The sequence below is a fragment of the Amblyomma mixtum genome, chromosome 8 (genome assembly GCF_055824585.1).
Source record: "Amblyomma mixtum isolate Tamu chromosome 8, ASM5582458v1, whole genome shotgun sequence".
Taxonomy (NCBI): Eukaryota; Metazoa; Arthropoda; class Arachnida; order Ixodida; family Ixodidae; genus Amblyomma; species Amblyomma mixtum.
In genome coordinates this window covers 7,758,557-7,819,504 of record NC_143019.1, presented here as the reverse complement: position 1 = coordinate 7,819,504, position 60,948 = coordinate 7,758,557, and the positions used below count along the sequence as shown (strand labels likewise).

Sequence of the window (60,948 nt, the reverse complement as noted above, 5' to 3'; positions counted from 1 at the left end):
GGACGAGGGTGTCCACTTGGAGGTGGTGAACTGGGTGCAACGCACCAACTTGGACGCTGTGTTACGGCGCACGGCAGGCATGCCACTGTGTGTATTTAAGTGTGCATTTTCTTAATGTTGTGTTGGTGCCCGTGTGCATTTTTTTGTTTTTGGTTTTGTTGGTGCAACTGGTCGCAGCGCGACAGCTTGGACTTCGGTGAATGCGCTGGATTTACAGGTGTGAAACGCGCATTTGAATGTGTACGTTTTGTTTATGTTATGTCACCCGAAGGGTGGTTTCGTGTCAGACACCGATCCCTTTTGTTTGTCATTCTAAAAGTGCCATTTGAGCCCTTTGTAGAATCTTGGGAAGAGCGTGTAAGGGATCGTTAGTGTACGCGGGGCCATCGGAACGCGGCTGGGAGCGCTCAAAGCGAAGCGTCTCCTTTCTTGGAACGCGGCCGCTCGCGAACGCGCCGGCAAGTATACGGGTGTCCCCCCACCCGCTGTACCGATTCGCACACGTGCTGGCACGAATGTGTATTTGTGTTTGTTTTTATGTTTATGTAGTGGTAGAGAGGGTGGTTTACCTTGTTGAAGCCGGAGGGCTGGCCATGCCCTTGAAGAACCAATCATGTTAAGAGCACAACATGATTGGAAGCCTCGAAATGTGGGCCGGGCCTTTAGGTCTTTAAAACCAGGCCCCGGAGCTGGAAGCGGGGGTTCTGCGCTAAGCTGAGATGCTACGCATCTTCGGCAACGCCGAGTAGGGGCCTCCCCTAGTATTAGCCAGATCCACCTTTTTGTTGTTTGGTTTGTCCTTTTTGCTGCTTAATGTGTCTCCAGTGCCTTAACTTGTATCTGTTGTAAATACTGTACATAAAATTTGAAGTGTTCGCCTTACCCCTGCGTCTCAACTGAACACAAGACCGTCTCTGACGGGGCACCGCTGGTGCGAAGAGCTTCAGTCTTCCAGTTGGAACAAACCGTCTCTGGCGGGGCACCGCTGGTGCAATAAGGAAGACGAAAGAACCTGTGTGGAAATTTACTCGCACATCGTCAAAGAAATCGTCAAAAATTGCAACCAATGCCAAAGGAAAGAGCGTGCACAACAAAACAAAACGAAGAGCCTACAGAAAACTTTCTAGAAAAGTGTACTCCTCGTTGCTAAGCGTAATGGATGGCTTGCTGACGCATCTTCTCCCTTCTTTCCTGATGTAAAAGGCTTCGACCACCTCTCTCTCAAATCTGTCCTTCCCACTCCTCAAAAAAATAGTTTTCTCGAACTCCGGACGGCAACCCCTGCAGGCTTTGCAATGATCCACTAGAAAGCTTCCTTCGTTATTCCGCAGATTCCGGCAGTGCTCGCTGGCTCGCTCATTAAAACATCGACCAGTTTGGCCAATGTAGCTGAGCCCGCAACTTAAGGGAATCTGGTAAACAACCCGCGTCCTGCACCGTGTGAACTTGTTTTGATGTTTCACAGTACAAGCCGGTTGTTTTTTCCCGTTAGTCATTGCGCAAAGCTTAGAAAGTTTGCAGGGGGCTGAGAATGCGACCTGAACATTATGTCTGCCTGCTACTTTTTTAAGGTTGCGTGAAACCTTGTGGATATACGGTATTACTGCCACACGGTTGCGTGAAACCGGATCTTTGCTTTTAGGAGCTTGCTTCAGCTTCTGCAGTAAGGCTTCACACACGGAAGTAACCATACAAGAGGGGTATCCTGCTACTTTTAACCGCTGAACTTGAGCACTGAAACTGGACGAGACCATATGTGGGCATGATTTGTTCAAAGACGCTTGCAAGGAGTTCGAAACAATTGCCCGCTTCACAAGCTTCGAATGAGCACTGTCAAAGGGGAGCAAACCTTTCTTTGAACGCGGATTATACATCCAACACAAGTCATCTTTGCAAAACCGTATTCTAAGGTCCAAGAACTGGAGTTCGCCATTTGTCGGGACCTCCTTAGTAAAACTGAGGCCTTGGCTGTGTTCTGAAAACACGGACATAGTCCTTGCGACCGCAGCGTCTAGCTCATGCTCAGAAGTGTCTTTAAGGATAACTAAGAAATCGTCAACATACCTATGTACAGAGACTACGTGCGGACCAACAAGGTGGCATCTGAATATCAGCTCCTACAATGGAGAGAAAAATATCACAAAGGGCGGGAGCTACAGACGAGCCAATGCATATTCCCTTCTTCTGAACAAAGAATTTTCCATCAAACAAAACAGCAGCACGTAGTCTCTGTACATAGGTATGTTGACGATTTCTTAGTTATCCTTAAAGACACTTCTGAGCATGAGCTAGACGCTGCGGTCGCAAGGACTATGTCCGTGTTTTCAGAACACAGCCAAGGCCTCAGTTTTACTAAGGAGGTCCCGACAAATGGCGAACTCCAGTTCTTGGACCTTAGAATACGGTTTTGCAAAGATGGCTTGTGTTGGATGTATAATCCACGTTCAAAGAAAGGTTTGCTCCCCTTTGACAGTGCTCATTCGAAGCTTGTGAAGCGGGCAATTGTTTCGAACTCCTTGCAAGCGTCTTTGAACAAATCATGCCCCCATATGGTCTCGTCCAGTTTCAGTGCTCAAGTTCAGCGGTTAAAAGTAGCAGGATACCCCTCTTGTATGGTTACTTCCGTGTGTGAAGCCATACTGCAGAAGCTGAAGCAAGGTCCTAAAAGCAAAGATCCGGTTTCACGCAACCGTGTGGCAGTAATACCGTATATCCACAAGGTTTCACACAACCTTAAAAAAGTAGCAGGCAGACATAATGTTCAGGTCGCATTCTCAGCCCCCTGCAAACTTTTTAAGCTTTGCGCAATGACTAACGGGAAAAAACAACCGGCTTGTACTGTGAAACATCAAAACAAGTTCACACGGTGCAGGACGCGGGTTGTTTACCAGATTCCCTTAAGTTGCGGGCTCAGCTACATTGGCCAAACTGGTCGATGTTTTAATGAGCGAGCCAGCGAGCACTGCCGGAATCTGCGGAATAACGAAGGAAGCTTTCTAGTGGATCATTGCAAAGCCTGCAGGGGTTGCCGTCCGGAGATCGAGAAAACTATTTTTTTGAGGAGTGGGAAGGACAGATTTGAGAGAGAGGTGGTCGAAGCCTTTTACATCAGGAAAGAAGGGAGCAGATGCGTCAGCAAGCCATCCATTACGCTTAGCAACGAGGAGTACACTTTTCTAGAAAGTTTTCTGTAGGCGCTTCGTTTTGTTTTGTTGTGCACGCTCTTTCCTTTGGCATTGGTTGCAATTTTTGACGATTTCTTTAACGATGTGCGGTTTTTGCGCCGGTTTTTGTACTCGTTTTTTACACCTTTGACGCTGACCTTGGTCTGAGCTCCGCATTCATCCTTTTTCATGTTTCTTGTTGGTCATCGGTTATCATTCATATGGCTGCTGGTTGTTCGTTTCCAATTTTTTTCTCGTTTTTATACCTTTGACGCCGACTTTGGTCTCAGCTTCGCGTCCATCTTTTTTCTGGTTGGTCATCGGTTATCTTTCATGTGGCTGCTGGTTTTTGGTTTCCAATTTTTAAGGTTTGCACTCTTCATCCATTTCAACCTTTTTTTTACCTTTGACACTGTTTTGGTCTTAACGCTTCATTCTTCACCTTTTTTCCACGTTTCTTGTTGGTCATCTGGTATCACTCATGAGTGTGTATCGTTTTTGGTGTTGAAGAGTTGCTTGGTCATGACCGTTTTACTGTTGTTTGCTATACTTTTGTTGGTTTTTTTTTGGGGGGGAGGGGTTTTTTTTTTTGGCCATGATAGTATGTTACGTGGTTGCTATTGCGCTTCATGTGCTAGATATCTTACAGTTATCTTTTCTACTGCCTGTGCGTGATTACACGGATGTTAGGGCGTGTTGGCCTACATAAAGGCGGGTTTGGTGCGAAATAAAATTCAGTTGTAAGTTGGCGCTGGTCCTGTCGTGTTTGTCTCTTTTGTCCACGTCTTTTGCGCCATTTTCCTGTTGAATCATGAACCAACTAGCCCAAACTAGAGTTCTTCTTAAGGTAGATGATGTTGAACTTTGTTCTAAAGAAAATAATTTTAAAAATCATAACGCAAAAAAAGGAGTCTTCCTGGCGCACCGATGAAATTATGCAGATAATCGCACACTGTTTTACGACATATCTCCTGGCGGTTGCCATCAAGGAAAGAAGAACTGGTATAGAAAGAGGAAGCTCTAATTGTTGTTGTTTTCCTCAAGATAATGGCGTGTACTCACTGAGAGGGATTGGCCAAGGCACAGGCGGTGACTGACAGATGCTCAAAGCGTTAAAAAATTAAATAAAATTAAATAAATAATTTAAGGGTATTCTTAAAAACAGGAATAATAATAATAATGAGTAAATAAATGAAAGGAATTCAGATTTGTTGATTTAAATAAACAAATCAAACACTGTGAGATCGGTGACTGAAAGAGTAACGGGGCTAAACGTGCCATGTTAAGGAAGCTTTGGTTACAGGCAACTTTTGAAGATGAGAAAGAGTTTAGGACGGCACTATTTCGTGTCTGAAAGGAAAGTTTGAATGGCAAAGATTACATTGCTGTTACTGTGCCCAAGGAAGGCAGCACCAAAAGGCAAAACAACCCGAGCAGACAGACTTAGACCGCGCTGTCGTAACGGGTGCTCTAGCAGGCGCCTCCGTAAAGAGGAGAAGCGGCGGCAGGTTGTTGTTGTTGTTGTTGTTCACCTCGTAGAATCACGCATACACGCACAGTGGGATCGGCCAAGAAGAGGGGTGCATAAAGAGTTTTTGTGATGAATTTTTTTCTTCTTGATTAAATAAATAAATAAATTAATAAAAATAAAAGAATGCTGAGGAAGAGAAATGTCAACAGAAAGGAAAAGGACCAAAAAGAAACGGGAAATGCATAACGCACGCAGGAAATGGACTCTGTGAGATTTGTAGCAGAGGGATTTTTTAAATAAAGTAATAATTGTAATAGAAGGAAGAATGATAATGATAATTAAAAAAATGTTAGCAAGGTAACCGATTAGATTCCAGTAAAAAATTTTGAATGGCGGTAAAAACAGACCTGTGGCTGTGTCCAAGAATGGTGGCACCAAATGACAATATGATCGGGCTGCTCAAACTAAGGCCAAGCTGTTGCAGCGGTTGCTCTAAAAACCATCGGCTCATCATGGTGAAGCGACGACAAAACAACAAAAAGTGGTCTATTGATTCTTGTTAACCACTGAATGAGCAGACGGGAGAAAGCGCCAAACCAGACCTGTGCAGATAAAAATTTAAGCGTGGGATCCGGCAGCGCAGCCTAGTTAGAGAGACCTCAAGCTGTCGTGAATGACATGACTTTCTGCTCCACGAATATTTCAGATGGAGGAAATCATCAGGTCTTAAAATTGATCCAGATGTCATGCTTAATAAAATACTTCTCCGAAACATCGCTGTTGTGATGTACGCTGTAGCCGGGATGATAGGCAGCAGGTAGTTCAACTACCGAACAAAGTTTTCTTTTTTTTTCTGAAAATGTTATCATCACCACTGTTTCGCTGCTTGTGTGAGAAGAAGGAAGAAGAAGCGACGACTGCCCGAGCCTTGTCGTGTTCTCAACCCGCTCCGGTTCCCTGGCTGATCCTGTTGGTTACAGGCGTCTGAAAAAGTGGACCAGCCGTATTACAAACACCGTAGCGAATAGTTCGAGGAGCGAGCCACCAGCGAAGAACGACCGTGGTTAGGTAAGCGTTTAAATACCACTCTGTTCGCGGCTGCCTGTCGCCTCTCATCGCCCCTCCTGGTTAATGGATTCCCAGTTTCTTAACGCCGTATTTCCGCCGCCACAAAAGGAATGAAAGCGTGGGGGCTTCCACGCTTTCGCGTATTGCGTATCTTGTAAATAGCTTTATCTATGAAACACGAAATGCTGCGGATAAATATCTGGCGAATTTCGATTAGTGCGCAGGCTCGCATTCATGCTCACAGCACGTGCCAGGCTGCCTTTCCAAGGTCCACCCACAGCATTTAGTGGCCGCGTAAGTAAAGGGAAGCAGCACTGCCTCTTCAGCACAATGAGATTCCGAAATAGTGCTGTGGGGTACGCTGCCAAGACGGTACCTTGGTGCGATCGTACGATTCGATCCCCTAGTTTATCTCTCAGAGCCTTGATAATTGCCCGATTTATATCGAGGTATCTAAGCGTGTTGCGCCTTATAGTAGAGAGTGGAGAGGGTGTGTGCGTGCCAATGTGAGACAACATTCGTCTATCCCGAGCGCAGTGTTAAAACACCTACCTACCTTGGTGCGAAGGTGGTGGCCCCATTCGAATACACACGCTCTCCTTATCTAAGTTATACCCATGGTGTGGAAGCCGACCTGCTAGTAAAGATCAAGCTAAATAAAGACTAGAAGACATTCACGCAGTGCTCTGTCGTGTCTTATCGTCCTCCTTTTTCTTACGCTCCAGTTTTCCGAGTGCGTGCGAATACCTGAAACCACCGCAACTCTCGGTCAAATCATTACCCAACTTTCATCACCTTTTACTCTCCTCTACCCACCTGGTCGTACGAAAGCGCCAACCACCCTAACTGCCAACATATGTTCGATCATGCAGGCGCGGCAGCGGTGGTGTAGAGTGCATGGTTGGTCACTGGACGGAGAGCTTTCGGCACTGCAATGCGACTGGGATTGAATAGAGGCCGCTGAAAAACAGTGCAAAAATGACACAAACTTTCAGCAAACGTTAGACCCTTCCCCGAAGCGCCCTCGGTTAACTGCCGTCTGCTATTTTCATGATTCATTCCTCAAGGAACCTCACGGGTGCTCTCCCTTCCAGTGCTTCTCCGGTCTGGCAGGCAATCCACAGCCGGGAAACTGACCCAGTGCTCCGTGAGACCTTTTGAGCGGCCCCATGCCGTCGAAGAAGCAGCCGAAACATGCAGAAGTGAGTGAGCATTTCACGTCTGTCGTGGGGTAATGGTAGCGTCATTACGTACTGGCGGCGTCAAACGACGAGCGAACAAGTCAACTGAAGGTTGGACATAAAAGCGAGATGGTTCGAGCTCAGGGAAATAGGATACTAGAGTGCCTAATCCTCACCTCAGTGGTGCCAAAATCGCTGCGTTAAATGTGCTATTGCAGCCCGGATTCAGCCCGGATTCACTGTACTGCCGGAACAACCAACAAGCACGCTGTGCTTAGGTTGGACGGGAAAACTCATGTACTATATGAAGATGAATAAATTTGATTTAATTTGATTTGATTTGATTTGATTTGATCTGTTTCTAACACTTTTGGCGCATTAAAACTGGAAGACCTGGATGCTTGGATTTTTCGCGATCTTTCACATCTGACATGCGATCAATGAGCTCTCACAACTGCAATTTGAGGCCCTCTCTGTGCTGAAAATGCTTCGACCCGTGTTCCTTGTCCAGGGCCACTACCATCGTGTGGCCGATGACATCCGGAAGAAGGCGGCCGCCTCAGAGAAGAAGGTCAAACCTCGGCCCCGCGTGGCACCCAGCCTGGCCGAGGATGACGCAAAGACAGCCAAGGGTCCACCCTTGGCGCTCAGCCCGGGCTTGCAGCGGCAGGCGTCCTCCTTTTCACCCGCCATGAGCGGCGCGGCGTCGCCGGGACTCTCATCGCCTATGCCGCGGGCCTTGTCACCGGGAGGAGGCAGGTCTCCGGCTACGTCTGCAAGCCCCAAGCCCGGTGCTGCATCGCCGGTCGGGAAGCTGACGCCCATCGCAAGCATGTCTTCACTTGGCAATATGTCGCCTGCAGGGAGGTAATTGCGACGGGCCCGGCTGTTTCTTGCCATCTTAACAGGCGATGGGTCAATCAGTCAGCGGTCGGTCGACCAGTCAGTCGATCCGTTGTCCATCCGTCTGCCCATCAGTCGGTCGATCGATCGGTCGATTGTTCGGTCTGGTCGTAGCTGGTCTAGTCTAACTTATTTGGGTATAGTGTGCTCTAGCCTGGCCTGGTCTGGACCGTTCTCGTCGGGGCTGGTCCTGCTGGCTCGTCAATGTAGAATTCACTCAGGGCTGAGTTTCTCAGGCGACCCGCTCGTACAGGAATAGCTGCAGCGTATGAAGCTCTCCTATAGCGCTACGGAAGCGTTTAATGACCACCTACAGGGTTCATGGGCCCTGACACAGCGGTGCCAACCGGCGCGCAACTAGCCGAAGTGGCAGTTTAGATCGCACTTCGGAACGAGGCCCCTTGTGTATGGCCTTCTGTGCGAGGCTTTTTTCGCCTGCCTTATACTTCTTCATGCGCTTATTTGCCGCAGGGCGTTGCAAAAAGTAATCTTGCTTTCGTTTCAACGTGAGTTTATCGTGTGGTTTCTGTGCTCGCAACGAATTTTCAGATAAACTGAGGAACAGGTCCAAATTTGCTTCCACTGCAGCTTCAGTGCGAAGCACGTTAGGCCTTCAGGGACATCGAGCGACCTATCAGCGGGCTTATAATCGCTTTCGCGCAGCAGGTGAGCACAGTAACCTCGTCTTTTTTCTTCTGCGAACGCCTGGTACAAGATTCTAAGCGTGAAAGGCAAGTCTTTCTGCTCAACATAGAGATAAAGAAGTGTCCGGGTCATGGTTACGCTGGTCGTAGTGTGTTTCGCCAAACGCTTCGAAAGGGCGGTGTTGGTGAAAAATATTTATCGTCCATTAAATTTTTACAGAGATGTGATTGAGGTAGGGCCCTACTGGCCTTTTCCTCTCACAATACTAGGTGGAGCCCCTATTCCGGAGCACCATTGGCCAGCAACGCCTTGCCAACGCCTTACTGTCCGTTTATTTCCGTCCTTTCCTGTGTGTGTGCCTTTTTGCGCCGTTAAAATTTTGTAGCAAGCAACGCCCCCCGCGTCCATTGAACCAAGTCCTTTTGGGTCTTGAGGTCTTGACAGCCGAGCAGGGCCGCCTCCCAGTCCTCTCTGGTGAGGTTGGAATTTAGGGCGGGGGGGGGGGGGGGGGGGATAGATGGGTTTGAGTAGCGACATTTCTTACCCTTCGTTCGAAATATCGATCTGCACAAGCATGTGACTCCTGCCTAAATCCCAATGATTGGAGTACACGCGTGTTTTATTCATGCCTAAATGCCTCTTAGCAGCGTGAATTATCAGGACGAGTTATCGATCGCAGGACAGAAGAGCGGTGGTATTATCCCAGCGTAGAAATTTTTCACATTTCATCAACAGGAGTAGCCGGCGCGATTCTGTGCGAGGGCATTCATTACGGAAGATTTGGGATCAAGTGGAGCCACTTATAAAGAACATGACGGTCATGCGGATTGCGTTCGTTGTATACGAAGTTCGCAGTAACCGGACTCTCGCTATTACAGCCAAAAAAATGCATTAAGAGGAAGGTAGCGCTGATATATTTAAACTGTCCGTTGTGAACGTCTTTCTTCAATGCACGCCCTATCGAGCTGTTTTTTAAGTTCTCCAGAGCAGTAATGTGATCCTGGCCGAGATCCTTGCTGCGCACCAGTCGCTTTAGGGACGCTATAATACCGATAGCGATTGAGGTACCTGGCGGTATGTCGGAATTCTCATCTTCTATCTTTGACTGTGCGCAGAACTCACATCTGCCGCAGATCCGATGGGACAGGCGACGCATGCCACGTGACCGAGTGGGCCCGCAAGGCCAGTCTTCGTGACTGATATTCAGGCTTCTCAAACAGCTTTCATTGGTTCATCGCAAACCGCGTGCAGTAGCTTCGCTTTCAAAGCTTCCCTTTCCCCGAGCCTACCTCACTTCTGCTTCCTTGGGCGCATGCGCAAGCACGCGCCCCTTGAACTTGTATACCCACTTGGGGCGCGCTTGGTCGGCCGTTAAAAGCAATGAGAATATATCCATTTTTATTGCTTTGGGGGTCGACTCTTAGTGTTGGAGGAATCACGGGAGCTGGAAGCCGATCTTTGATCACCTCGCTGCCGGGTGGCGCGCGTTTTTCTACTGCGAGGGCGAGTTCACGCAGCCTACTAGTTCGTTATAACCGAGCGGTGCGGTCATGATTGTTCGTTGTATGTGAGAAGACGTGCCGTAGCCTGTAATACACATTTTGACGGCTATACCTGCGGTCATAATAAGTGGTCTTGTCTGTATGGACGGATTCAAGAGCACTCTGCAAGTTATATAATAGCAGTCTTGCGATGTCCGATAAAATTTTCTGAATAAGTCAGGAGTCATGCATATCTTCTTCCGCAAATGCGAGAACATGAGGTGGACGGGGAAGAGGCTGGACGGTAAACGAAAACAGAAGCTCGAAATGTGCGCCCGTCCCGCCATCTTGCAGGATGTCGAGGTGTTCGACAAAGCGAGGTGCAGCTATTGCATTACCAAGATGGGTAGAATTAGCTACGATTGGCTAAGATAGCTAAAATAAAAAATAATGAATAAATAAAAAGAAAATGGTCAAAAGTGTCAGAAAGAAGAAGATAAGCGAATTAACAATAAGAGCAAATGTGCAGCAGTTCACAGCCTCACACGAGAACATACATTCGGTTTTTGCCGAAGAATACTCACACGACGTAGCAGCGACAATTAAAAACCTTACCAGTGCAGTAACACAACGTGCGATTAGCGCACGCTTCATGATAGCGTACATGTACATACAGATGGGTGAAAAGTACGCTGGCAAGCTCGTCTAGTAATAAAATACGTAAAGAAACGCTAGAGTCTTGCAATATTATTTTTAAAAAATGGAAGTTTGGTTTGGTTTGGTTTGGTTTGGTTTGTGGGGTTTAACGTCCCAAAGGGGACGCACGAGCTCCGTTTTGAGGCTATGACGCGATTGCTTTGATGAGTTAATACCCACATATGTAGAATTGATCATTCTCAACTCAACATTCACGGAGGTCTGGGAGCCCTCATAACTGAATTGGAAACCACACATTGCGCATGTGTGTTCCAAATTAGCATCATCATGTTATGCTCTACTCGGATGTAGAGTCAACTCTGACAAAACTGTCTTGAAAATCATTTACTACTCCATATTTCATTGTCACCTGGCTTATTGTTCCTACTCATGAGACTTTACCTTTAAAGCCTACTTGGATCCCATTATACGCCTACAAAAACGGGCGATACGTATTGTGACATTCTCCAACCGACACCAACCAAGCCGTCCGCTTTATCAAGAACTTAAAATACTTCCGTTCATGCTTGTGTTTCAGGTTAAAGTGTCATGTACAGTGCACAACATTATATCCAACAACTACCCACTCAAAATCCATATTTTTCCTATGCCTACCAGTAACACCAGGAATGCCAGCCATCTCAACTTCAATCTCCCTGTAACACGCAACATTTATGGTCAGCGACTACTGCAGTTTTAAGGTGCAAAAATTTGGAATGACATCCCGCTGGAGGTAAAAATATCCACGAACTTTGAATACTCAGTAAGAAGATTTGTACTTAGCAGTATGTAGTAAGGGGATGTAGTGTTTACAATTTTCTGTTTGTTTCTTTTTTCTTTTTTGTACGATGCCTGAGATGCATTTCCACTATTTGTACTTGTGATGGCAAGTGTGCGTAACTATGGGCCCAAACTAGCTATGGCTATGGGCCCAACAGTTTTTGATGTATGATTTATGTGTTTTGTTGAATAAATGACTGCCTGACTAGTGGCGCTGCTGTAAAGCGGTTAAACGATGCGCCACTGCCCTGCGCAGTCAGGCAGGCTCGTTCAAGCACCACTAGTGGTGCTTGTGCGAGCCAGGCCGCTCTTCCCGAGCAACCTTTCGCGACCAATAATTTAACTTCCACCTGCAGCAGTGCGCAGTTTGCTTACAATCAGGTGGGCGAGTTGTGATGACGCCGTAATTTTACATCACCTAGCTGGCCCACCTGCCTCCTGTGTTGCATCTCTGCGGATTTTTTGTGGATTTTTCGATCACGCTCAACGCAGCCGATGACCCCAGATTTTCGGAGGCACGAGCTCCTTAATGATATCGCGCTAAAGGTTATCAATCAATCAATCAATCAATCAATCAATCAATCAATCAATCAACCAATCAATCAATCAATCAATCAATCAATCAATCAACCAATCAATCAATCAACCAATCAATCAATCAATCAATCAATCAATTCATTTATTTTCAACTCGAGGTTGAAGGCCCCCAGGCGTAAAAGCTGTTCTACGACAGCCCATACAAGGCAGCAGTGGTTACAAACTAAATTGCAGTGTAAGTACACATCTTCAAACAATCATTCGAACAACTATAAAGTGATAAACAACAATCGATGCTGCGAAGGATAGCACGATAATTCATTATTCACAACAGCGCACGAAACACGGACAAAAGGGGGGAGAATCGACAACACAAGCGCTGACTTCAACTGAAATTTATTACGGAGAAGGAAGAGTATATATACATCTTCGAAAAAAACAACATAAACGGAACCGACTGACACAAGTGCTTTCGGAATTATGCATGTGATAGGCTTCCCTTATTTATCTAGCCAATTGGTCTTTATGTCTGAACAGAATGGTCGTGGCAGAAAAAGCAGGGGTGCAACCGCAAGAACGACGGTGCAGTGCGAGGTCAATAGATGACTTTGTCGAGTTGTTGTCGCAGGAATTGGAGTGTTCCTGAAGCCTTTTATTGACGCATCGTCCTGTCTGGCCAATATAAACGCCACCGCAAGAAAGCGGAAACCTATAAACAACTCCAACACTGCATGAAACCAATTTCGGTCGATGCTTGACCTGACATCCACCCGTTTTTCCACGTAGGCCAATGTCAGATCTCCTTTTTTGTTGCGCACAGATGCCACTCAACTTATTTGGTGCGGAAAAAACAAGCTTCACGTCGTATTTGCCCCCTATCTTCTTTAACCCATAGGACAACCTATGGACATACGGGACGACAGCAACCTTTTTTGGGTCACTGGGAATCTGTTGCTTTCTTGCGCCACTTTCAGTTGAAATAAATTTCAGTTGAAGCCAGCGCTTGTGTTGTCGATTCTCCCCCCTTTTGTCCGTTTTTCGTGCGCTGTTGTGAATAATGAACAAGTACGAACTCGCCCAACTTTCTTCATCATCATCATCATCCTGACTACACCCACTGCAGGGCAAAGGCCTCTCCCATGTCTCGCCAATTAACCCGGTCCTTTGTCAGTTGCCGCCACTGTATCCCCGCAGACTTCTTAATCTCATTCGCCCACCAAAGTTTCTGCCGTCCCCTGCTACGTTTGCTTTCTCTTGGAATCCACTCCGTTACCCTTAAGGACCAGCGGTTATCTTGCATTCGCATTACATGCCCTGCCCAAGCCCATTTCTTCCTCTTGATTTCAACTAAGATGTCATTAACCCGCGTTTGTTCCCTCACCCACTCCGCCCTCTTCCGATCTCTTAACGTTACACCTATCATTTTCCTTTCCATAGCTCGCTGCGTTGAACTTAACTTAAGCTTTACCCTCTTTGTTAGCCTCCACGTTTCTGCCCCATAGGTGAGTACCGGTAGGATACAGCTGTTGTATAGTTTTCTCTTCAGGGATATTGGTAAGCTACCATTCATGATCTGAGAGAACCTGCCATATGCGCTCCACCCCATTCTTATTCTTCTAGTTATTTCCCTCTCATGATCCGGATCTGCGGTCACTACCTGCCCTAAGTAGACATATTCTCTTACTACTTCCAGCACCTGGCTACCAATTGCGAACTGCTGTTCCCTTGCTAGGCTGTTGAGCATTACTTTGGTTTTCTGCATGTTAATTATTAGCCCCACCGTTCTGCTCTGCCTGTCTAGCTGATTGATCATGCTTTGCAGTTCTTGTCCTGAATGGCTTACCAAGTCAATGTCATCAGCGAATCGCAAATTACTCAGGTATTCTCCATTAACGGTAAGGAGCAGGAAGGCAGTATAAACTATAAAAACGGGAGCAGGAGCATGTATTCAAGAAAGGTCAGACGCCAGATCGCGTTAGTGGAAGCGCTACACTCTAAACGCGAATGTGCCTAAACGGGAGCAAAAAGAGTAAGGTGTCCTATAGCGCACTCTCTTTCGTAAAAGGGAGTGTACAATAGAGGGCAGCTTACTACCTTTCTAACTCGTTTCTGTTTAGAGTGCAGTGGCAGTGCAGTGTGGTGTGCAGGATTGTATTCATGTCACTTCGCGACAATATTAGTTTTAGGCTGCCCATATCACCTTTTGCATACGCATTAGGACCGAGGTTGCCGTTGCGCCATTAACCATTAACATTCCTCACTAATGCCTTCTTAAAGGGAGGCTTGAAGCTTTGGAGCTCTACACTTAAACAAAGACACTACTACTAGGACGAACGTGGTCGGCCCAGTACGTCATTACCACGAAATTTTTCAATCTCCTCCTAGTCTCAAATATGACATCCAGAAAGGTCTAAGGCATTTCAATGAGTGGGACAAAATGGGAGCGCTGTCCGCAATACATCATCCATGGTAATGTGATCGAAGATGTACACCTTTCGTCGAAAGTTAAAGTGATAGGAATTTCTTTTTGGTCATTGCTCTCCGGCTTGTTGCATAACGAGCGTTCCAAATCTCTTTAAAAGGAGAGGAACTAAAGCGCAGCCCTTCGATGCTTATGCTATTGACTGTGGGCTCCAATGTGCTCCAGCTAAATCAGAGCTTCTGCATGTCAGAGCGAACCCAAAGGATAGGACAGCAATTCACATCTCTCTGTCAGGAGGTCCTATTAGAGAGGTGGAGGAGCTCCGTATTCTGGGCCTTTTCATTCACCACAGACTCAGACCGGACTCGACCGGACTCCACCATTGTGAAACTCAGGAGATTGGTTTGGTTTATTGGGGTTTAACGTCCCAAAGCGGCTGAGGCTATGAGAGACGCCGCAGTGAAGGGCTCCGGAAATGTCGACCACCTGGGGTTCTTTAACGTGCACTGACATCGCACAACTCAAGAGAGAGAGAGAGAGAAAACTTTTATTTGAATTGAGGAAGGTTGCTCGAGCAACTTGGGTGCCACCCCTAGTCCAAGGCGCCACTGGCTTTAGCTGACTGACGGACTTGCTGAACCAACTTAAGTTGCTGATCCAGGGTCTCGCTGGTCAGGGCCACCTCCCACTGCTCATATGTCGGGTTGGATACAGTTAAGTGTTTTGGTTTCGTTGTGCATTCCCACGATATGTGGTAGAGCGTAGGGCAAGCTCCAAACCAAGGGCATGTATTCTGATATTGAGTGGGCTAATCTTGTGTAGGATGAACAAGTTAGGGAAAGTGTTGGTCTGAATTTTCCTCCAGTCTATGGCTGCGGAGGAGTCTAGTTTTATGTGAGGGGGTGGGTATTTTCTGCGCTCCAGCCGAATATGTTCTAATCTGCCACCATAGGTGCTAGGCATGGGCGTGGGGTAGGGATGAGGATCCGCCCGGTGGGTTAAATCTCGGGCTAGATCGTTGGCTACCTCATTTCCAGCTAGTCCTTCGTGACCAGGTGTCCATGTTAGTCTGTGTGTTTGGCTGAGATTGCCAAGTAGCTGTGTTGCTCTTGAGAGAAGCCTGCCATTAAGAAAGTCTCGGCAGGCTTGTTGGGAGTCTGTTATAACGTAGGAGGACTCTCCTCTTTGGTCTTTATGTTTGATGGCGATATCTAATGCCAGAGCCTCTGCAGAGGAGGGGTTTTCTGCATAGATAGAAGCTTGGAGAGCCGGTTTTAGTTGGTGATAAATCGCAGCGACTGAGAACTTTCCCGGCGTGGGGTAGGCCCCAATGTCTACGTAAACGGCTTTACGGTCGCTTTCTAGGTGCTTCTGAAGTGCCTTTGCTCTCGCTTGTCGTCTGCCTTGCTGATGAGCATGATGCATGTGACGTGGGATTGGGCTAACGGTGATCTTTTCTCGGGTTTGGAGTGGAAGAGAGGTTTTACTGCCTCTTGTCTCCAACCCCGGCCATATCCCTAATTTAGTCAGGATCGTCCTTCCCGCATTGGGTGTTAGAAGGCGTTCTTTTTGGCTTTCCAAGAGGGCTTCTTGGAGCTCGGTAAAAGTGTTGTGCAGACCAAGCTATAGGAGTCGTTCTGTAGAAGTGGCTGTTGGAAGATTGAGGGCAGTTTTGTAAGCCCCTCTTATGATTGTATCGATAGCTCTGGTTTCCACAGTGCCCAGTTTTTGGTAAGGGAGGCCGTATGTTATCCTGCTCAGAACTAGGGCCTGGACGAGTCTAAGGGTGTCCTCTTCTCTCATACCCTTGCGGTGCCAGGTAATGCGGCGGATCATTCTTGAGATTTGATTAACTGTTGTTTTGATGGTTCTGATCATATGGTCAGATCTGAGGTTACTTTGAAGCCAGAGCCCCAGTATCCGGATCTTGTCCACTTCATTAATCTTGCGTCCTCGCAGGAAAAGCTCAACTTCTCCTGGGGATGTGTAAGGGAGTTTGTGGAGTCTAATGACCTCAGACTTCTCAAGTCAACTCAAGAGAGTAGGCGAACATGTAGGGCACATGATCAGCCGCGTTTCCAACAAGCGGGGCGGTCTTCGGGGCAGGGACGCGCTTCGGCTCGTCTATGCCTTCGTGACTAGCCGGATCCTCTACGCCGTGCCATATCTCCGCACTACTAAGCAAGACGAGGCGCGAATAGACGCCATCATCCGCAAGGCAACTAAGCGAGCCCTGGATCTCCCGGTGGCTACCTCTAATTCCAAACTCAAGCCAGGAGCTGCGGGAGGCCCACCTCGTGAAACAATACACGCGGCTCATGCAGACTGCCCCTGGGCGCCGCCTGCTAAACCGCTTACACATCCAACACGACTGCACTCCAGAGGAGGCGGAGCGTATCCCAGTACTGTGGCGCCATATGCTCTGGGTCTCCCCGCTTCCCCGTAACATGGGCACCGACATGCACGAAAACAGACGACAAGCTCGGGCTCGGGCTCTTGAGAAACAACACGGCTGCCGACCCGGTGTATATTATGTAGACGTAGCAGGGCCATCGCCACGGGATTTTACATGGCCGCTGTCGTTCACCAGGAAATGCACGTTGATGGACTCTCTTTTCGAGCCCCGAATCCAATGCGAGCCGAGGAAGTAGCGATAGCGCTTGCTGCCGCCCACGAGAATCATCATCACGGACTCCTGAAAAGCATGTGATCATTACTTGACAGGGGAGATCTCCCCCTTAGCTGCTTGCATTCTAAGACGGACTGTCACTGATCCAACACCGAAAAGAATCATTTGGGCTCCTGGCCACCAGGGCTTACGAGGTAATGAGGCCGCTGACGCGGCTGCCCGAGCGCTTACTCACCGGGCTCCTCATCCCAGCTCTTCTGGCTTGGAGACTAACCAGCCGCTGCTGCGATTCAGGGAAATAATAACGCATTATAGCGACAACCACCGCATTTTCCCGGCCCTGCAAATGGGGCTGAGTAAGACGGAGGAGCGAACTTTAAGGCGCCTGCAGACAGGTACTCTACTCTGTCCTGCAATAATAAAACATTACGATCCTAACACGGATGGGCGATTCCCGCACTGTGGGGAGACCTGTGATATCTTCCACAAGGTGTGGGCATGTACTCAAAATCCCCACCTCCCTCTTTCCCTTACCCCTTCCAGAGATGCATGGGAGACTGCCCTCCTCAACTGCTCCTCGCTTGAGTCCCAAAGGGCTCTGGTGAAACGGGCGAGAGACGGGGCCTCGTCATGCGGTGTCCCGGACTAGGGACGCCGACCATGTAGCGGGGCCACTCTGTGGCTCCCAAACTCTATTTCATCAATTAAAAGTTTTCACCTCCCCCCCCCCCTGGTGCTATTCAAGAGCTCCACTAGACGGCTTAGAAGCAAAGCCGTTTACATGATGCAAAGGAGGAGGCTGTGTGACAAAGCTATTAGTGTCACCTTTTGCGAGAAAATGAGAACGTTTTGGGTGTCTTAACCACGACAAATTGTCAGGAGGCCGTTGATAGGTTTATAGACACTGCCATTAAGAAGTTGGAGATGGCAAGTGTATACAAATTGTCGATTATAAGAAGAATAAAGACTTTCTATGTACTTGAGTCTTCGAAATACTGCTGGACAATTGTCGGAAGGGTGTTGATAGATTGTTACTAAGAAGAATAAAAGAAATTAAGACTGTCAATTCGTTTCACAGGTTCTTTCTCTTTCTTTCTTTCTTTACAATTGTCCATAGACTTTCTAAGGAATGTTGCTGATGTTTTTAAGTGAACAATCCCAAAGTGTATCTATACATGCGCGCAGGTCCACCACGGCCACGCCGTCTCGGACTCCCAAAGGCAGAGCCAAGACGTCGAAAGGAGCCACTCTCGCCGCGTTCCTTGGCTCTGTCGCCCTCCTTGCAGTCGCTGTCACCGCAGGCATCGCCACCGTCATATTCCTCCGGCGGAAACCAGTGGTCGTGTGCAAGACACCGGGATGCCGCCGCTACAGCGAAGCCCTCCTCGCCAGCATGAACTTGTCCGTGGACCCGTGCCAGGACTTCGGCCGATACGTGTGCGGGCGTTACTCGCATCCGAGTGGCCTGTCTGTAGCCGAGGTGATGCGAGATTAAGAATTATTTGTTTTCCTTTGATTTCCAAACGAAGAACACTGAGAATACTAATGTAGTAATAGAGTGCTGCTCCATGTTAGCGCATCTTAAGATAAGAACCAAGGCGAAGCTCTCAGTACTTTTCCGCGAGAACTATTTCGTCATCGCTATTTTCACTTCTCCCAAACGTACACCCCTAAAGGAAGCCGAGCGCCAGGCCGGGGGACGCTTGTACCCTTTTGACCGGTGGGTGCCCGGCGGTGGGTTGGTTTCGAACCACCCACCTCCCGCAGCCGAGACGGGCCTATACACTGCCAAGGTCCACGCACTTCGAAAACAGCAGTCATGTTTGTTTGTTTTTGGAATGTATGCCTTAACTACTTCATTTGACCGTCTCCCTCTTCGATGTCAACCAAATCAACTCCTCTTTGTATTATTGCACTGGATAATAGTGCTTCCTTCTATTATTAAAAATTGTTTCACCGTTCACCTTTGCCTCGTGAGCTAGTTCGTCATTCATTCACGAGCGATGCGAAGCATTTCTTTTTTATAACCATCCGTGGTTGCATTATATTCAGTCAGAAAGAAAGAAAAGGCGAATAACTGCCCCACATGTCGAACATTTTCGAAAAAAAATTTGAAAATTGTAAAATTATAAGATACTGTTATGAAAATATTAAATGTAATGGTTCGTTCTTCTGATATATAGCAAAATCTTTCTTTCTAAGTGTTTCCATCGATCGTATCGAGCAGTTAAGACTGCCAGAGAAAAGCAATGGGGAACGCTATTTATGATAACAAAAACGTCAATAGAAAAAAAAATGCAAGGCTGCCGTCGGGAGATCTGGGAATACGTTCACTGCTATAGTGAAATCTTGCATTAAACAAAAAAGAAACGCGTTCAATAATGTTTTTGTCCAGAACTGTCGGGTATGATCCGGGCGGACAATGCAACCACTTCGTGCGAGAAAGGATAATGGAAGGGAAAAGGAGGAGAGAATAAAGTGCCCGCACAAAAAGTTTTGGTAACGGCGTGCTTAAGTGGATCAACTGCTGCGTTTCTGTACTGAGAACATAGATTCCCCATCTGAGAAAGTTCCCCATTTCTTATCGGCTCCATCCTCAAACCACTTTCTTGTCGTTGCATAGATCACCCGCAAAAGCGTCAAAACTTATTTATCGCCGAATTTAACAGAACATTTCACTGTGCCTTTGTATTGCCTCTCGATTGAAGTCCTTTCTTCACGTAAAAGCATATCACGCTAAATGAGCAATTACTCGTGTAAACTATACTTCAGTCAGCCCATGTCTTGCGCATGCGCTATACTTCTGAACCTTTTCAGTCGTAAAATAAAAATTACCACTAACGATGTACATCATGCGGCGGGTCTGGACCAGTCGCAGATGAAAGTCAAATTAAAGAGTGACACTAGGAGAATGACACTATCTTCTGACTGCAGAGGAGCCTTCCTTCCACTCAACCCGATCTTGAGGTTTAGGCGTTTCATCTCACCGTATCGCTGCACAGTGCGGGCGGAACTGTTGGGAACAGGAATAAATTTTTGTTCCAAAACTTATGGCGATTTACACTCGTCGATCTGGAGCCGGGTAGTCAGTGCGCGGCAGAGCGACTAAATCTACGCAGGGTGATTCAATCTTGACCAACCAGAGAAACACAAACATGCTACCGTAGGGAGTCTGACGGAAGCCCTGATGCCAAATCGGTTCAGGACGCTAGGCCTAGAATATGTCCACACTTCTTATTTTGACGATGGCCAGCGGTGGCTGCATAGTACCATCGTATCTTGCACTTAGCTTGTGAGGAGCGCCGCGTTTCCCCACACCTAGTGATGAATGACAATACCGGGAACCGGAGCATGCCCTGCGCATATCATAGCTTCTTCTGATTGGTTGCGCGCTGCGGCGTCAATGTAGGAGGTGGTTCTGCACACGTTTTCGAAGCCAATCAGGAGAAATTTTGTAACACCTCGAACGGCAACGGGATACAGGAGAGAAGCAAACAGGATGAGCTCTGAGCTTGTCCTGTTCGCTTCTCTCCTGCATTCATTTCGCCAATTTCGATGCCGCAGTGCCTCAGTGGTTACGGCGCTCGGCTGCTGACCCGAAAGACGCGGGTTCGATCCCGGCCACGGCAGTGGAATTTTGATAGAGGCGAAATTCTAGAGGTCCGTGTACTGTGCGGTGTCAGTGCACGTTAAAGAACCCCAGGTGGTCGAAATTTCGGGAGCCGTTCACTACGGCGTCTCTCACAGCCTGAGTCGCTTTGGGGCATTAAACCGCATGAACCAAACCAAAACATTCGCCAATTTCACTTGCACTGGTTTCTTAGGCCCTTCGGCCACTTTCCGATTTAATCAGAGTGAGAAGCGTACCTCTATCTGACGAAGCCGTCAAAAATGTAAAGAAACGACCGGGTCTATGTCTTAAACAGCGCTATGTCTTAAACAGCTATGTCTTAAACCAGCTGTCTTAAACAGCGCTAAAAACAAGTAAACGTTGCCTGTCCACTTCAGAAGTGATGGCACCGCACCGTCATAGTTCCGGCTGAATCCCCCTATTCTTGGCGGATCAAAAGACTGTTCTCAGCAGCAGAGCGAGTTGCTTCAATTGCCAAAAACAACTCTGGAACATCATCCAGAACGACAAGTGTAATTTTCCATTAGACAAGTTCCTATGTAGCCAGTGCTTCGCCACGTCCTAAAGGACGCTGTGCGTGCGACAAAGTAACCTCGAAGCTAGCTGTGGTTTCACTATATTAGCCATGAAGGCCGCGGAGGATAACAAAGTAAACCGCAAGCCCACTGTGCTTACCGTAAAGCAAAGCGGAAGGCTGGTATCCATGCGGCAAAATAAGCCGAGGAGGCGCTCATGGTCTGACGGGCGCGCACAGGCGGCCATGGAGAGTTACCGCGACGAGGTGGTCGCTCCAGCGCGCAACGCCTCTCTGGTGTCTGACGGGCAGAACGCCCTACAGAAGGGCTGGCGATTCTACAAGTCTTGCGAAGACGTGGTCGAAGGAGGCGTGGACAATATAGCCGCCGTGGTTGCTGGCTTAATTGAAGTTGGCATCGGGTGGCCCGTACCCACCGCTGGCAAGGTGAACCTTTTCTGGACCATGGCGATCCTGACGACTAAGATGGCCTGGCCTAGCATAGTGGACTTCGTCATGGAAGAGACGTCCGGGGGTGTCGTGCAGGTGGGTGATCACTGGGGGAGAATCGAAGCGTTTAAAAGGGGACCTGTGCTGGTGTCAGTGCCACTGTCAGTGCCACTCAGTCCCTCCTTTATCCATTCCCTTGCGGTGCGGCTCCGTTGTCCACCGAGATATGTAAGACAGATACCGCGCCATTTCTTTTCCTGAAATACCAATTTACCAATTTATTGGTTCTTTGTGAGTGGTCATTCATATCCGCGGCTCTCAAGCGTCTGGGGCAAACGACCCGGCCATTGCGTGGTCGGTGACCGGACCCCAACATTGGCTGCATGGCGCAGGCAATGGCAGCCAGTGGTCAAGTTTGGTGTCCTTCTATTGAGAGAACACTGCGATGCACCTCACCATTCGCTGCATATTGCATACAGTTTCAGCGAATTGTAAGGTCCGGGACGGTAAGGCAACCCAATGACCGGGTGGCTTGTCCCTGACGCTTTCACATTCACATTCACATTCACTTTTTCCACATTTCTCCTGGTACAGAAAAAATGTGAGGGAAGGACTAAAAGGACTAAAAGACTAAATGCCGCGTGCATATCTGAGTGACCACTGAAAGAAGACCGAATGGACGCGAAATGGATAATGGAGAGCTTACAGAATACGGTCCCAGCACACGCAGCCGCTGGCTCGAATCCATCTCTGCGTCCCACGAGTCACGTACTGGCCCGAGAAAGGCGTGTCCACTTCGCGCGCAGAAGCGTGCCGTCTCGAAGCGTCTGCCATGCCTACCTTGGTCTTGTTGCGAGACAGAGCCCAAACATTGAGTGGAAAAGCTGCTTCTCTTCTCGGCATTTGCCGCCACTCTAATGAGGTGTCAGCAGTCCGCGCTTATTTTGGATTTTAGCAGCAGCTCCGCGCTGCAGTCTGCGGAAGAGTTGCTTTCGTAATGAGCCGAAGGATTAGAACACCGTTTCGGGGGGATGCGCAGATGACTGCCACATTTAGAGCGCAGCTCTTTGGCGCCCATCCCTGCGTTTTCGCGGCCTCGCCGTTGTTCCTCGTAACCAGCTCCGCAGCCGGGGAAGCGCGCACTCCTGGCGCTATCTCCTGGCGCTATTGCCATTCTCCTGCTGCCATTCGCGTATGGCGCTATTACTTAACGTGACCGGATCTGACACAGCCTAGCCGCGATAATTTCACTTGGCTTTTGTGCGCTACAACGCCAACACGCTGAGCCTTTCGTCTTCAATCTGCGAGAGATTCTTAGGCGGGAGAGGAAATTAGATAGCAAATTTTTCCTTGAAGTAGGCGATTTCACGCCGGTGACTAATGTCTACGGAAGCCCCTAAAATGCGTGGTCAGAGAGCATGGAGGGACAACCAGTGTTGTTCGTTAACCTCTGCTTCACTTACGTACAGGTAACGCTCAACCCATCGCCGTACAGCATCGAGATTCTCAGGCGCAGAGAGAAGACTGAAGTCAGGGCGAACGAGGCCTTCTTCAACCTTGCTGCCCGCCGCATCTTCGACGGCAGAGCTGTGCTCATCCACACCAAGGCTTCATTCGAAGACGCCGTCAACTTCAGCGTCATGACGACCCTGGAAAAAGAATACGAGACCCGCTTCAGGGAGAAGCCAGGAACGCTGGTATTTCACCTGCCTCTATAAGCGCCGCCTAATGCTGTGACTCGAGTGGGGTTTTGTAGCAAGGGACGCAAGCAAATTTATTCATGCGGAAGCATTCTATGGCTCTTTCGCGTCAGCCAAAAGTGTCCGCAAGTTTTGTCTGCATGATTACGTCGTTCACTGAAGATGCATGTGTGAAAGTGTGGTTGTGATAGATAGCGTGTGATAAAATTCTGTCATGAGAAAAAATTGAATCATGAGGTGTAATTAGTTAATTTATTAAGCGCGAAAAAAACGCAAAAAATACACAGACGTCAAAATATCCATAGACATCGATATAGCACAGCCGGCCAAATCTTTAGCTAGCGTTCATGACGACCGCTTTTTCTGCGCTCTTGCACTTTAAGACGAAGAAAACTACCGGAAAGCTCAATATTAAGCATGGTGTTAGTGAGCCTGTGCTAAGATCTCATGTTTTCGCAAGTTTGCTCTGTCATAAGCTGCAGGAGCACTGAAAACGCGGCCGTCACGCACGGCAGCTAAACATTTGGCCGGCTGTACATGGACGTCGATATATAATACATGGACGTTTTCTTTTCGCATTGCTCCAATGCGGGTCGCCGTAGTGATATCAAAGTGTTTGGACTCGACGCCGTCCCCAGGACGACAGTGAGAGAGAAAACTTTATCACGTAGTTACAGCATATCGTTTCGGTGTTTTACTTTTTCGTTTGCCTTGCGAGAGTGGCGAAACTGCTCAAGCGTGGCTCTAAACGGGATCTGTTAACTGTTGCAGAAAGTTGGCGTCAGCCCGAAGACTACCGGGCTTGCACGAGTAGCATACAAAGCCAATCTCATCCAAAGCTAAGAACAATGGAAAAAATTTTGAGGGCACGTTCACTTGACCTTGCATGCGTGACAAGTGGCTATTCGCTACCGAGTTTCGCTTTGCTCCCATCCCACTGTGTTTTCGATTCGTCTGTTTACAACGACCTGTAGTCTATACACTCCTTAATCAACTAGTAATTCACAGTTTTCGTCCAATCAGCCTCTTATTGCAGAGGTATATATCTTCACTGTTCCGATAAACAGCTAGCATGTCTGTGATAAAAACTGCTCTATGTCCACGATATGTCATATCTGTAATTCAAAAGAGATTTCGATGCCGAGCGTGGCGCGCTAACTTCTCATGCATAGCGGACCAAGCTATCCTCTTCAACAAATTCACCGACATCCACGAAGCAAAAGCACATCAAACTTTGTTTAACGCTGTTTCTTCTACTTGGTATCTATGCGTGAAAGCTTTGTTGATGAAATCAATTCTGAAATTAGAGGAAGAAAAAGCGACTCTGGCAGTTCACGCCCAAATGGCTCATCAGCAGAGCTTGTAAAGCCTTTGCAATGAAAGAAGAGTGCTTCGAACTAGCCTTGCAAACAAGCTTTCTGTAAAGCGCGTGTGAAAGGTACGGCAAAGAGCACCTTCAAACATTGAAATTTATCAGAACCTACTCCCTATACTGCAGCCGTTGAAATTTTGTCATTCAAGTACTGCGTGTTTGGTGGACCGGTTAAATCGTGATGTTACACATTATCCTACTGACACATTATCCTCTATCCTACTGAAAAAACTTCAAATGTACGGCTTCCGTGGAACTGTGCTATCGCTTTTGACATCCTACCTAAATGATCGAAACCAGTACGTATATTTAAATGGCTACTCGTCCCATGTATTGCCCATTTCTGCAGGTGTGCCTCAGGGGAGTATTCTTGGCCCGTTTCTTTTTAATTTGTACCTAAATGACATCGTAAGCATCGATCCCACGGTGAAATTTGTCATTTACGCGGATGATGTGACACTGTTGTTTACTGCAGCTAGCGCAGATGAGGTCATCACTAAAGCGAACAAAACTCTTGAGAAATTAGACATATGGGCCCAACTAAACAAATTAAAAATAAACGTTAGTAAAACGAAGGCTGTCCTATACCATGCGAAAAACAAAATTATTAGCATTGACAGAGACATTAAATTGAACAACTCAAAGATAGAGATAGTAAACACATTTAAAATACTTGGAGTATATTTCACCGAAAATATGACGTGGGACAATCACGTGAGCCACGTCATCTCAAAACTGTCTTGCATCGTGGGGGTAACGTACGCAAACAGATATACTCTACCTTCAAAAGTTAAACTTTTATTGTACAATGCACTATTCCACTCACACATAAACTATTGCCAATTAGTCTGGGGGAATACAACCAAAGGAAATTTGCAAAAAATCCTGACATTGCAGAAAAAAATGTTAAGAAACATTGAAAACGTCCCCAGAAGTTACCCTTCCCACCTTTTGTTCTCGAAATATTGTATAATGAAAATAGACAGCCTATACTCGCACGGCTTGTGTTCACGTTATAGGATTGAAATAAAAAACAACACTCACTGTCTATTACGGTTGGCATCTCTTTGTAAAAGGACACTAGCTTATGAATATAGAAGCACACAGCCTTGGTTAGTAAAAACGTGCAGGACAGATTATGGACGACAAATGATAAACAGAATGCTACCACACTTGTTAAATATCTGTTACAGAAACGGTATCACTCCCGAGCTAACTTCAAAAAGAGAACTGAAATTACTGTTCACAGACAACAATCCGTTCATATGATGGTGTATTTCTCGCATTCTGCATATGTACGCTGTACCCTTCCTTGAGCGACGCTTTTCTGTTCATGCGCATTGTTTTTCTTCGTCTCTTTCCTTTACTTATGTAACGTTCTTGCTTTTTCGGGCTTTTCCGGCATGTACTTTCGCTTATCACCGTTGTCTCATACAGTTCAATTAGAATTGTTTTGTTTATTTTCCTTGTACAAGCCGATCTGAATTTGTAAACAAAACATTTCTGTATTTTGATTTGTGCTGTTCTTATGCCGCTCTGCCATTATTTTATTTTATTTTTTTTCTTCGCCTCTCTTTTTTTGTTTCCTGAATTTTTTGTACTCTGGGGAGCTGGGAACTAGTCAAGCTGAATTTTCAGCTTTTTTTCCCGCACTCCCTCACTTCATGAGTGAAATAAAGAATTTATATTTATTTATAAAGGCTTTGGTTTTTTGAAGCTTTTCTTTTTATTTCTTATTCATCATAACAACGCAATAAGCTGGCTTTCTGCGCCGCGCTGCCATAGCTCAATCTCTCGCTTTCTGTCAACCTCGAGTGGCAGTGAGCGGCACCGAGTCAGCCTCATTTTTCGTGTCTCCCTGTATCGTAGCATGGTGCGGTGCGTTAGTACACTAAGTGCAATCGGCGCTCACTTTCACGTTATGTATTGCTTCGAATTTAAATATTCAAGGCTTCTATCTGCTCGTGTAGTGAGTGTACTGTACCGTGGTGCGTTATGTGTTACAATGTCACTTGGTCCTCCAAAGCCCTCCCGAAGTTTAGTGTCGTGTGCACAGTCGCTTCGCCGGTTAACATATCGTTACTCTTTTACGGTTGACGGTAAAGTTAACCCTAAAAGAGTAAAGATATACTATATCTCTCTTTTAAGGCAGAATGGGTTTCGGGCTCCTTAGGAGATATCTCGCCTGTGGGTTTGGAACAGAGAAAAAATGCTTCCAAAGTTCAGTAGTTACTAAAGCATAGAAACAATAATAAAGAAGAAATGATGTCGCGCAGGTTAGAAGTGAAGGTGTGACGCTGCAAAGGTTCGCGAGCTTGAAAATTTTGTGGGAAAGAATTGTATCATGTGTGCCGAAATAATGCTACTCTGGCCTACAAGAACTTTAAAGCGCTGGAAAGTGCTGGCTGATCACATAGAGCGAGTGACATCGAATTTGTTCGATTGAAACACATTTGTATCGAGTACAATATGGTTTTGGATAGAGATACCGAAGAACTTCGTATAAGCCTTGAGTGCGATGTGAAAACATTGTGTAAACAGCTAATTCGCATCGATATCTGAAAATGCGCTGCATCAAGCGTTTCTTGTTAATGGCTAATCACAAAAAGGGTGTTTTTCACCCCAACTGGCTGAAGCAGTATATTTTCTTTCACAAAATAGTGTTGTTGTAGTATATACAGAGATCTTGCCACCGGTTACAACAGTTTGTTTTTGATTTCAAGAATCATCTGCACAGTGTTTAGCCATCCTTGGACTGTTTATTTGACAAATTCGTGTTTTCCAGTCTCACGGCTGGCAACTCCGTAAAACTTGGTATCCGGACTTTTCTACGCGAGTTTAATACCCCTCTATTCGATTCACGAAAATCGAATTTGTTCTGAAGTTCTCGAATAGTTTCGAACAATTGGCCTGAATTCAGAATAAAGCACTCTGTTTTTGTTTTTTGTTTTTTTGTTTTTACGAGGACCATAGCCACGCCTCACAAAACCTTCCAGGACTTGTCTGCGGGAAGGTGGGTTCATGCCGTGACGTAGTTTTTTCTTGTGGCGGCGTTGATAATGCTCAAACATATCGCCTTCGAGACTGAGCGACGCCACAGTGTTCGGTCAAGTTTAGCAAAACCCTGACTTCCTTCCCGATATAGGCGGCCATGGCAGAGGATCTCGTCAGACTCATCAGTTTAGGTTTGGCGCTAGTTTGTTCCCCGCTGTCATCAGTACGAAAACAATTTTTTTCCTTACGCCTGATGACACGGCGTTCAAGCAGATAATATATACATCGACTTCGTACAGAGTGTGCCCCTAGTGCTGACCAGTGCTTTTGTCTTTCGATAGCGACAGCTTTAGTTCTATTACTTAAAGCGCCTCCCATCGCACTTCACTGTATCGCATGAGTGATTTTGTACGAATATTCGCGCTAATAACGAATATGTCACAAATATTGGATTCACATTCAATTCAGTTTGGTTCTTTGACTATTCGATTCCTGTTCGATTCGGTTTCAAAACGCAGAACTAGCCTTTTTGTATTCGATTCGGTTTCGAAGAAGTTCTGTTCGCACCCCCACTCAAAATTTTGTTTTGCCTTGCCAACCCGAAGAAGTGGTATGCTTGAGGCCTGACGTGTCCAACATTCTCGCGCAAAAATTTTGAACATTGTAAAATTGTAAGATAACGTCAATGAATTATTGAAGGTAATGGACCATTCTTCTGATATGTAGCAAAATCTTTCTTTCGAAGTGTTCCCATCGATCGCATCGTGCAGTTAAGACTGCCATAGAAAACCAATGAAGGATGCTTTTGACTGTAGCTAAAATTTTGATAGAAAAAAAAAATATTCAAGACTGCCGTCGGGTGCACTGCGCATATACTGGTTGTTATAATGAAATCTTACATTATATGAAAGAATTGCGTTCATAAACGGTTTGCCGCTCAAAAATCCTTTTGGGTATTATATGCTATTTAGGTTAGAATAGTTTTCAAGTGGTTTTCGCCCACGTGGAGTTTCACTGTATTAAACTCGTGTCCGGCGTTTTGCAGGTCATCTTTCAAGACGACCAGTCGTACGTTTCCGATGCGAAGGTGTTGGTGGAGAAAGAGGTGATCCAGGCGATGCCGGGCCGCTTCCGGCCCGACCACAATCTGACGCTGGCCACCAACTACCCGGCGCTGATCCGGTGGCTCTTCAGGCAGATCATCGACCGGCCGCACGACGTCGAGCTGATGCTGGGATGGCACGTCGTGCAGCACGTGGCGCCGCTCGTCAGTCGCGACCTGGCCCTCGCCTTTCACGGCCTCGTACCAGGCCGCAGGGACCTCGCCATGGAGCACAAGGTGACGATGCTGGTGATTTTGAAGCGAAAGCTTCACTACGGGACCTCGGGCTTCGATCGCGGACCATGTGAATTTGACCTTCAGCTGGGTTAGAGGTCAAACCATGAAAAGGAGGAAAAGAAATTTAATCAGTATCCATGACTGGGAGTCGAACCCGCGGCTCCGCGAACAGACCTCCTTTAAGGGCCGCTCAGCGAGACCACTAGGCTATCGCAGCTGCAAACATGCCTCGTGTTAAACTATACCACACTCTCCAGCTTGCATTGGAGAGCGTTGTCTTCATCAAATTCCACCTGCTCCGTCCCGCGGCACTGTCTGCTCACCGTCGTCTTCTACGTAGCACAAATCCGTGCATGCGCTCCGATTCAAATGTAGTAAACGTTCTCTGTAGTTTTTATTTTTAATTTTACAATGGTATCTTGTCCATAGAGCGTCACGTCAATTGAGATTTAGTCTCCAGAAGGCGGGGTGTCAATGTCAAGGTGCGAGCAAGTTTAATCTTTGGTACGCCTCCATCGAAATCTGACCGCGGATCGAACCCGCGTCTTTCGGGTCAGCAGCTGACCGCCATAACCACTGGGCCACTGCGGCAGCCCAGGTCTGGAGCCAAGCCGACTAAAAAAAAAGAGAACATAAAAATGAAGGGATTAAGGTAGAAGGTAATCCATTTCAAAACAAAAGCACATGAAGAAAAGAATGAGAAGAGAAGATAAAGAAAAAATGAGAAGTAAAGAAATAAGATAGAAGCCAATACAAAGAGACAAGAAGAGATAATCAAGGAGGAGAAAATATAGAGACATCATGGCTGTCCCAGAATGTCATAACTAAGCCATAGCATACTTTAGCCAGTTATTGTTTTTCCTATTGGGTGCTTCTACACTACGTTTATGTAACTGCAGCCACAAAGCACTTAACATTCGGGAGGCTTCGTTCGCAGGAGTATTGCTTCGACCTGCTGAAAAAGCACTTTGGTGTGGCCTCCATCACATACGTGGTAGAACGTCGATTCACGAAGGCCGTGCGCTGGGATGTGGAGGCCATGGCGCGGAACGTGCGGCGCACCTACTTCGGCACACTCAGCGAGACCACCTACGACTGGAACGATCTGGGCCGAATGCTTCAGTTCCTTCAAAACTCCGTGTCCGGTGAACTGCCGCCGGTAAGAGCTCTCGGCCTCGAAGACATTAGAAGTCTCAGGTGCACAAACACTATAAAGTAAATAAGGCAAACATGCACTAAAGAGAGAGTGGGGTCAGACTTCTCGTGATAACTTTATACCCTAATCAACGTCATCATCAACCCAACCGGGCAGGAAAAAATTGGCCGTGATTTGGCTGTCGTTAAACCTCGAGTGACGCGATAGCTACAGCAGGCCGAGTGGAACTCGCTCAGTCGAATAGCAAAGTCAGTCTTTCGCCGCTCCGTTTCGCTGGGGGTTCCTTCTTTATCTCCATTCCTGGACGTGGATTCACCCTCTCCTCTCGTGTCCCCCTCTCCACTCCTCCCCCATTCGGTTTCGCCGGCACGGCGTGCCGCCTGCAGCTGCTCCGCACCACGTGACCAGCCACGGCGCCGCCACGCTCAAGGCTCATAATGCTAGCGTAAGGGCGCGTTCACACTTGCCCAAAAATCCGGCGAGCGAATCCGCTTCGCTCGCCTGAGATGTGAACTAGGACCTGTTCGCATGTGTTGACGCCCGGGCGGGGCGGAACCGCCGCGCCGCTTCTGTTTCTCGCTTTTACACACCACGTCGCTGCTGGCAGCACACACAGATAGAGTGAGAAAAGAGCATAAATTTACGCTGTCTACATATCATAGGCGCATGCATGCTTACGTACGGCAAACGCAGACGCATTCCAACTTTCCACGCATTCCCAGCTGGCGGAGGGGTGGTGCCACGGCTCAGCGCGCAGCCACGCCGACCTCGCAAAGGGGCTGGAGTAGCGTAGTACAAAAGGCCTCTACCACTGGCCTTTAACAAACCGAGTGGATCTCTTTGCCTGCTTTTTTCTGCTGCCCCTGATACCTCTGTCTTTTCTTGGAATCCAGTCCGTTATTCTCGGGGACCACTGTGAACCTGCTCTTCGCATTGCGTTCCTTGCCCACGTAGATGTAATTTCAAAACTTGCATCCATGCATCCATAAGAAGGGGTAGAAGATAGCCAGATATTTTAGTTAATGAGTCAGGACATTCCGAATACGATCAAGATACTGTTTACTGTGAAGGGTACGCCTTCAAGCACTGATATTGCACCAGCTAAGGCCTAACCTGACCGGTATATAGTAGCACAAGCAGTAACCGTAACGCCGGTTTATTCCGGGCCAAGCGAAAACAGTGGCGACCCTCAAGCTATTTCGACGGTCGAAATAATACAGCACTGTGCAAGAACGCGCTTTACATCTTTGATTTGAGCGACGCGGGGCTTCCGATCCAGTGTATCGCGCAAAGAACTCGAAGAGAACAACGCAGGGAAGTGCCCAGCAGCCATTTGGAAGGCTGAGTTAGTTTTTCCACGGCCGCCTCGATCACGCGCGCGCGGCGGGGTTTTTCTTTCACGAAAATTCCTTCATCTTGCGCACTTGGTTAAATCTCATTTGATGGCGCTGATACGAGTTTAAAAATATTAGTAGGGCAGGAATATTCAGGAGCCTGATGCAGAAATTGCTTCTCCTCCTTTCGTGCCCCTTAATGCTGAATGGCACCAAGAAGAGAGAGATGGGACTTTGGCAAAAGAAAAAAAATGGCAGTGGTTTAACTCTGGTTAATTGCGTAGGCAAGGGTGTGCGCGTTCTTCTGGCGATTCTTCGGCGCGTTGCCTTCGCCTGGTAGCATTGCGGCGTTCCTGAGCAGTCAGGTGTTGAGATTCATCGATGACCGATGACGTGGAACCACTCTGCAAAGTAGAACGTTGTCGCCGAGCTGCATCCTTAGCACGGCGCTTCGCAAGACGTTCTTCACGCTGTTCTGGCGTCTCTTGTGCACATTGTCGTTTTCTCGCTTCTTCCTGTCGCTGTCACTTTTCCTTAGAGGACTGCATAGCATTCACGCCAAGTCAAGCGCGCATTTATAGACCCTTTACAGCTCGGGAGCATGGTCGCCACCATATTTGGTCACGTGACCATTCCGCCACGCTGCCGGAGAGTCCACAAAACGCCATCGCCCGTTCGGCTGTACGCCTTGCTCGTCGGCAAATTGGTGTTTGAGGAAAGGAAATGTATATGTGTCGCATATCTCGGTGGACCCTCGTCGTCACAGGAAGGGAGTTCGATGGGAGTGAACGAAGACACTGTATTCACTAGACGCGTTTTTGTTCATTCCAGGCTAGTAGGTTTTGTGATGTAACCAATAGCGTTGTTAACCTGGACAAGTGTGCGGGACTTTGGCATGGGAATTGGGCATCAGCGCCTTTGTTTCATGCAAGTGTAAAATGGTCACATGTTCCTTCCAAATACCTAGATGTACCTCTTGACAAGCATCGAGATAACGATGGCTTTTGGAAGGAGAAAATTCAAGAACTCTCCACGCGTGCACAGAAATGGTCGGGAAAGGAACTGTGTATTCACGCGCGCAAACATATGCAATGTATATCTGGTTTCAAAAGTGTGCTATTTGTTGCAGGTCCTTTCATGCTCAAGACTTAGCATTCAAAAGTTTCATCGTCACTTTGCAGTTTTTGTTTGGCAGTCCTCATGGGAGAGGACTAAACGTGATAATTTATTTCTGCGTTTGAGAAAAGGGGCTCTTTCCTTGCCACACTTGTACTTGAGGCAGGTGGTGTCAAGATTTCTGTTTCTTCGCGATCAACGCGACCCTTTTCTGCGGACGTTTATTCAAGTGAAGCTTTCTTCGGCTTTGCCAAACTATGTTATTTCCGGTGTGGACGGGATGAGATACAGTGTAAGTAGGTTTTTGAAAGAAGTGGTCTTTGCTTTCCGGTTTCTTAATGCACGCTTCAGTTCGGAATATCTTTCTAATGTCACGCGTAAGAAATTGCTAAAAGATTTGCTTGAATCTGTCTTTCCGGAGCCAATCTATCGATCTCTGTATAGTGGAGGCCAAGCAGGAAATGTTTTAAAAACAGTACGAAAAATGGTGGTGCCAGCGGGTGTGAAGACGTTTTTCTTGAAGTTGCACACTGGGACGTTGCCGGTTAAAACATGGATGGAGGAGAAGGGATTGTTTTTACCATGGGGTGCTGACTGCTTGTTGTGTCACAAACCAGAGTCAATAGAACACGTCTTTATTGATTGCTGGGATGCGCTGCTCTTTTGGGACGTGCTCCCGCGTACAATAAAGACACCCTTGACGCCGTATGGGATACGATTCCTGGACGTTGAGCCGGATCTTTATATATATGATGTTATTTTCCTCCTTGGCCTGCACAGTATTTGGCGATGCAGGATGGCTGTACGACACTGCGATGAAGATGCGCGTTCTGTCCGCGATTACTTCAAAGAAAACATATTTAAGCTACGTGAAGTGTACAAGGAGCTATGTTTTGGAGATGAAGTTATCGAGTTGATGGGAGAGTTGCGTTCCCTGAAAGAGTTTTGATTTTCTCACGCGAGTGAAACACATGTCCGCTCTTGATGTTTGAGAGTGCAGCGCAGAACATCTGTTTATGATCTGTTGTAATCTGTCAAAACAGGCAATAAAGACAAAAAAAAAAGAGCTGGCATGGAGGACTGGTTAGCGTGCTCGTCTCGCACTCCGGAGACCCTGGTTCGATTCCCCAACTCGGCCAATTTCCTACTCGGTGTTATTTTTTTATTTATGCGGTGATAGGCTAATTGCTTAACCGATATCGTTCCAATTCCATTGATGCAAGGCGAAAGTGTTTCCTAATGCGCTTTTTTTATTTTTCATATTTTACTTTGTTGTCATTGTATCTTTGTTCGTTTTGTTTTTCTTTTTTTACTTTTTCTTATTTTTATTTTTATTTTATTATATTTATGGTACCCATGCATTCACTAGATTAGTCTTCATTCATGCTCAAACCTTGAGCCTTCGTGGCGGAGTGATAGCATCTCCGCTTCAAATGCCGAAAGCCCTTGTTCGATTCCCAGCCTCGACAAAGTTTTTTTTAACAGAGCAAACTGCTCTGCGCCGCTGCCGCGCGGCGCGCCGACGGCGCTGCCATCTGGCGGAGCGCGGCTGAAGCAACGCTGTTCAAGGTCAAACGTGGCTACCACCGACCGTGAGCTACGCTATAGTGCCTAGGCACTATAGCTACGCGACGAGCAATACTACCTGGCGTAATATTTCTTTCGCAATAAAAGAACAAATTACAAAAACAATAGTGGCGGGAGGCATAAACTATTTACAGCCAGTGAATGAGTACAAATATTCGGGCATCCACAGCCACCAGCAAAAAAAGAAACGAAAACAAATATATGCGTGTAGGTTTCCTATCATAGTTCTAGTCTCGAGAGATCACTGTAAAAATATCGCCGCAGTGATTTGCTGTGTTTGTTTTGCACGTTCTTTGTTATTCGCCGTGACTGACAACGCGGCTTTATCCATATCTGTTGACACGCGAAACAACTACAACACTACAGACCGGTGAAGATCATGCTGGACAGCTTCTGCGAGGAAGTGTATCGTTCGGGATGGATCAGTCGTTTTATTTGGATAGTTTTCAGTCATTTTTAGCAGAGAGCGGCTGAAACCGATATTCATTTTTATTCCTACAGAATTCACATCAACTCGGTGCTATCGCCACCGATGAGTCACTTTGCCCTTGTGGAACACCAATGAGCAGTTCGAGTTCTGCCCCGGCTTTATTGTTGTTGCTTAACGCTTCTGATATTTATTTATTTATTTATTTATTTATTTATTTATTTATTTATTTATTTATTTATTTACTTCGTCGGCTTCGCCTATCTTCTTCCTCGCCTTCGTCGGCGCTAGCTGCTGGGGCATCGAACTCCAACTCTCTTTCTTACAATTTATTTATTTGTACCTCAAAGGCCCCATTGAAGGGGTATTACATGAGGGGGTGGAATACTCAGCAGTACAATTCTTCGATGAACGACTTGAATGATGATGAGTCGGTCTGATCCACGATGGCGTTTGGCAGGTCATTCCAGTCCCTGTCTGTATGAACGAAAAATGATGACAGATGCGCAGAAGTGCGGGCAGGGGGAGGATAGACGGCCTCCCCGTGGTTTGTGCGATTGGAGATGCGATGTGCGGGGCTGATAATGGAGTTAAGCAATGGATGATAATAGAACTTATGCAACATCACAGTCTGGAAATTTTTCGGCGGTTCGCTAAGGTGGTGAGATGAGCATTGCGTTTTAGTTCAGTTGCATTTACATGATAAGAATAGGCTGAGAAAATGAAACGAGCTGAGCGATTTTGTACAGATTCGAGAGTACTGGAAAGGTTATTTTGATGAGGGTCCAATACCGCGCATGCATATTCTAATTTGGGACGAATAAGTGTTAAATAAGCAAGGGATAAGATATCGCAGCCGCATGAAATATTAGCAAGTAGCCGTAGTATAAAAAGAGGCCTCTAATACCCATTAAACCAATGATCACTCGGTAGGTACAGTGGAACCTTATTGAAACGAGGTTGAAGTGATCCCTGCAATTTCTTCTGATTTGTGTTCTGCCATTTACAGTAAGTCAATCAAACTCTTAACACCAGGGTGCCAAATTGATGAGGCTATTCTAGTTGTGAGCGTACGAGATTGGAAGTGTGATATAGAGTAGAAGTTTGATGTGAGTTGGGGCTGCGTGAAAGTTACGTCTCAGATATGCCAGTATGCAATTAATTTGTAAGTGATGTGCTCAGTGTGCGTGCGCCAGATAAGATTAGACGTAATATGAATTTCGCGGTACTTATATGTTGTAACTGGTTCAAGTAACACACCATTAAGAGTATATAGGGGTAGATCACTATTAGCACGAGAAAGGTGCATAAGTTTGCACCTTTCAGTTCAGCATTCAACGTCATATTCCAAGTTTTACACCCTGCTGAGATAGCGTTGAGGTCAGACTGAATCATGTGCTTGTCACTATCATTTGTTATTTCCCGAAAAACAACGCAGTTATCGCAAACTTGCACGCACAAGCCCAAGCAACGTATGCGTGTCGTCCCCTGACAGTTCGAACTCTGTCTTATTACGTGGGTTCACACCTTCCGTCTATTGACCGAGTTGTCCCACGACGCAGATGCTGGCCACTACGGGTGATATAGGCGACAACATTGTGGCGAACGTGCGTACCATGGCTGTCAACTCGCGTGGTATCGCCGAGTGGAACCTTTTCCTGACTGAGGAGCTTGCGTCCTCCCAAGAGAGGCCCTTCGAGCAGGTGGACAACGGAAAGGACGTAGGCATGCTGCCATCAGCCATCATGTTCCCGTACTACGAGCCAGACGTCCCCGACTACATCAGGTGACCTTCTCTCTACACTTTTAAACCAGGACATGCGCGTATATTGACAAGCCACTTGTAATAGAAGCAGCAAAACCTCCTTCCATTAGTTTCGCTGTCCCTTAAGGCGAAGCGATGAATCGTTCACGAAGCCGACACCGTGTGAACGCCATGCAAGTGCGTCTTGTTAAAAAAGACGAATTTTAGTAATTGCCGCACTCGAAGTGGGCTAACCAACTCGGCCGCGATAGAAGGTATGAAGCAGGCAGTGAAATAGGGAACAGATAAACTAGGAGGCGCCGTAGTGAAGGGTTCGGAATCAATTTTGACCCCATGGGGTTCTTCAACGTGCACTGACAGCGCACAGCACGAAGTCTCTGTCTTAAATATTCCTACGGTAGAGCGCAAACAGCGAGCGCAAAGCGACACCTTTAACATGTCCCTTGTCACGCTTTTGAGAGCCGATCAAGCACAGAAACCCATCGGCTGCTGAACCGAAAGACGCGGGTTCGATCCTGGCCCCGGGTGGTGGTGGTGGTGGTGAAAACATTTATTCAGAAGGGACAGGAGGTATGTTTGAATCAGCCCGTAAGGGTCCGATCCTTACAAACACTAGGTGGAGGTCCCTAGTTCGGGACCCCAGTGGCGGTGGCCGCCGCCCGGGTGCGCCCAACTAAGGCTTGTTGGGCCTGTAAGTCGTGGCAGCCGAGCAGGGTCGCCTCCCAGTCCTCCCGGGTTGGGTTGAGGTTGGGGGGAATGGCTGGGTTGGAGGGGCAGGCCCACACCATGTGATAAGTGTCCGAAGACACCGCACTACAGTGCGGGCAGTTGCCGCTAAAGGAGGGGTTGTAATGTTTTAGTGCTGCCGGGCACAGCGATGTATTGGCGAAGAGGCGGAGAAGGAGCCGCTCATCCGCCTTCTTGAGGCCTTTACATGGGCTAGGGTAAAGGTGATGGCTATCTTGATAGTAGGTTGTGATACCTTTGAACGTATAGACCGGATTAAAATCGGGTTCCTGATCAGGTGGGGAGGAGAAAACAGCCCGGTGAGAGAGCGCGCGGGCGGCTGCGTCTGCTGCCTCGTTTCCTGCCAAACCCTGATGAGCAGGGGCCTATATAAGGTAACGGTGTGCGGGGTCCGTATCCCGTATGCAATTTTGGTATACTCGATAGGCTAGGAAGGGAGTGCAGCCTTGTTCGACGTTCCGACAGGCCCCTCGCGAGTCGGTGATTATGTATTTTGAATCGGAATATGATGCCGAGAGAGCAATCGCGACCTCTTCTGCTGCGGTCGCATTCGATGAAGGCGAAATGCTAGCGGCATTGCTTACCTTTCCTCTCTGTCTACACGCCGTTCATCTAAAAAATGGAATGGTTTAATATTTAGGGCGTTTAACGTCCCGAAGCGACTCAGGCTATGAGGGCCACCGTAGTGAAGGGCTCCGGAAAATTCGACCACCTGTGGTTCTTTGACGCGCATTGACATCGCACAGTAAACGGGCCTTAAGAATTTCGCCACCATCGAAATTCTATCGTCTCGCACTCGAAGTTTCCACAACTGCAGCAACTTGCAACTAGCGACTCTTTTACTCTCCTTCATTCGCTCTCTTCACCCCTGGCTCAGGGTTCAGTTCAAGTGGCGCCCTTAGTGAGACATGTTATTCCTTCCCTTCTATCATAACCACCTCGCGCCGCCATGGACTAGATGTACTACTTCGGAACAGGACCACGTTTTCCGGAGCGGTGATAAGTTTTAATGCTGAGAAGCTATATTGGGCTGCACTCAGTACCCGTCGCGGTGGCTCAGTGTTTAGAGCGCCCGGCTACTGACCCCCGGGTTCGAGCCTGGCCGCGGCGGCGGCATTTCAATGGGGGCGAAACGTAATAGGCGCCCGTGTGCTGTGCGATGTTTCCAGTGGTAGAAATTATTCCGGTACTCAGCACTACGGCGCCTCTTTCTTCCTTTCTTCTTTCACTCCCTCCTTTATCGCTTCCCTCGCAGTAGGGATGTCCACCGAGATATCAGACAATTATTGCGTGATTTCCTTTCCTCAAAAGCAATTTTCATTTTCCATTCCTGCGTGTCTGCTAGGATGCGTCGACGCCAGCGTCACGTTTGAATTCTGATAAGCAAATAGGATTCCATTCCAGGCAACAGTAATGAATGGTTTGATGCCTCAAAGGTGCGAAAATGTACTTCCTAATTACTTATTTTGGTGTTCTTAAAGTTAGCTCCTGGCCCAGAATGACAGTACACTCCCTCCCCCCTTCCCATGGTAACTAAACGGTTAGGACGGTTGCTGAGGACGGGCAAACACGGTTGCTGAGGACGGTCACGAAGAAAGGACGAAAAAGGTGCCATAGCGGAGGGGCCCAGAATAATTTCAACCACCTGGGTGTCTTCAACGTGCACTGGCATCGCACAGCACACGGGCGACTTTTTGCGTTTCACCTCCATTAAACACGGTCGCCGCGGTGGAGTTCGAACCCGGGTACTCCGGCTGAAACCCCAATGCCGGCGAATTTTTTTTTTTATTTAAAACTTCTGGGAATATTTTGGTCACGTTTCGGAGTTCTTCCTGCCAAACCCAGGTCACGGCGACGGCATTTCGACCGAACGAGCTCTATACGCTATCGCATAATGCTGTTGGTACTATACCACTACAAACCCTGACTGCTATTATTATGCTATTGCTATCTTTGCTTAGTACACGGGTGTTAGCTGACTGGTATCTGAACGACATAGTCAAAAAAACTTAAAGAACAAAAATGGCTGAGGTTTAACTTGGTTAAGCCTGGAGAATGCGAAGCATCACCGTGTCGCGTAATTTGGAGGCGCACAACCACAGCGACGGCGCGAGGTGGGCCCCCGTTTTTCCACTGTCGTGACGTCATCGTATCACGTGGTGTGACGTCATGTATCACGTGATTTGTAGGCGCACAACCACAGCGACGGCGCGAGGTGGGCCCCCGTTTCTCCACTCCCGTGACGTCATCGTGTCACGTGGTGTGACGTCATGTATCACGTGATTTGGAGGCGCACAACCACAGCGACGGCGCGAGGTGGGCCTCCGTTTCTCCACTCCCGTGACGTCATCGTGGCACGTGGTGTGGCATGGCATCATCGTGTCACGTGGTGTGACGTCATGTATCACGTGATTTGGAGGCGCATAACCACGGTGAAGGGCTGAAGTGGTAGCTAAAGTAGTATGCTTCGCATAAAAGCAGCGCTCTTCAGCGATTTCCAGTAACGACCGCCGTCGTCCCCGCAGGCACGGCACGTTCGTTACGTCCCTGGCACGGGCCACGGCGCTGCCCTACCTGAAGTACGGCATCCAGGGCAGCGAGCCGGTGGCCTTCGTCAAGTTCGCGTCGTGCGCGTCTCTGGACGCCTCCCCACCGTCTCGCGACCACGTGATCACCGCGAGCGCCGTCGAGGCCGCCTCGATCATTTACGCGGCCCACAGGGGTGGAGGCCCGGATGAGTCCGCGAGCGTTGAGTCCCCACTGCCGCCGCTGCTCACCGGCCTCGAGTCGATGTCTCCCTGGCAGCTGTTCTACGTCTCCCTCTGCTACCTGCTCTGCACGGGCGACGGGCGCAACTCACCATGCAGCACGGTTCTTCGCTGGAGCTCCCCATTCGCCCTGGCCTTTGACTGTCCGCAAGATAGTGTCATGAGGGCCAAGCACAGTTGCCACATGTTTTATCAGGAGTGACATACACCGCTTTCGTGTGTGTGCGCAAGTTGCGCTGTGATATAGTCATATCTGTGATCAGATCTGGCTTTGACTTTTGCTATTTCGTGACGACTTTATTCTATGTTGGCTACAGTTTTCTTTTTCATCACTTTGGCTATTCCTTAATCTGGAATTTGTTGATTTATCCGTACATTTCTCACCAACTATCTTCTTTCCTATTTTTTTGCAATGATACCGAATGGACTGAAGTGTTTCTTTCTCTGATCTTTCATCTTTTGGTGCTCATTGTGGCAGTGTGAACTTGATTCAATTCAATTTTTTCAATTTATTTATTCAGCATCACTTCGTGGTGCTATGAGCGCGGCAAAAAAGCCAACAAAATCGTCAATTTGACTGGAACCGCGCTCCCGTTGCAAACATCAGCGGCGGCGGCAGCAACGTCGCAGTTTGTGGCACTAACCGTGAGTTCAACAATTCAAGAAAATTGTTAAAATTAAACAAATCCCAGACGTGCATAGTGAACAAGGAATCTGACAATGTAGCTATGGAGACTATATAGAGATCTACTTTTGAAACACTTGTGTTCTAACACGCACTTTTTTCTATATGAAGTGACTTGCAGAAGGACGAGAACCAAGAAAATCTAACATCACAAAAAGAAAGTACAAAAGGTAAGAAAATACATAAGAAATTCAGGGTCGATATTTGTCATTAAAATTAAAATGAGCAGACATTTATGCTGGGCATTGCAGTTTCCACTTTTTGACTAAGGGAATGAGGTATGTTTTTTTTATCAGAATGTACGGTAGCTGATGTTCAATCCTTTGTTGTTCATAATTCCTACTGCTTTTTAGAATGTAGCAGGGCGGGATGACATTATTTCAAACAGAGGATTTCAGTTGTGGTTTTCCAAAGGGCCATTTGACTGCTGAAATGTCCCTGGTTTTGTGAATCAGTTAGTATGGAAATATTGTGCTGTGCGTCACGAGACATGTTTCATTTGTCAATGACGGCGCTCGGCTGCTGACCCGAAAGACGCGGGTTCGATCCTGGCCGCGGCGGTCGAATTTCTATGGAGGCGAAATTCTAGAGGCCCGTGTACTGTGCGATGTCAGTGCACGTTAAAGAACCCCAGGTGCGCGAAATTTCCGGAGCCCTTCACTACGGCGTCCCTCATTGCCTGAGTCGCTTTGGGACGTTAAGCCCTAAAACCAATAATAGAGCAAACTTTTCCCTGAGTGTGTAAAGCAAATGTCATGTGCCCGTGCAAACATGCGCCATATTGAAATGTTTCTCCATGCTACCGATGAGCAGACCAGTGTCCCCCGGGAGAACCAGAGCAAGCGATCCCATCCGGCCCACGTACTACGGACTTTCCAGAAAGCGCTTTAATGATGACAAGAACAATTTATAGCACTTTTAATGCTGCCTTATTACAGAGAGCATTACTTATGCAGATTCCGCATGTACTTGGAACTTTCATTTCAAATACACCAGTAAGTATTTCATAATTGATGGTGGTGATTCGCTGTTTTGGTTATTGAGCGCAGAGCATAATCTGGACTGCCAGCATGTGAAATGAATATGTCGCATTGCTCTTGCTGTATTCTACCCCCCCCCCCCCCCCCTGGTGTTTCTTTTAGAATTACAGCAGAATTTTGCAATGGTACTCCTCCTGATGTTTCTTGTGCTTATAGCAGAATGTCGTAGAAATATAATAGCTTCGAAGTAGACTTTCTGAAGTGTGTCGAAGTCGCTCTTCCGTTCAGACTTCGCCATGCTGGTCCTGTGTAGTGTGCGACATTGCCATAGACTGCAAAAATACGTTTGTTGAAGAAAGCACTATCAATACTCTAGAAAGCGTGCATGGTTAACAGGTTCTTTTCGTACTTCACCTGGTTTTACAAAGCGGAAAGTACTTGGAAGGGATCTAAAAACGTTGACTACGAACGTTGTTTGGAAATCAGAGTTCCCTTGTCACAGTCACAGCACGGCCACATTGTATCGAAAGAGCCTAGAGAGAGTCTTCACTTACTCAGCTGGAATTAAGGCAAATAGCGATGGGTCCTCTGCATTGCTGGATGGCATATGTCCAATGTTCTTGGACAAGAATTTTGAATATTAAAAAATTGTACGATATTCTTTTGAAAATATTAAAGGCAATGGTCCATACTTCAAATGTGTAGCAAAATTTTTCATTTAAATCTTTTCCGTCACTCGCGTTGAGCAGTTAAGACTGCCATAGAAAAGCAATGGGGAATGCTTTTGATGATAGAAAAAACATCACTAGCAAAAAAAAATGCAAGCCTGCCGCCGAGAGACCTTCGGTTATATTAATTGTAATAGTGAAATCTTAAAATATATTTAAAAATTGCATTCGTAAACTCTTTCCCGTTCAAGAATGCTTTTTTCCCGAATTGCTGGGTATGAAAGAGATCATGTTCTTGGTAGGCATGTTCCGAGGTCTGTAAATGTTATATTTTGTTGCTAATAATTCTCTTTATTCCGTGCAGCTTATAGTTTTCGCTTGTGACTTTCCTGCACCCGCTATTTCGCTGTCCTGTTTTCTTCTCGTAGTATTTCGATTGTGGTTAGACTGAGCTCGTGGTGTTAGAGATCACAAACTCATCTCCATGTGCGAGAGACAGAAACCGAGCAGACAGCGACTAGAACAAGAAAGAGCCCTGTAATGTATTTCTCTCACCCAAGCACTCCACTAGGCAGAAATGCTGGAGTGCACCTCTTCACTACAGGGAAGCGTGTGCGCCAGGATGCATACCTGCTACCTGCAAGTGCATCCTTATCTCTAGCGCGGTCTCAATTTACTGGTGTGTCACACAGAGGCTTAAGGCACACCGAAATCCTAAACAAGCGAGGCAACCATGACAAATTCTTGCGTGCCCTTTGTTTTTGCTTTTCAGATCCTGAGCAGAGAGCGAAGCACACCGAAGCAGCTAATCGGCCCAATATTGGAAATGGCTCGTTTCACTCTAGTCCTTTGTAGGACACGTATTTGCCAATACATTTCCAATATTGTAGCGAAAGCTACATTGGCCACGAACTTGCGATTTCACTGTGGCGGCGCTCCGAGGAGGCACAGAGACCGGCCTTGAGCCGTTGCCTAGCAACCGCCGCAGCTGGCGGACGCCGCGCGCTTGCCGCGCCATCTGGCATGACGTCAAACCGCGCGCCTCGCCGCGGAGCCGCCGCCATTTGGTATGACGTCACAGCGCTTGCCTCGTCGTTGCGCTCGCCTCCGCTCGTTTCGCCAGCCGAAATGCGACGTTGCTACCGAAATGTCATTAGACGAAATTGCTTTCGCTAAGTATATCCTGGCCTAGCTGAGCTAAGCCGCTGCCATTTTTTCGGACCGATGGGCTGTGCTGCTGGGGCAGTGGTGCAGACTGCTTTATCTGAAAATCCACAAACAACACAAAACCCTCGTTCTTTTGCTGATCGAAGCGTCTAGAGTCCGAAGTCCTTCAAGACAATTTTCCTTCCATTCAAGGCAATTTTGCTTCCCGACCGCTAGTTACCATGCGCATCCCCTGATAGCTTGCAGGTATCCCAAGCTGGACAGGTAATCGTCCCAATTTTGGAAACGAATTGGAAACGGACGGTCCTACAGAGAGCCAGAGTGCAAACCATCCATTTGCAATATGGGGTCGATTACCGGTGCTGCTTGGGAAAGACCTGTGGACTACCGTGTTACTTTCTCTTCCATGCTCTCTAAGGAGTGTCCCGTCTAACCGCCACACGTTAGGCGACCTTCTCGGATACGCATGTACTGCACTTTAAGTGTCTTGACTACTCGCATTTTCCCTCCCCTCGCTTCAGCGAAGAACATGATGAGTCATTTTAAGGCGAAAGCCTTTAATGTCTCATCGTTGTAAGCAGCAGTTGTCGACAGAGAATGTCACGCTTTTCAGTTGGTCGAAACGGTTGTGACGTCACAGTGCGCCAATTTCAAACGGGGCCAATTGTACTTTGGCTAGTAACCATGCTACCAATTGAAGGCATCATATGGTGATGCTCCAAGTAAGTGGGACTGAGCTTAGTTAATTGGTTAATTACCCAATTAGCCTAATTAACTTTTCTAGTCAGGCCATATAAATAAATAAAACCGAGTAGAAAATTGGTCGAGCTCGGGAATCGAACCCCGGTCTTCGGAGTGCGAGGCGAGCATGCTATCCACTCTGCCATGCCAGCTTTTTTTTTATTTATTTTCGAGATTGACATGAAAACAATAACACCACTTCAGCTACACTTGAGCTGATATCGGTGAGGTTAAAATTTCTTAAGTTTCACTAGATCATCTAGTAGTGTTACCCACTGGGGTGGGTCACGCTGCGCCTGGTAACATTCCCGCAGATACACAGCACTTTCAACAAAGTTCTCACGTGTACTACGAGTGTTTATATCAGCATGCCTTACTTGCATTCGCGTTTTCCACAAGCTGTGGAGGCCAAGAAGCATTAATAAGTCATAGGGTACCTCTTTGCGATCAACTGGTAGAAATCTGATCCCATAAGGGTGCAGTGGTAGTTCTTTCTTGATGGTTCTCTGCAGGACATCCCAGAAAAGTATGGCGTCCCAGCAGTCTAGGAAAACATGTTCAATTGTCTCCGGCTGCTTACATAACAGGCAATTTGTTGTCCATGGGACAAATATTCCTTTTTCATGGAGCCAGGTTTTAACGGGTAGTGTATTAGAGTGCAATTTGAAAAAGAATGTTTTCACTGTCGGCCGGACCGGCATCATTTTCACCCGTTTTAAAATATCCTGCCCTGGGCCTCCACGGTAAGGCGCACGATACAAAGGTGGCGGCAGCATAATATCAACCAGATCTTATACAGCTTCTTTTTGGGAACGTTATACAGGTATTCTAGTGAAAAACGCACTTCCAACAACCTGAAGGAAAGGACAACCTCACGCAAATATCCGTTTGCAGCACCACACATGTTTTCACACGATGACACTATGATTCCGGGGAGCAGCCTTTGCAACCGCATTTGCATAACAGTTCTCAAAAATATGTCATTTTGATCACGAAGGAAAATAAAGCGCGACACCACTTGACGCAAAAACAAATGAACGCACCTTTGTTCATTCCAAACCATCGAGCTGGCATGGCAGAGGGGGACACTCTGCCATGCCAGCTCGATGGTTTGGAATGAACAAAGGTGCGTCTAGTGAATACGGTGGCTTCGCTCATTGCCATCTTCCTCCCTTCCCTTCCGGCGAGGTTCAGGTGTCCACCGAGATATGAGAGACAGATACATTTCCTTTCCTCAAAAACCAATTTACCGACGAGCGAGGAGTAGAACCGAATGGGCGATGGCGTTCTATGGACTCCCTGGCAGCGTTGCAAGCGCTGTCGCGTTCCACTCTTAGAGGCGAAGCTTAAGATCTTAACCACGCATCAGTAACCGCACTTTAGGTCAAAAAAGTGCACCCCCCCCCCCCCCCTGAATTTTAACGGGTGTCCACCGAGATATGTGAGACAGGTACTGCGTAATTTCCTTTCCTCAAATACAATTTTAATTTTCTTCATTACGGGCCTTCTTTGTCTTTCTTCTTTCACTCCCACTTCCTCGCTTCCTCTACGATGCGGTTCAGGTGTCCACCGAGATGACAGAGAATTACTGCGCCATTTCCTTTCCTCAAAAACCGTTGCGTTCAAAGGGCAAGGCATCGCGCCGAACGGGTGGTGGCGTTCCGTGGACTCCCTGGCAGCGCTACAACACGCTGTCGCGTTCCACTCCTAAAGGCGAAACTCAAGCGTCATTAATTGCCAGTTAATTAGTATTCAGGCAATAATCAGTAAATAACCATTAATTAATGATTTGCCATCACTTAGTAATTAGTACTCAATTACATGTGACGCCACCAGTGCCACAGAAGCAGTCAAAGTGGTGCGGAAAAAGCTTTCGCCTCTACGCACTTTAGACAGCCGAAGTGCCCCCTGAATTTTTCATTGTACAGATGTTAACGCTAAGATGTCCACAAGTACCATGTGTTGTCTGACTTTATTTCTGATGGTACTTTCATTGGGAAGTGCTGTTTGAAGCATAGAAGACAAGAAGCTTAAGGTTAATAAATGTTAGACTTGGAATTCCGTCCTGCATGGAATGCAATGTCATATTTTTTTTCGTGCAATGGAGTATTTTTTTCTTTTTCTTGACCTTCCCTTAGGTGACCTTTCACAGGAGCTCGTATGGTTATCTTAATTTCCTAATCATCCGTTAAACATTTCTACAGCAAATTCTATCTGGCAGACTATGACAGTCTCCAGCCATGCCAGTATATCGCCAGTGCTCTAGGGGACTTTTTCTACACACGCATTCATATCGGGCATCACCCGAGCTCGTTTCCTTTTGCTCTGACAGTGGCGTAAGGCATTCTCGACATCGTTCTTTCCACGAAGTCATGTAGTTTCAAATTCCAACCAAAATACACTGGTGGTACATATTTTAGCTCTTATTTTTGTTTAAAGTGACCATATAATTTTTCGAACAGGTGTTTGCCCAAAAAAGCTAAGAGGAAGTGAACCTGTTCCTGCAAGAAATTGAGACATAAACCATGTCGCATATCTACATTGTGCGATTTTCCAATAAAATCGCTTAAAAATTACCAGACAAAAAGACTTTCTATTCTTCTCAAAAAGTTGCACCCTCAACAAAATAGTCAGGTCACCAAGTGATTGAGAACTCCTTAATGCCACTCTTATTATTATTCAGAGCTGGTGCGAGAAGCGGAAAATTACCACAAATAACTAAAAGTGCTCTGTTTTCTAATAGTTTAATTTGAAACAAGCAGCAATGTACATAACTTTAGTGGCATCGCCGTCCGCTGCCTGTGACGTCGCAGGCCGCGCGACAGCCAAGAAGAAGAAGTGAACGCATAGCTGCGGCACGCGCACGTGCAACACGAGCCCGCAGGAAACCAACGCAGCTGAAGCGAGCCGACGTCATCCCAGGGATCTCTGCACCACTGCCGCCTTCTTCCCCTCATAAGTAAGGACGCCAACATTCTTGTTATCCTCTTACTCTATTACGCATTTTAAGTGAGATGCAGGCAGGGGTGCGCCAGTGTTGTTCTAAACGTCTTTATCGACGCTGAAGAGAGGACTAAAAAAAATGGCGCGAGGCTTAACTTGGTTAAGCCTGGAGAATGCGAAGCATCATCGTGTCGCGTAATTTGGAGGCGCACAACCACAGCGACAGCGCGAGGTGGGCCCCCGTTTCTCCACTGTCGTGACGTCATCGTGTCACGTGGTGTGACGTCATGTATCACGTGATTTGGAGGCGCACAACCACAGCGACGGCGCGAGGTGGGCCCCCGTTTCTCTACTGTCGTGACGCCATCGTGTCACGTGGTGTGACGTCATGTATCACGTGATTTGGAGGCGCATAACCACGGTGAAGGGCTGAAGTGGTAGCTAAAGTAGTATGCTTCGCATAAAACGAATTAGTATGGGTCTCTTGCAGTTTCAACTAGCGTTTCGCTGCTGGAGAGAAGGTCGAATGTGTCGCTATTGACAGAGCTTCAGGCTGCTGCTCTGAAAGGAACATTTTTACAGGGCCGTTATTGTTTCTGTATAATTGATGCAGGCACTTCGATAAGCAGCGTACATCAGGTTTCATTGCAGTTTGAAGCGGTGCCTGGTTATGTAGGGGCGTGATGTACAGTCGTGAAATGTATGACCGTGAGCAAGGGATTGCGTGGCAAATATCCTCGAGCCCTACTTGTGGCGATGTGCGGCGGCAGCTTCCCACAACGTGGTGGAAAGGGTTACGCCGCTTTCCCAGCTTGCGGCAAGCCAAAAGACACACCTCCCTTTCCGCTTTGTTTATGAAAGTGGCCGCTGCGCATCGCCACGAGTAGGTTTCGAGGCTGTCGGGCACACGCTGCCGTGTTCACGCTCATAGCATTCATGACTGTGCTGTTCCCAGGAGTGGTGCTTTGTCCCGGAGGTACTGGGAGATCGGGTGTTAGGGCGTGGCATATACTTGGCAGGTTCACAGCTCGTCGTGTGAATCGACTGGCAAAATCTTAGTGCAGTCATGCTTCTGAACTCTTTCTGAGACGTGCAGATACACAGCGTCACGGCAGACACACATGCAGGAACGGTATGTTGTGTTGAGAAGGGCACTATCTGATACCAAGCATGCGGCCTTTTCCGCACTAAGCGCATGAACACTGCGGGTGTTTTAAAACTGAACGGGTGTTTTAAAACTGAACCACCGCGGTGGCTCAGTGGTTACGGTGCTCGGCTGCTGACCCGAAAGACGTGGGTTCGATCCCGGCCGCTGCGGCTGCATTTCGATGGAGGCAAAATTCTAGAGGCCCGTGTGCTGTGCGATGTCAGTGCACGTTAAAGAACCCCAGGTGGTCGAAATCTCCGGAGCCCTCCACTGCGGCGTCTCTCATAGCCTGAGTCGCTTTGGGACGTTAAATCCCATAAACCAAGCCAAACCAAAACTGAACCGATTCCACCTACGCGCGAAGCTAATAGTACATCTGAACGGTACGTAAACTAAAACACTGACGGAAACGCGATATGCGTGCTTGCAGCCCAGCTATTTACCCGTGCGTTTCACCCAAGATGTTCTGCAATATTAAAAGAACAAAGAGCGATGTAGCGCATAACGACACATTTAAGACATGGTAAATAGTTATTTGATTAAGTAATACTGAGTAGTTAAATTATTAGCTAATATTGTTAGCCTTCTAATAGGAGGCGCGCAGCCAACCGTAAGTGATATCCATATCTGCTTTTAGAATTTCAAAAACGCTGTTACCGTCGGCTCTGTGGAACAAATTTTGGCTCCATCACGCCAAAATGCATGCGCTTTCGAGAAGCCTGCAAGTAAAGCAACCTCTCAAGTACACGTAACTCGTCGAAATAGCCAAAATATGTCGGGCCACAGCGCCGCTGCAGGGTAACGGCGTTTTCTAAATTCTAAAAACTGATATAGATATTACTTACGGTAGGCTACACGTATCTCAATAAGGAGACTAACAGTAAAAGTTTAAAAATTAACTACTCAGTATTAGTTTACCAGCCTACTATTTAGCACATCTTAGCTGTATTCTCATGCGCTGCACCGCTGACATTGCTATGCGCAAAAAAGCGCGCTTGTAATTCAAAAAGCCTATTTGAAAAAATTACAGAATATCTTAGGTGAAACACCTGGTGTGGAAACATTGTAAACCATGAACATACCTTAAAGGGACACTAAGGAGCAATTAGAGTGCTTCTATAGGGAGCGTAGCGCATTTTAATCACAAAGAGGTTACTCTGACCGAGAACGGAGCTTTCACAAGGAAGAAAAAAACAAAACAAATACAAGTGTAACCATCACCGGAGCTATTCGCAAGTTGAATACATCCGTCGACACAGATTTTTAACCGTGGATCCCAGAGGTTGTCCTTTTCGGTATGAACAGAGTTTGAATCTAAGTGGCGAGGTTTTAAATACAATTTTTCAGGTGATTAATGCGTCGTTAGCTGCCGGACAAAAAGTAAACGAGGCAAGCGGAGATGAAGCAAATGCAGTGATGTCGCTACCGCTGCAGCTGGAGCTGCGCTGATGAATCGACTTGCGTAATCCGGCTGCTATGATATATTTCGAGCATAGGCTTTGCCTAGAGCAGAAGGTGCTGACAGAGCTGCGCAAGTGTCTCTGCCAAGGGACAACGGGCGGCACAAGCCGGCACATATATTCACATTACTCTTCACGTTATTAGCAGGCTGTATAATAGAAGATGTGCAACACGTTATTACTCATGAGCCGTTGTTCTAGCCATGGGTCCTCTGTTTCTAATTCTGAATTTGCCTTTTGATACAGCTTCTGCGTCCTTGTCATTCACATGAAAGGTTTTCTAGATTTTTGCGATTGTACAAGTCTGTCTGCTCTAAAAATGGGCTTATGGGTTTATTGGGGTTATAACGTCCCAAAGCGACTCAGGCTATAAGGGACGCCGTAGTGAAGGGTTCCGGAAATTTCGACCACATGGGGTTCTTTAAAAATGACAATACAGTTTTATTTGTTCTGGCATCTCTCACATACCGTATTTTATGAGCAATGTAGTCGTTCTTTTGTTTTTTGGGCACGGTCAAAAGGATTGCTCTCTGAATATAGCTATGTCGATATAGATTTTTCTCGGCGCTACCGATCAAGCGTGCACTCAGGACGATGCTCGTGTTCAGCCAACCTTAAATTAGCAACATTCATTCGACAATCATAGTTATTCAATACCACCTGTCGAGAAGCTAACATTATTCACCACAAAATGCGTGTGCAGGCCGCCATGTCGAAGCAGGAGGGGAAAAAAGCCGACGGCGAGAAACACAAGCGCCGCCGCGGGACCTCTCCGGATCCACGGACCTCCCCAGCAGTCCGCACGGCTTCCAGGACCACTGTGGGCAGCGAGGGCGCCTCTGCTGCGCCTGCGGATGCCGGCATCAGCACGCTCGGCATCCGTCGAGAGCCCTCGGCAGTGGACGTCACCGAGAAGCCCCATGCCGAACGCGCAGAGGCACCCGTTGCAGTTTCCGTACCAGGAGAGCGAGGACCAGCCCGCGCGTCTTCTAAGACCACCGTGTCCAGCGACGCTGCCGTTTCTAAGCCTGCCGACACCGGCCCCATCATTCTCAAGGTTGGGTCAGAACCTTGCCAAGCGCCCTTCACCCCGAAGCTTCAGGCCGAGCCCGCAGGAGTACCAGAGACTGAGGCCATACCAGGCGATCGTGGCCCAATCCGCGCGTCTTCGAGGACCACCGTGTCCAGTGACAACGCCGCTGTTAATCCTGCCAACGCCATCGCGGCAGAGCCTTGCGCAGCGGCCTTCACCGCTAAGTCCCAGGCCGAGCCCAGAGTAGCTCCCACTGAGGAAGCCGTACCAGGAGAGCAGCAGCTAGGCCCCGCGTCTTCGAGGACCACCCTGGCCAGCGATGGTACCCCTGGTAAGCCTGTGGGCATCGACGCTACCCCTCTCGAGATCTATCAAGAACAGGGCGCCACCGCGGTCACCGGCCAACCCCAGGCCGATCCCACAGACGCACCCGCAGCAGTGGCTGTACCAGAACAGGAGCGACCTAGGGACCCGGAAGAAGTGGTCCAGCTGGTGCCGACACCAGCCACAGCTGTGAAGCAAGACGAGTCACCGGCGGCAGCAACGGCCGCCATTCGGCCAGAGGTACTGCTGCCACTGATTTTAATGACTTTAATATTTTAATGTGCACAGGCAAAATACAGTTATAGACGGTGTTGGCCTGCTCCTGCGCGGGACTTACAGTATATATACAATGAAAGGGAGAGGGAGACATACGTTGTTCAGCACTGACTCTACCGCAATGCAGTAGCAGCAAATTTCACACATGTCAGATCGCGGACTTCAAACACTCAGTAAACAGCTGATGTCAAGAAAATATCAGGCCAGAGGCCTCTGTGTTAGGTTGCCCCCTGTGCATGCGTTTCCCCTTACATACCGGGAGATTCAGAACCGCCCGGAGCAGGCTTTTATTTCAACCCACAGGAGTGGCGATTACGACCATGACGACGTTGGGAGATGATGGTGAGTATATAGGTACAGAGATGAGGTTGAGTCTCGAGAGCCTGGCTTCAGAGTAGTTTCTATTTCGTAGTGGGCCGCTGAGAGGAGCAAGGGAGTGAATGTTCAGACTCCAAGTAGGTACCACAGATCCGAAATATTAGCAAGAAGTTACCCGAAGTATAAAAATCTGCCAAAGTGATTTGGCAAGCAGTCAGTACTAATGAGCGCCAGCTCAGCAATATCCAGAGCCAGAAAGGTATATTAAAGGTGCACTCCGCAATTGCTGCCCTTTTAAGGTGGAACTTTCAGTCTTTGTAAACCCAAACTAGGAGCACCGCGCAACAAGCTATGCAAATAGCGAGCGAGCATCAGGGAACAGATTAAAAGTGATAATATCCTGAAGAAAATCTAGCGAGAAAATAGACGGAGTCTGTATCTGTAATGCTCAGAATAGATAACGATTATCCCGTTAAGGTAACCGAGAATATTGAGTATTGTACCCAAGAAACACGAAAACTCAGAACATAGAGATGATATTCTCTGGAATAAGTTGGCCACGACAGGCGTAGAAGAAAGCTAATTGGAGAACAGTGACAGACGCATCTGTCCTGGCAGTAAACGCGTCTTGACTAACAATGGTAAGCTTTGGCGAGACAGTGTGCCCTTGGTTATATAGTTGCCCTTTGACGTGTAAGGTACGGTGCAGAATTTCTGGCACTTCTTGTTTTTAACTGCTCCCAAGGGAATTGACCCGCTTAGGCAACTGTGAAAAATACAGCTTCCAAGCGTGGCTCATTTGACTCACGCTTCCTCTCGGAAGTCTTCGCCTGTAGTCTTTTTCTTTTTTGTTGTTTTTGGAAGAAGAAATGCGTCTGGCTGTCAGTTCTTCAACCCAATATCAGCTGCACACAGTATAAGCTCAGCTGCGCCTGGTGACTTTTATTACCTCGAAAAGCTAAAACTGTTTTCAGAATAATTAGCTAGAAAGGCAAGTTAGGCGAATTGCTGGTACTCTATAGTGGAGACACCGCGAAAAGGCAATCTTAGAGGGCACAAAACAGCGCTGAACTCACAACCTAATTTTATCGCAAAACGCAAAGCAATTAGTCACGAAAGAATACGTCCAACGATGACAACACTGACACAGGTCACCCCTTCCCTAGGTGAGCTATCTACTTGCCAATGAGAGCCACTGATGGCTTACTCCCTCATGCTTGGTCCTTCCTCAATTAAAAAAAATTATGTTGTTTGTTCAAACAGTGAACTGCAAATGGTGCTCACGATCATGATCTGCCAGATGCGAAGAAGCGCAGTTTTCAAATGAGTCGTAGGGCTCTTTATGGCACGTAGTAGGCATCGGTCGGTTTGGATGATGTAAGCATTTCCGCACGTAAAAGGGACTTCATGCACAGCGTCGGTTTTGCAACGCCCAAATTCAGGGTGTGTTTTATCGTACGTGTGCCATTCTTGCACACCGCACCTCTGCCACCCATATGTTTCTAAACAAAAGAGTAAATTCTTTTTGCCGTGTTGCCTGCTGAAAACCCGACTTCATCTTCATGTTTTCAAGCAATCGTTTTGCTATATAAATATGAAGGCCCAGTCAATCACCACAAGTAGCTACCAGGACGTTGATAGGGGCGGTCTTCTATTAATACACGATACTTCAGCAGTAAGCTTTACTACGTTTTATTAAACTATATTCAGTTAAATTAGTATGGGTTTCTATGATTATAGATCGACAGAGTACACAAAACTGGAGAGCGATGCGTTCATAAATAGTTATTTTAGCAAACCGACTTCATTTACGGCTGATTCATTTCGCCGAATTAAAAGTACCCGGAGGGTTCTATTCAAACCTCACGAGTCTTGTCCGCAGGTCCCAATGCCGAAGACAACCGGCAAGCGCGGTCAAAGCGACAGGCGTCGCAGCCAGCACCGACGAGGGACCGCGAAAGACCTCGCTGCGAAGTCTCCGCAGGTCACCACGTCTCCGAAGTCCGTCGTAAGTCCTCAAGCCCACGAGGGTCTTCCGTCCACCAGTGCCGCAACTAGCGGTGCCACAAGCTTTGCTACTAGCGGCGCCGCTAGCCCTGCCACTATCACTGCCACGGTCGCTGCCACCGGCGCACTTCCCACCGCCAGCGTTCGGCAAGAAGTTCTCCAGGAAGGCGTTGCTAGCAAACACGGGAACGAGTCCGCATTGGAAGCAGCACTACCTTCTTCAGGTACCACAGCGACTGGGGAACAGAAAGGGCCCAGCGAACCTCTCCCGACTGGGGCAACAACCGGAGACAGTCCAACGGGGCAGGTGGATTACCAGGTGGCCGCGGCCGCTCCGTCACGTCCACGGATGGAGGTGAGTTCAGTGTTGCTCATTTTTTTTTTTTCATTTATCTAAGTGAAATGTTAAAGAATGCTTTTGTCACAGGCCATATGCTGAGATGGAAGCAGGGGACATTCAATGGCATCTGAACATGACGGCGCTGAGTCAGTGCTGCAACTCTCGACTCGGCATTCCTGTCAATCAGTTCCTGACGTAGTGCAACAGAACGAGGACGGCCGAAAGGCACACATATAGACAAGATTGTCCGAGCTAGCCCAAACCAAGACTTTAATTGCACAGTTTCTAACATTTCGTTTTAGGTACTGCCGTCCTGCGCCGCCGCATTTGTCTGTATAAATGTCGTAAAGCTACCAAATGCATTAAGGTTACCGTCTTAGTGCCGTCATTATCATCGTCATCAACCGAACTTTTCCCACTGCAGGACAAAGGCTTCTCCATATCTCTTCAGTTAACGCTGTTTGGTGCCTTAAAGATGCCAAAGCTGAACATCCCATAAGTACAGTAAGGTATATGGGATTGTAGTTGGTTATGACGTCACCGCTGTAAATGCACCGGGTAAGGTTTCTACAATTTGGTGCTCTTTAAATGTACTGAGATCGTCTCCGTCAAATGCAGCTGGCACGGCCGGGAGCAGACTAAATGCCATAGCCACTAAGCCACCGCGGTGGTTTATTGCAGAACAAGTGGAAGCTTACCTGTTCGGAACCAAACACGCAGGCCGGGCAGAGTCCCCTCAGACGCGCCGGCAGGACAAGCCCTGTGAATGCCGCCGAGGACAGGAAGAAAGCAACGGCGGCCCTTCTGGCTTCGATCGCCAACCTAGAGAGCAACCTCGAAAAGGTGAGTGGAATATACAACATACTAGGCGGAGACGTTCTGTCCTTGTAACGGCGCCTATATGAGCAACTCTCTCGGATGATGACAGCGTCCCGGTTCGCATCGTAGTGTGTCATGACTGAAAGCTACCTGCCTTCACCTGTCGCCCAAAGACTATACTCCCCAGGTAGGCCTGCGCTATAAGGGACATCTCGACAAGATTGAAACACACAAAGAGGGGAAAGAAGGGTTTGAAATGTAGTTTTTTTTTTCTCACTAGGTCGTTCTGGAGACGGAGAAAAGTCCTTGGTTAATAAGAGCTAGCGTCGGTTATTACCTCGTTCCTAAGGTTCATGCCGATGTCGGTGGCGTTGCTATTCGCAGCGCCGCCTGTCACCTACCTCGGTTGGCAGGTTGGTAAATCTCCCTCTCCACTTTATGGGGGGCGAAGGGGAGTGGAATTGGGTGAGGGAAGAGGGAGAAAAGGTAAGAAGTAACGGGTGGCCTAGTGGCTTGGCCGTCCGCCTCGCCTGCGGGAAGTCGTTGGTTCGAAACCAGCCGCCGGACACGGATGGGTACAAGCGTCCCAAAGCCCAGCTGCAGGCTTTCTTATGTTTATGCGCTTGGAAGAGCCTCCGAAAACATCGCTGCGCCCTTCCGGGGACAAACCCTGTTTCGAGCACCTCAACCGGCAAAGGTCGTCGGTCGTGTTACCGTGTTCGCACGCTCAAGCTAGCGCGTCTAAAGAGACGTACAGGTTATATTCCACTACTACAAGCAATCTTTAAAAACAAGCTCACTTCAAAGTCACACGGAAGTCCTGGATAAGTCCCGATTCGTCTCCGGCCTCCTTACTTTAGGACAAGAAAAAAATGGAACTTATCTACGAAACATCCTTTGCTGTCACGGCAAAGCTAACGCTAAAATATTGGAGCCACACATTCATTACCTTCCTGTGATTTATGGTGCTCAGCAGCGCTGCCCGCAATCACGGATTTAACCGGTGTATGTCCGGAGTAGCGCCATTACTTTAGCGCGAGAGATATCAGGTGGCGAAGCTCCCGTCACGCGGCTTAGCCCACGGTCGCATAGCTGGAGCTACTGAGAAGTGGCTGTTTCAGAGCTGCGGTCGCGTTCCGAATTTGCTATGGGATCCTCGTTTGGGCTAGTGATGCAAAACTATCGATAGTACTATCGATACTATCGATAGTTGATTCATTATCGAACTATCGATGGTAAAAAAGACTATCGATAGTACTATCGATAGTGCGATATCGATAGTACTATCGATAGTTAGTACTTTCGATAGTAGTATCGATAATACTATCGATAGTACTTTCGATAGTTTTATTGATAGTACAATCGATAGCCGTATCGATACTACTTGTTATGTATGGTTCTATCGATTCTATAAAGTCAACCACGCGTACCCACTGCATCCTAAACTTGGTTTCCCGAGTGTGTGGTATGGAGGTGATGGCATGAGTATCTGACAGGACTCGCCGGTTTTCGCGGCCTACGCGTCACCGAGCTCTGCAGACGTTCCCTACGTAAAGTTGCTGGACAAAATGTTAGCGTGCGAATGTCCTAGTTGCGAAGCATGTGTGCGAAAAGCTTGGGTTACGTCAGCAAGACGACGTCTGCTGTGCACGATGGTGTCGCGTAAGCCAGCACAACTTGTGCTGTTTTTTCTTTCATCGGATACAGTTCCAGGCATTTTTCCGAACTTTCCCTGCGCATGTTTAAGAACCCCAGCTGGTCGCAATTTACCCGGAGACCTCCACTACGGCATGCCTCATAGCTTGAGTCTCTTAGGAACATTAATTCTCATGAGACCGTGAAACTAATCAGGTATCGCAAATGTTTTGGTTATATCGCTGGCCAACAAATGCATAATATCAATATTGTTACTATAGAGAGCGTTACTAGCGATAGTACCGCTATCGATAGCAAAACTATCGATAGCGGTACTATCGCGAGTAATCGATAATACCATCGATAGTCTATCGATAGTGGCACTTTCGATAGTTTTTTACACTATCGATAGTTTTAAAAAAACGATCGATACTATCGATAGTCAGTTTTCCGGTAGTTTTGCATCACTACTCTGGACGTGTCTCGCTTGCGCTCCATCAAGCAGTGCTAGCTCACCTACTTCGCCATTAACTACGTAAATCAGCTGTCGTTGTTCTTAATGTAGTACTTGGCGCACGACTGTGGTAGGTAAACAGCCGGGTCATCTGGAGCTGCTGGGGCGCGCCAAAAACCCCGCGTTTTGTTTGCGGTGGTTCCCCTTCGCTCGTACTCATGCCGCGTTAAGACTTAGTCCGTAAGCACTAATCCGATAGGCACCAACCCCGAGCAGAATCGCCCTTTGTCTGTCGCGTTGTGAGTTCGCGGCACTGCCCGCTATTCGTCTTCTTCTACGCGGCACTAATCCGGTGGTTCAGACCCGAGTAAAATCGTCTCTTGCGTGTCCGCAGCTGGCCCAGTAGTGCGAGCGCTCCTTTCAGCGGCACGGTCCGCTCACCGTCGTCGTCTACGTAGCAAAAATCCTCTGCTTTCGCTCTGACTTGAATGTAGCAAACATTCTCTGTAGTGTTTGAAGCAATAGTGGTGGCTTTATTTGGGAAGTTTCTAGTGTGCGCGCCGTTGTCGTACAGGGGATGGAACATTCCGCTATTTCCTCACTCGCCAATGACATCTTATCTTTGGTCATATGATCCGGGTCTTTGATCCTGGGGCTGGGTCTCCAATGGCGCAGAGTAGGGAGGTGCTGTCACTGCACAATGCGACCACACGACTGACAATAGCATTAGCAGACACTAGCAGCTGTTAATATGAAAAGCAATTCACATGTCTTCAACCGCTCCGGTAATGTGAATTCCAGCGACTGCGTGTGGGATGAGAAACGCTGATGCCAGACCGAGTGTTTGCTAACTTGCGTGCGGGTGTAAAGTTTGCGGGTAGGGGGGTAGAGCAGGCTTGCGCCACCGACAATCACTTACTGTCACTCATTCATCCATATGAGACTGCTGTCCGGCTCTAAAAGTTTTAACGATGCAGGGCGTGAGGGTGGAGTGTAGGTGGGAAGTCACAGTTCGTGTTACGGCAACGGCACAGAACTGCGAAGCGTGCCTTTAGCACCTGTTCCTGTATAATGGTATGGGAAAATAGCTTCGCGCTGTCAAGTTCAGTTTGTCGATGACGGCATCTAAATATCTAAATTTCACGCGTAGAAAGATTATAAGAATGTGCCTGAGCGAGTTGCTGCTATATGACAAGTCAACAAATGTGACGCGTCTTTGCTGTTTTCCGTGCCTGTAATCCTGCCCTGTTAATGTCCAGCGCAAAAAAGGAAATTAGGCACTTTATCATCATGCACTCAGTGGTTACTCTATAAATACGAGTCGGAAAGTGGTATACTTCTTTTCCGAAAATCGTTTTGCCCAGGCGGGTCCTTCCTGGACCGTTTTTAATTAAGCGGAAGTACAGTTTGGACCCCAAGTGAAAATAGGTGTACTCTTTGCCTTTGTTTTCTTTCTCAGCCTGTTTCCTCGGGTGTGTGGAATACAGGTACCTGAAAACGCCACATTAACGCTTCATTAAAATGCCTGCTTTAGAGCGTAGGCACTCATTAGCGCATTCCTCACATTCACGCCGTTGTCGAAAACGTCGGTGTCCGCACCGCCACGTTTCATTTTCCTCCTATCAATGCTCACATGGCAAAGTGGAAAGGGCGGATTTTTATTCCACACTTTTAGCGGAAAAGAGGGAGAGGGAAGAGGGGTGGAAGGAATCGGGTTGCCTTTGGATTGGGCTCTCGCCTCGGCTTCGAGAGAATGCATGTTCGAAACCCATCGAAACCCACTGCAGAGTATCACTGAAGTCCTGGCCAAGTCCGGATTCACTTCGGACTTTGCGAGGAAAAAGAATTGGCGGTCGATTTGCGCAATTAGATCAAATGCGAATTAGGTGCGCTACCACTTCGGTCCCATTGTCCGGGGGCACAGTTCATGGACAGAAGTTGTTCGGATAGCGATAGTGGATTAATGCTCATATGTACGGAATTGGTCATTCCCTACTTTACGTCCGTAGACCCCTGGGGATGCACCTCTACCGTGGGATGGCAGATGCTGCCATCGGTTGGGCTTACGAGACCCCGGTTGCTCTTACCGAGTTACCTCTCGTGACCAATCATTGATTGGACTTCTACCTGCCACAGTGGGTAGTATGTATATATATACACCTGGCAGGTTTCCTACCATCCGGTGGGCAGGTGCAGCTAGCTTGGGACAAACACCCAACGGCTAAATGTGGGGAATGACCACAATAAGCGCATCTCACTCAATACACAGCATGTCTGTGAAAAAATATTTGTTGTCACACCACAGCGAACGCTCAAACATTCGAGTCACCTTTTTCTTGCGTCCCTACACTCAGCGCTTAAATTAAAGATAGAGCAAGGTACGCAAGTAGCGTATACATGCTGATGAAAGGTCCGATTGTTCAGTTGCTCATTTTAGACAATAGGAAAACCGCAGTGGCGCATGAAATTTTATAGGCCTTTGCATAAAATGCAAAGAGGATAACTGCGTTGGAGATGGTAAAGGATTATTCTAGGAACCCGGAATGCGAATATCGTTCACTTCTCAAGTTACAAACGCGATGATCTAACTACATTCCTGCAGTGCCTACGAAAAACTTTAGTATTTATTCACCGCATTTTCCTCCTTATAAAAAATTGTTAGTATTCACTCAGGATGCTGCATTCTTGTGGTGACTGTTCTGAGGAAATTCCCGTTTAGCTGCTAATCATGCATTACTTGCTCAAGTTAAACGTCGGTGGCTAATGTTTGTCTGCAGGGGAGAACGCCAGAGTCACAGACCACCAAAAGTCCAGAGCTCTTCAAGAGACCAAAATTCTCCCAAACCAAGACCCAAATCTGGATCGCTGTTGCGTTCTTTGGTGCCTGCATCTTGTTCTTCTTCGTGGTCTTCTTGAGTGGCTTCTTAAGGCAGCGGACAGCCAACTACGCACTCTGCCTCACCGAAGACTGCGATCGGCACGCGGTGCTCCTCACCAAATACCTCGATCGGACACTCGATCCTTGCGAAGACTACGCGGCTTTCGTGTGCTCGGCGTGGGAGCCCGCCAAGAAGCACATCGAGCTGGCCAGATCAGCCATCGACGATCTGCGCTTTACTTGGTACAAGCACTTCGGGGATACCCTGGCCAGCGGGTCGCTGAAGATCTCCGCAGGAAGAAAGCCACTGGCAATGTACGATATGTGCCTCAGGAACTTCCCCCACAATGCGTCCCAAATGGCGTTGATTCGAGACACTCTCCATTCGCACGGTATAAGCTGGCCGGAGCCGCCCGCGAAAATGCAGCCGCCACTTACGATGTTCGTCGCAATTAGTTACAAGTGGCTTATGTCGTTCTGGATCACAGTGAACGTAAGACATCGTACGCCATCTGGCAGACGTCACGTTCTCGTGAGTCCAGGCTTGTACCTTCGTATTCTGCTCAATCACCATCGGTCAGTGGCACGGTCCTACGCCAGGTACTGGCAGCAGTTCCTGCTCCTCTTTTACCCGGACATTGTCGACCGACCTCCAATGGACGAAAAATACGTAAACCGAATTCGTATAATGGAAGAAGATATCCTTACCAGGCTCTACCAAGAGGCCAAGTCGTCCCGAAAGAAGCCAGCTTTGTTCTCCTTCAAAGACATTGGCGCCCACCTGCGGAACGCATCTTCCACCCAGTGGGTCCAGGACTTCCAGGCTGGTCTGCTGCTCCAGCCGAACTTGACCGCTGATGACCAAATTATTGTTACCGATGTCGCGTTTCTCGCGACTGTCGCCAAGCTGATGGACACGTACACCCCCGAACAGTTGAACATGCATATAACGTGGCTGATAATTCAGTACCTTACTATTCCCGGCGACTACTCTGTCCTTGTGCGTTACTACGGCAGCCTGGAGACAGCTGATAAATTGTTACCGATATACTGCGCACACCACGTAGAAGTGATATTCCAGGTCCTCGTCTCTGCTCTCGGATTTTACAGCCGATTCACGGCCCGAGACAGACAGACCATCGACGCCGGCTTCGACAGTCTCGTCTCAGCTGCTGTGGAGAGGGTCAACCACTCTT

The 60,948-nt window shown here is 47.7% G+C and overlaps 2 protein-coding genes across 2 annotated transcripts in view; both read left to right on the top strand.

The window, feature by feature from the left end:
* Window positions 1-6,796: 6,796 nt before the first annotated feature.
* Window positions 6,797-40,563, top strand: LOC149331246 (uncharacterized). Its single transcript, XM_089555437.1, has 9 exons — window positions 6,797-6,905; window positions 7,396-7,751; window positions 18,163-18,457; window positions 21,363-21,668; window positions 23,042-23,269; window positions 28,684-28,977; window positions 29,915-30,136; window positions 36,160-36,383; window positions 39,635-40,563. Exons 1-9 carry the CDS (start codon window positions 6,873-6,875, stop codon window positions 40,077-40,079), a joined length of 2,403 nt encoding a protein of 800 aa, XP_089411563.1. The 5' UTR covers window positions 6,797-6,872; the 3' UTR covers window positions 40,080-40,563.
* Window positions 40,564-46,942: 6,379 nt separating this feature from the next.
* LOC149331245 (endothelin-converting enzyme 2-like) overlaps window positions 46,943-60,948 on the top strand; it is a 14,927-nt gene continuing 921 nt past the window's right edge. Inside the window, exons 1-5 of the mRNA XM_089555436.1 lie at window positions 46,943-47,077; window positions 50,372-51,265; window positions 53,502-53,981; window positions 54,687-54,809; window positions 59,652-60,948. The exon at window positions 59,652-60,948 is cut by the window's right edge and continues 921 nt beyond it. Of these exons, the coding sequence (XP_089411562.1) occupies window positions 50,378-51,265; window positions 53,502-53,981; window positions 54,687-54,809; window positions 59,652-60,948 (2,788 nt within the window). The 5' untranslated portion in view covers window positions 46,943-47,077; window positions 50,372-50,377. The remainder of the gene's footprint in view (window positions 47,078-50,371; window positions 51,266-53,501; window positions 53,982-54,686; window positions 54,810-59,651) is intronic.

Excerpts from the sequence above, each read along its gene's own strand:
- LOC149331246 (XM_089555437.1), top strand. The coding sequence starts at position 6,873 with ATGCCGTCGAAGAAGCAGCCGAAACATGCAGAA. Across the intron at positions 18,458-21,362 it reads GTGGCCTGTCTGTAGCCGAG|GCGGCCATGGAGAGTTACCG; the intron begins GTGATGCGAGAT and ends GGGCGCGCACAG. Across the intron at positions 30,137-36,159 it reads TGTCCGGTGAACTGCCGCCG|ATGCTGGCCACTACGGGTGA; the intron begins GTAAGAGCTCTC and ends CCCACGACGCAG.